The 71,665-nt window shown below is 40.6% G+C and overlaps 2 protein-coding genes and 1 non-coding gene across 4 annotated transcripts; 1 reads left to right on the top strand and 2 right to left on the bottom strand.

Annotated features, from left to right (window-relative positions):
* Nucleotides 1–1,922: 1,922 nt before the first annotated feature.
* Nucleotides 1,923–1,995, bottom strand: TRNAE-UUC. The gene has a single exon. It is a non-coding gene; the product is annotated as a tRNA-Glu (tRNA).
* Nucleotides 1,996–17,035: 15,040 nt separating this feature from the next.
* Nucleotides 17,036–47,682, top strand: ACOT9 (acyl-CoA thioesterase 9). Its single transcript, XM_040266645.1, has 15 exons — nucleotides 17,036–17,248; nucleotides 21,749–21,840; nucleotides 23,805–23,850; nucleotides 25,649–25,819; nucleotides 26,048–26,085; nucleotides 31,107–31,190; nucleotides 31,588–31,691; nucleotides 37,516–37,589; nucleotides 44,573–44,640; nucleotides 45,100–45,211; nucleotides 45,364–45,454; nucleotides 45,632–45,717; nucleotides 46,546–46,633; nucleotides 46,781–46,931; nucleotides 47,364–47,682. The coding sequence occupies exons 1-15, from the start codon at nucleotides 17,229–17,231 to the stop codon at nucleotides 47,450–47,452; spliced, it is 1,314 nt and encodes a 437-aa protein (XP_040122579.1). The 5' UTR covers nucleotides 17,036–17,228; the 3' UTR covers nucleotides 47,453–47,682.
* Nucleotides 47,683–60,038: 12,356 nt separating this feature from the next.
* Nucleotides 60,039–71,378, bottom strand: PRDX4 (peroxiredoxin 4). Of its 2 annotated transcripts, XM_040266652.1 has the most exons (8): nucleotides 70,996–71,367; nucleotides 67,433–67,550; nucleotides 65,050–65,166; nucleotides 64,227–64,349; nucleotides 62,020–62,150; nucleotides 61,040–61,074; nucleotides 60,363–60,413; nucleotides 60,039–60,151 (listed from the first exon to the last, which is right to left on the bottom strand). In XM_040266652.1, the coding sequence occupies exons 1-7, from the start codon at nucleotides 71,243–71,245 to the stop codon at nucleotides 60,363–60,365; spliced, it is 825 nt and encodes a 274-aa protein (XP_040122586.1). In that variant the 5' UTR covers nucleotides 71,246–71,367; the 3' UTR covers nucleotides 60,039–60,151. The 2 variants fall into 2 exon arrangements, with proteins under 2 accessions (XP_040122586.1, XP_040122585.1); XM_040266651.1 differs by lacking the exon at nucleotides 60,363–60,413 and having other exon boundaries at nucleotides 60,041–60,151; nucleotides 70,996–71,378.
* Nucleotides 71,379–71,665: the final 287 nt, after the last annotated feature.

Genomic DNA, 71,665 nt, shown 5'->3' on the forward strand with positions numbered 1-71,665 from the left:
TTTTCCAGGCAAGAGTACTGGAGTGAGGTGCCATTGAGCTTCTCCAAAGCTCAACTTAAATCTAGCTTATTTCATGAAAGTAAGTGAAACTTAACCTAGGTCATTTCTTATAAATGCCTGTGACAATCATAAAAGAAACTTGAGTTACCGTCTTTAACCAATCCCCTGCCACCTTGACCTCCCCACCTTGTAATAACCAGTCATTGTAAGCGTTAATACCTTTCTCATTTTCACTTTATAAGCCCTGCTGTAATTTAATGCCCCCGAGCTTCATATCCATCTTTGAATTTAGAAGTCTCCAGTCCCAAACTGTTTTTATTTTATTAAAAAAATTATTTATTTTTGGCTGTGCTGGGTCTTTGTTGCTGTGCAGGCTTTTCTCTAGTTGCGGGAAGCGGGGGCTACTCTCTAGTTGTGATGCGTGGCTTCTCATTCTCTATTGTTGCAGAGCACGGGCTCTAGGGCACACAAGCTTCAGTGTTTGCAGCACGTGGGCTCTAGAGCACAGGCTCAGTAGTTGTTGAGCATGGGCTTAGTTGCTCCACAGCATGTGGAATCTGTCTGGATCAGGGGTTGAACCTGTGTCCCCTATATTGGCAGGCGGATTTTTTTTTTTTTTTTTACAACTGAGCCACCAGGGAAGCCCCCAAACTGTTTTTATGTGCACAACAAACTCTTATTAAATACTATTTGTTGATTTGGTGGTTTTAATTATGTTATGTGTGTACATGTGTGCTTAGTCATGTCTGACTCTTTGTGATCCCATGGACTGTAGCCCTCCAGGCTCCTCTGTCCATAGAATTTTCCAGGCAAGAATACTGGAGTGGGTAGCCATTTTCTCCTCCAGGGGATCTTCCTGACCCAGGGATCAAACCCACATCTCCTGCATTGGCAGGCTGATTCTTTACCACTGAGCCACCAGGGAATCTTAATTGTGTTATTTCTGGATTTTTGATAGTTTTCTGGCATCAGAAGTGGGACCCAAATAAGACCTTCAACAACTCTGAAGCCAGCGAGCAACTGCGTGCTGGTACCCACAGGACCCAAGGAGCTCAGTGCTTTCTCACCGACCTTGCAGTCAGCCTGAGTGCTGCTCTCTTTGCGTGTTGAACTCTCCAGCTTTATCATGCATACCTGTATTCTGTTTGTTCTAGCTTCTTGGTTAGTCACCCTTCTGTCTGTAAGGGGAGAACCTGTGATTCCCTGGAATTTAGGCAGCAGTAGGATTACTGAGCTCCTCATGGATTGTTTCAGGGAATCTAAAGGCAGAGATAGATTCCACTTCGTCTAAATCTCATTCTCCTCCCCGCTTAAAGACTCCTGCTTCTTGTATGTATAACCACTATGGGCCAAAATCTTGTGCGTTTCTGGCAAAATGAGTGAACTTTACAAAGAATAATTTGGAATTATCATGGCCACTTTGGGGAAATTTAACTTAGATAACATAGTCTACTTTAAGAGGTGCCCTTGAAAAGAGGATTACAAACTTCTCAGAGACAATGGAAAATACTCTTTGATCGGTAAAAGTTTCTAAGAGACCAACTGACTCCAAAAATAGCTTTTCTTAAAGAATTTTTATAATGCACAAGCGCACGCGTGTGCACACACACACACACACACACACACACACACAGAGTCTATAGTTAAAAAAAAACTTCGGCCATCTGAACAGGTAACCTTAACTTTAACTTAGTCTGTTGGCCAGAAACACAGTTTGGATTCAGATTCTTTTGCATTTTGTATTATTATACTTGAGACATAGTTAAAATTAAAAAATGAAAACTATAATATCTCTGTATCTGTACCTGTATCTGTATCTGTATAATATCTCTGTACCTACTTGTTTAGGTATATCCATATTTGTACGTGTATTATGTATTTATGATTTTTTTGGCTGTACCATGTGACTAATGGGATCTTAGTTCCCTGACCAGGGATTGAACCTGGGCCCTCAGCAGTGAAAGTGCCAAGTTCTAATCACTGAACCACCAGGGAATTCCCATGTATATATGATATTTTTTAAAGAATTCTATTTAGTTGGCTTAAAGAGAAATAAGTGCTTATGTAAATTAAGTATTCCTAAAACTTTTCTGAAATAGAAACTCTAACCCAATTGTTTTCAAGTCCACATGATCAGAAAAATCCTTGATGAAAAAAAGCTAGTTTAAGTTTGTTGGTTTAATAAAAACAAGCATTTTTTGGAATTGTCATTATTAAATGTAATGCAAGCATATAATTTTTTCTACCTTTGTTTACTTATCAAATAAGCTTATGCTATCTTTATGTTACAAAATAACTTAAGATGATGGCTAGCTGTTTGATGTCTAATCTAAGCATAATTGTTAAAAACAAGTAATTTAAATAAATGTAAATAAGATAAAAGTTTATACTAGGCTAAATAATTAATATTTATATCTAGTTCATTTCCAAATAAGATAGTATACTGAGACATTGATCACTGAATATAAATTTAAATTTATTTACTTTTCTTAATTTTTACAGAGATAAATGATAGTTGAGTCTATTAGTAAATATGTCTTTTGTCACATTAAAACCACATTAAAATTGTACTATGAAAAGCATATTTCTAAAAATAGAAATTTACATAATTATGTTTTTATAAATTTGCTATTTTACTATGAGATGCTAAATATGTGATAAATAGCTCACTACTGCCTGCTTCCTAGTTTTCCCTGGGAAGTTAAAGATTCAGTTCAGTTCAGTTCAGTCGCTCAGTCATGTCCTACTTTTTGCGACCCTATGAACCGCAGCACGCCAGGCCTCCCTGTCCATCACCAACTTCCATAGTTCACTCAGACTTATAGTTAAAATTTATAAACAATGTGTAAAATTAGAGCTACTACAAACAATGAAGAATGAAAGAAAACAACTTTGTATACAAAGTAAGGGAAGAAAATCAGATTTTAAAAATCAGTACAGGTTTATTCCATTTCCTCATAGAAAACAACTCCATAAAATATTTGAATAAAAAAAAAGAGCAAACAGTTTTCAGTGTTTGCATATTTTTTCTACATACTTTTTTTCTCCCTTCAAATTCCAAAACACAGTAAAATTGAGATAGTCTTAATTTTGTCACAGTCACATAGCCTTTGATTCTGTCAACACACATTCTATCCATTGTCCATAAAGCCCCTGAATATCTGGCATAAGGAAATTAAACTCATTGTCTAAACTCGAGTATATAAATCCCTTCCAAGTGTCAAATTGCTCATTCATTATGAGACTGGCTCTTCCATTTCCTTGCTAAGGATGTAGAGGTGTGTGTTACATCCTGAAAATAATAAACTATGTTTGCATAGCATGGATACAAGCAGTAGTTACTGCACAAGTGGATAGGACACAAAACTACCTGAGCTGGTGGATTAGTGTGTTGCAAGGAAGAAGAGCTGGTGGCTGGTTTTATCTTTCCCTCTAACTCTTTGACAGCCAACAGCACATGAACATTATTTGTTAAACTATTCTGCCTGTGCATTTTTTCACTTTGATTCAAAGAAAGGAAAACTGACATTGCTCTCTCTCACATTGATTGGAAGAAATCAATATGATAGTGAAGATTTTGTTGATTCTAGGAGTAGGAAACATCAAAGTAATCTTTATTATGAGGCATGAACTTAGAATTTTTAAAAACTGAAGTATAGTTGATCTATAGTGGGATGTATTTTTATTTGAGGAGTATGTGAGGAATATAGGATGTAGTTTTGTTAAGGAGAAAGAGTAATGTCTAAAATAAACTTTTTTTTTTCAGAATAAAAAAGGAAAAAGAAGAAGACAAAAGCTAAATGGATATAGAAAGATGCAAAAGGTTTGTGGAAAAGAAATTTTATGTTGTGAGGTTATAGCCGGCTAAATTGAATAGATTTATACAGGGATTTTTAAAATAAAAAACTAGAGTTTAATTTTCTCTCTGTTAAAATCACAAAATTTCTTACATTATTGGTCTGTTTTTAATAAAATATTATAAAGGTTTTTCTTTATCTTTAATGTAACCTGCCTAGGAAACAGGGATTCTTTGTCATGGGAAATATTTCCCTTATTCCAAATTGTCTTTGTCAGATCTTTGATTAATTAGGAAAACAGAGTCTTTTCAGCTTTAAAAGCTAAGGGTTTTTTTTTGTTGTTTATTTTGGTTTTGTTTTTTACAGCTACTTAACTTTGTATATTTGCCTTTGAAATCTTTCAGTTGTCACTTTGGTGAATGGATAACTAAGTATTATTTCATAGTGACTTATGCTCCTATTTGATGAACTATTTCTAATCTTTTGACGTTTTTAACAAACTTCCCCAAATCAAATTCTGAATGAAGTCTTTTTGACCGCAAACTAACTGGGATTTTCTGGAGGGCCCTTAGAAGATCACAAAAGATTTGCTCTTTCTCCTTATGAAAGAGAAATCTCAGTTTATTTAGGCTTACTTGATATTAACTTCTGTAGGAAACATTGTCAAATAAAAAGTAATGTTCTTCTTAGATTATATTTACATAGTATATATTATTAATATGTGTTCTAGAAATTATATAAAATTCCAAAAAATCTGATATGTCCTGGTATAATATGATCAGTCAAAATTCTAGTCATTATTTTATAACAATGTATGCATAAAATAATAGTTTGCTTCTCAATTGCATCACTTTTTGGTAGCCTCTCGCTAGATCGTTAACCATGCTGGTTTTTAAGTCTTCTGTCACTCATAGTTATTGTTTTTCTCTTGATTCCTCTCTGAAAGCATTTATAATTAGCTACCAGCAACCCCACTTCCAAGGAGTGGCGGCTGCACAGGCACAGGAGGGCCGAGAGGAGCTACTCCACGTTCAAGGTCAGGAGAGGCAACCTCGTCCAAGGTAAGGAGCAGTGGCTGTGCTTTGCTGGTGCAGCATGAAGAGATACCCCACGTCCAAGGTAAGAGAAACCCAAGTAAGATGGTAGGTGTTCTGAGAGGCATCAGAGGGCAGACACACAAACAATAATCACAGAAAACTAGCCAATCTGATTACATGGATCATAGCCTTGTCTAACTCAATGAAACTAACCCATGCATGTGGGGCCACCCAAGACAGGTGGGTCATGGTGATAGAGGTCTGATGGAATGTGGTCCACTGGAGAAGGAAATGGCAAACCACTTCAGTTTTCTTACTTTGAGAACCCCATGAACAGTATGAACAGGCAAAATGATAGGATACTGAAAGAGGAACTCCCCAGGTCAATAAGTGTCCAATATGCTACTGGAGAACAGTGGAGAAATAACTCCAGAAAGAATGAAGGGATGGGTCCAAAGCAAAAACAATACCCAGTTGTGGATGTGACTGGTGATAGAAGCAAGGTCCGATGCTGTAAAGAGCAATATTGCATAGGAACCTGGAATGTTAGGTCCATGAATCAAGGCAAATTGGAAGTGGTCAAACAGGAGATAGCAAGAGTGAACATTGACATTCTAGGAATCAGCGAACTAAAGTGGACTGGAATGGGTGAATTTAACTCAGATGACCATTATATCTACTACTGTGGGCAGGAATCCCTTAGAAGAAATGGAGTAGCCATCATGGTCAACAAAAGAGTCTGAAATGCAGTACTTGGATACAATCTCAAAAATGACAGAATGATCTCTGTTCGTTTCCAAGGCAAACCATTCAGTATGATGGTAATCCAAGCCTATGCCCCAACCAGTAACGCTGAAGAAGCTGAAGTTGAACAGTTCTATGAGGACCTACAAGACCTTTTAGAACTAACACCCAAAAAAGATGTCCTTTTCATTATAGGGGACTGGAATGCAAAAGTAGAAATCAAGAAACACCTGGAGTAACAGACAAATTTGGCCTTTGAGTACGGAATGAAGCAGGGCAAAGGCTAATAGAGTTTTGCCAAAAGAAGGCACTGGTCATAGCAAACACCCTCTTCCAACAACACAAGAGAAGACTACACATGGACATCACCAGATGGTCAACACCAAAATCAGATTGATTATATTCTTTGCAGCCAAAGATGGAGAAGCTCTATACAGTCAGCAAAAGCAAGACTGTGAGCTGACTGTGGCTCAGATCATGAACTCCTTATTGCCAAATTCAGACTTAAGTTGAAGAAAGTAGGGAAAACCACTAGACCATTCAGGTATGACCTAAATCAAATCCCTTATGATTATACAGTGGAAGTGAGAAATAGATTTAAAGGACTAGATCTGATAGACAGAGTGCCTGATGAACTATGGACAGAGGTTCATGACATTGTACAGGAGACAGGGAGCAAGACCATCCCCAAGAAAAAGAAATGCAAAAAAAGCAAAATGGCTGTCTGGGGAGGCCTTACAAATAGCTGTGAAAAGAAGAGAAGTGCAAAGCAAAGGAGAAAAGGAAAGATACAAGCATCTGAATGTAGAGATCCAAAGAATAGCAAGGAGAGATAAGAAAGCCTTCCTCAGTGATCAATGGAAAGAAATAGAGGAAAACAACAGGATGGGAAAGACTAGAGATCTCTTCAAGAAAATTAGAGATACCAAGGGAATATTTCATGCAAAGATGGGCTCAATAAAGGACAGAAATGGTATAGACCTAACAGAAGCAGAAGATATTAAGAAGAGGTGGCGAGAATACACAGAAGAACTGTACCAAAAAGATCTTCACAACCCAGATAATCAGGATGGTGTGATCACTCACCTAGAGCCAGACATCCTGGAATGCAAAGTCAAGTGGGCCTTAGAAAGCATCACTATGAACAAAGCTAGTGGAGTTGATGGAATTCCAGTTGAGCTGTTTCAAATCCTGGAAGATGATGCTGTGAAAGTGCTGCACTCAATATGCCAGAAAATGTGGAAAACTCAGCAATGGCCACAGGACTGGAAAAGGTCAGTTTTCATTCCAATCCCAAAGAAAGGCAATGCCAAAGAATGCTCAAACTACTGCACAGTTGCACTCATCTCACACACTAGTAAAATAATGCTCAAAATTCTCCAAGCCAGGCTTCAGCAATATGTGAACTGTGAATTTCCAGATGTTCAAGCTGGTTTTAGAAAAGGCAGAGGAACCAGAGATCAAATTGCCAACATCTGCTGGATCATTGAAAAGGCAAGAGAGTTCCAGAAAAACATCTATTTCTGCTTTATTGACTATGCCAAAGCCTTTGACTGTGTGGATTACAATAAACTGTGGAGAATTCAAGAGATGAGAATACCAGACCACCTGACCTACCTCTTGAGAAATGTGTATGTAGGTCAGGAAGCAACAGTTAGAACTGGACATGGAACAACAGACTGGTTCCAAATCGGGAAAGGAGTACATGAAGGCTGTATATTGTCACCCTGCTTATTTAATTTCTATGCAGAGTACATCATGAGAAACGCTGGGCTGGAAGAAGCACAAGCTGGAATCAAGATTGCCAGGAGAAATACCAATAGCCTCAGATATGCAGATGACACCACCCTTATGGCAGAAAGTGAAGAGGAACTAAAGGGCCTCCTGGTGAAAGTGAAAGAGGAGAGTGAAAAAGTTGGCTTAAAGCTCAACATTCAGAAAACGAAGATCATGGCATCTGGTCCCATCACTTCATGGCAAATAGATGGGGAAGCAGTGGAAATAGTCTCAGACTTTATTTGTTTGGGCTCCAAAATCACTGCAGATGGTGATTACAGCCATGAAATTAAAAGACGTTTACTCCTTGGAAGGAAAGTTATGACTAACCTAGATAGCATATTAAAAAGCAGAGACATTACTTTGCCAACAAAGATCCATCTAGTCAAGGTTATGGTTTTTCCAGTGGTCATGTATGGATGTGAGAGTTGGACTATGAAGAAAGCTGAGCGCTGAAGAATTGATGCTTTTGAACTGTGGTGTTGGAGAAGACTCCTGAAAGTCCCTTGGACTGCAAGGAGATCCAACCAGTCCATCCTAAAGGAGACCAGTCCTGGGTGTTCATTGGAAGGACTGATGCTAAAGCTGAAACTCCAATACTTTGGCCACCTCATGTGAAGAGTTGACTCATTGGAGAAGACCCTGATGCTGGGAGGGATTGGGGGTGGGAGGAGAAGGGGACAACAGAGGATGAGATGGCTGGATTCCATCACTGACTCGATGGAAATGAGTTTGAGTAAACTCCAGGAGTTGGTGATGGACAGGGAGGCCTGGCGTGCTGCGATTCATGGGGTCGCAAAGAGTCGGACACGACTGAGCGACTGAACTGGAACTGGAACCCACAGAAATGCTTCATCTTCAAAGAGATTCTTGGAAAAGACATTAACAAGTACTTAGAATACAGGTTTCTGATAACTTTAAGATAATAACACTGCACTGGATAGGAATTTCTAAGACTCTCCTGGAAAACTGATTGATTCATAAAGCTACTAACCTAAGATGAAGCAAAATAAAAATTAAAAATAGGAGACTGAATGAACTGATTAAGATGATTATAATTTTTATGACTTCATTTGAAATATTGCTGGTTGTTTAATGTTTTGTTTTCCAGGTTTAAAAGACCCCTTTTGCTTCTCTCTTTTAAGCTATTGATAACATGACAGCAATTTGATAAACAGTACTTTTGTAAACAAAAATTGGAACATTTTTGTCTTTTTCTTTTTACCTAATCACTCAACAATTCAGAAACTCTTATTAAAATACTCATGGTTTGGGGACTTCCCTGGTGGTCTAATGGTTAAAGAATCTGCCTTGCAATGCAAGGGATGTGGGTTCGATCCCTGGTCAGGGAACTAAGATCCACATGCTGCAAAGCTACTGAGCCCGGGCACTCTGGAGCAGTGTACCGCAACAAGAGAGCAAGTCTGCCCCAATGAAGATCCCACATGCTGCAACTAAGACTCTACACAGCCAAATAAATATATTAAAAAAAAATCCTCTGATTTTTCTGACAGTATATGTCTTTATATAAAGCCAATACGAGCTTGTTCTTGCCATACATCAACATGAATCCGCCATGGGTGTACACGTGTTCCCAATCCTGAACCCCCCTCAAAACCAATACAATATTGTAAAGTAAAATAAAATAAAATAAAATAAAATAAAATCTGAAAAAAAAAAAAAGAACATGTTCTTGTTGCAGGATGTAATTAGACAAGTCCTTATCTTGGCTTCTTAGCCTAAAGAGACTTTAAAGGCCTAATCTGAAATTCCTTATTCCCAGACAATTTTAAAGAAGCAAAGGTGGGTCAGTAGTAAAGAATCTGCCTGCCACACAGGAGATGCAGGTTCAGTCCCTGGGTCAGGAAGGTCTCCTGGAGAAGGAAATGGCAACTCACTCTAGTGTTTTTGCCTGGGAAATTCCAGGGACAGAGGAGCCTGGCGGGCTGAAGTCCATGGGGTTACAAAAGACTTGGACACAGCTTAGCAACTGAACAACAACAAAGTTGAGTTTGGAGCCAGTAAAGCCTCTTGGATATTACCAAGGCTTTGACTGAAATGTCATATTTGAGAATCTGCATAGAATTACTATTCTTACTACATTTATGTAAATAATCAATCCAAGTTTAATGAGATGACTTTATTTAAAGTTTTTTCCTGCCCATGCAGCATGTGGGATCTTAGTTCCCCAACCAGGGATCAAACCTGTGCCCCCTGGAAGCACAGAAGTACTGAGTCTGAATCACTGGACAGCCAGAGAAGTCCCAAGATGACTTATTTTATAAATAAATTAGTTTTACTATAAATATCTTTGATAAAAATGGAATGACTATGGAAAAAATTGTTTCAGTAGAAAACTATGGTTATCATGGTATCTCTCCTATCAGGTAAGTATAGAAAAGTATGTTGTGTTCATGATCAGATTCTAGTCCTGTTAATTGTCTTTGAGGTTTTGTTATTTACTTGTAAGCTTCAGGGAAATCATTACTATAGATCACATATGGACAGCCTTCATGCTTCTTGCTGTATGGACCACTGAAGAAAGTTCAATGGAATATCTGATGATATCAAGCACAGTCTGCAAACCAGGAAAACCGACCAAATTGAAACTACCATCCTTATTTCACCTTCAAATTCAAATCTAGAAATGTTCTGAACTGACTGCTCCCCAAACAAACTGAATTTATAATTTGCTTGAACTAGTAACCCTTCTTTTTCTTTTATTTCCATAGAAATGCCTCTTATTAAACTACCTTATTGCTCATATCATATAGAGGCCTAATTTAGGTGGAAGTGTACCTACAGCACCACCTCCTGAGCTAAAATACAATGTACCCTCATGTTCATCCTGTCCTAAGTAATCATGAGGATATATGATTGCTAATACATCATGTTGTGCCTATGTAAAAAAATTTTAGATAGATAGATTGACTCAGAAAGCTAAAGGTTGAAGTTGGTTACAACCCATTTGAATTTAGTTGGTTAAATCTTAGCTTTTGGGAATCTCTGCCCTGGAGAATTTGAAAAATTCTTGGCTGTTATGGGTTTTAAATGCCTTTGGCAGCCTATACCAAATAGGAGAAGGCAGTGGCACCCCACTCCAGTACTCTTGCCTGGAAAATCCCATGGGTGGAGGAGCCTGGTAGGCTGCAGTCCATAGGGTCGCTAAGAGTAAGATACGACTGAGCAACTTCACTTTCACTTTTCACTTTCATGCGTTGGAGAAGGCAATGACAACCCACTCCAGTGTTCTTGCCTGGAGAATCCCAGGAATGGGGGAGCCTGGTGGGCTGCCATCTATGGGGTCGCACAGAGTCGGACACAACTGAAGTGACTTAGCAGCAGCAGCAGCATATACCAAATGATATCCATCAGTATTAGACAACTTGAAGAACTCAGTGATATGACTTCCCTGGTCTGTGATGATGCAGCTGTTGGTAACAGCAACTACGTGACTCTCTGTCCTGATGACTCAACTACTGCAGATGATGAATGTGTGATGCTTCAGCCTCGCTGCATCAACAGTGGTCACTAAGAGCAGTGCTAAACTAGTTGGTCACACTCTGCACTTGCTGAGATAAGGACCTAAAAGCGGGGAGCTGCTAAACATAAGTACAGTATGGAGACTAGGCTTGCGGACTCCCCGAACAGACAAAACCACAGAAGTCATGGAAGCCAAACTGAGTCTAGCTTTTTTCATGAACATAAGCACAACTTAACTCAGGTTATTTCTTATAAATGCCTCTGACCATTGTAACAAAACTAAAGTCATCTCCCTAAAAGTGGTATGAAATAAAAATTTCTAAGCAGTCACTACCATCTGTAACCCCACTGTAATAACCAATGATTGTAAATGTTAATAACTTTCTCTTTTTCTCTTTCCCATGAGCTTCATATCAGTCTGAATTTGGAAGCTTCGGTCTTTGAAGTTTGAGAACTGTTTTTATATGCACAGCAAAGTCTTACTAAATACTGTTTTATCGATTTGGTGGTTTTAGTTGTGCTATTTTTTTTAACATTTATTTATTTGGCTGCACCAGGTTTTAGTTGCAGCATGCAGGATCTTCAGTCTTCCTTATGGCATGTGAACTCTTAATTGCGGCTTGCAGGATCTATCTAGTTCCCTGACTGGGGTTGGAACCTGGTCCCCCTGCATTGCGAGCATGGAGTCTTAGCCACAGGACCACTAGGGAAGTCCCTGCTGCTGCTGCTGCTGCTGCTGCTAAGTCACTTCAGTCGTGTCCGACTCTGTGTGACCCCATAGATGGCAGCCCACCAGGCTCCCCCGTCCCTGGGATTCTCCAGGCAAGAACACTGGAGTGGGTTGCCATTTCCTTCTCCAATGCATGAAAGTGAAAAGTGAAAGGGAAGTCGCTCAGTCGTGTCCGACTCTTTGCGACCCCATGGACCACAGCCTACCAGGCTCCTCTGTCCATGGGATTTTCCAGGCAAGAGTACTGGAGTGGGGTGCCATTGCCTTCTCCGAGGGAAGTCCCTACATGTACTATGTTTGACAGTATCTGTATCTATGTCTTTATCTATAGCTATACCTCCTCAGAAATATATATGTATCTCTTTAGGGAATTTTTAAGGGAACTGCTAGGGACAGGGTGAGGGAGATGGAGGAGCCTGAACAATATACAAGGAATGAGTAATTGTGGGTTATGGTAGGAACTGGAGTCAAGGAAGAAATGGCCCCATTGAAGAGCCTTTTTAGGAGTAAAATAGGGATATTTCCTCTCTCCAGGCATGGTTTTTGCATCTCCACAGATGAAGCCAAACGCAAGCCATATGTGGTGACCTGTGCAATGTGCTAATGAATTACTTATATAAACAGACCAAAGCAGGCTAACAATCCCATAAAGATCACACATAAAGATAAACTGCTAGAATAACGTCACTGTTTCTGAAGATAAAGTCAGCTAATACTAATGGCACCATCCTGTGTTTGTGTGGCCCCATCTCCAAATAGCACAAGTTACACATTTATACTGGAAAAAATGTGTAAATTCAAACAGCATGATTTTTAATATCTCTAAAATATACGAATCCTCATTGTAAAGGCAGTTTTGAAAGCTTGCCGGGACTCTGAAGCATGAACTTTTGCAGTGCTACTGCAGTGTGTTTACAGCTTTGTTCCCTCTATGTTATGCATCTGGCGCAGCTGTAATTGTATCGGAGGTACTTGTTGATTTTCCTTGGGCTGAGGAATGGAAGGAAGTGTTGGTGCCTCCACTGGCCCAGTTGAATGGACTGCATTGGGGTCTGAAGGGAGGCTCTATTTCCCAGCTGGAATGGTAGCAGTTGAGGTGATGTGAAAAAATGATGGAAAGTTGGTACGCAAGAGAATGGAGATAAATAGGATGTGGAGGGAGAAATGAATGGAAGAGAACTGACTTTGTTGGAGAAAGTGGGTGAAGTGGGTGGGAGGGAGGGTATGACAAGGTGAAAATGATAGAAGATTAGGTATGGGTAGGAGAGATGCCCATTGTAATTTTACCTTTTAAGTTCTATTTTATTGAAAGACATCTTTCTTGAAGATGACACTCTGAAATGAAGATGTCCTAGCCTAACAAGACCCTCTGATCCCATGTCACTAATAGTATGCCATGTTTTACATGTTTGCCATTTTTAAGCAAGAGGATACTGTTAGAGGGAAAGAGCATTGTTGAAGACATAAACCTTTCAGCACTTGGATTTGGTGAACAGTAGTAAAAGTGGAGCTCGGGAAAGGTAAGAAAAGTGATAAAAACTACCACCGCTTTGAAAATGCCTAGCCTGGGTTTTACTTCTGTTGGAGCTGCTGCTGCTGCTGCTGTTCAGTTGCTCAGTTGTGTGCGACTCTTCGTGACCCCATGGACTGTAGCCTGCCAGACTCCTCTGTCCATGGGATTTCCCAGGCAAGAATACTGGAGTGGGTGGTCATTTCCTCCTTCAAGGGATCTTCCCAACCCAGGGATTGAACCCACATCTCCTGCTTGGCAGATGGGTTTTTTACTACTGTGCTACTTGGGAAGCCCAGGTGGAGAATAACAGGAAACAAAAAATGTGGGGTAGAACATCTGTTACTTAGGTGATTCTCACCACTACACAACTGTTGCCCGTTTCCTGGTCTGGTTTTGTGACCACTTTGCCTTCTATCCCTGCTACCCAAAATCTGGTATGGCATATACCAAATGTACACCCCCCCACCCTGCCACACACACACACACACACACACACACACACACACACACACGCAGATATCAGGGTTGCTGAGCTGTTTTAAGAATTTTACACAGGCTGCCAATTGAGAGAATTGTAGACATGTGGATGAATGCTGGACTGGCTGGGTTTTAACAGGGGTTCCCTGAGGTTAGAACTAAGGTAAGTGGGCTAAGCGATGATGAGATGATTTTTTTGTTCTTTAAATAATATCTGCAGTGAGACATCTGTGGGGTTGATTGCTCTGTACTCCTTTTCCAAGGAGAGCTCCATATCCCCATTTGAATGGCTACTTATGAAGATAGCCATATGAGTAGACTGTGACGTGTCCACGGGCCTGGGTGAGGAGGTTCCTGTTAAGTCAAATGGGCTAGTCATGTGACCTTGCCCTGCTGCCACAGTTGACCAGCTCAGGGGTGTGTACCTGATCCCACCTGGGTCTACCTCTTTCAGGACTTTTTGTATTTGGGCTACAGATTTTTGGGATCAGTCTCCAAGCATGTGGATGTGGCTGTGATTGTAAAATGTAAAATTCAGGAGCTGCTTTGACCATGTGGAGGATGCCATTATATAGGGAAAAAAGAAAGAAGCCTGTGCACTGTTATGCCCAAGTCGCGAAATCTCCCAATGACCACCAGGGAGCCGATATCCAATGCAAAAGCAAGAGAGTTTTTATTACCAAGCTCGAGCTGGGGCTCCCACCGACACTGACACTGAAGCAGCGGCTACAGGGAGGAGCCCTGAGCTCTGGGTTACATTGCTTATATAGGGTATTCTCGCGCACAAAATTCAAAAAATGGGAGTCTCTGGGTCTGATTGGTCACCCTCTGGTGAGGGGTTAGGTGTTGAGTTTTAACTGGCTCTCATTTCCCCTGGCTGGCCGCCGGTCCTGATTGGTTCCCCCCCACCTAATTTCGGGGAACTGAAACTTATCTTTTGGGGAAATCGCAACTGAGGCCTTTTCAACTGAGGCCTTTTCTGGTTTTATAGGACCTGTCATGGAGTTTGATTTGCCCTCACATGCACAAAGTAAAGCAAAGATAAGTGATGGAGAAAAAGCATCTTCTTGGCATCAAGTCACTGAGTCTAGCTGTTCCAGCCCAAAATGACACTATTTATACACTGAATCACCGATGGCTCAGTGGTAAAAAATCCATTTGCTAATGAAGGAGACTTAGGTTTGATCCCTGGGTCAGGAATATCCCATGGAGAAGGAAATGGCAACCCACTCCAGTATTCTTGCCTGGGAAATCTCATGAACAGAGAAGTCTGGTGGGCTGCAGTCCATGGGGTTGCAAAGACTCGGACACGACTGAACGACAAACAACAATACACTGATTACAGGCTGATGAGAATGTGTCTGGCTGGAAAGTGACTTGATTGCACAAAATTATAAGCCATGCCTACCTATCATTATACCATCTATGTAACCTAAAAGATTCTCTTGCACTTAATTTTTCTCCCTGTACCTACTGTTGCCTCAACCAAAAGTTCAAGTAAAAACCAACAAGAAAGTGTAATTTGATAAAATATTTATTGCACCATGTTAGGTATGGTAGAGTCCAAAAAGTATTGTTACCAAACCAAACCTGGGTCTGCTCACCTGACTGCTGGTAAAGCCAATCTACTGATATTGGGTTATGGTGAAGGAAAGTATAGTGTTTATTGCAAGGTACCCAAAGTGGTCTTTAAAGGCCGTATTATAGGTGACATTGTAGGTGCCTGATCAGTGTGTGGACATTCTTCTGATTGGTTGGCAGTTAGGTAACAGTGGTATTTTGGGAGTTAACCATCATCAGCCTTCTGGTTCTAACTGATCTGGGGTCTAAGTGCTTGTAATCAACATTCAGGTGGGGGTTTTAGTATCTGCAAAAAAAAAAAAATCAAGGATATGGCTCAGGATTTTATCTATCACTCTTGTGCTATGTGCTAAGTTGTTTTCAGTTGTGTCTGACTCTCTGTGACCCCATGGACGGTAGCCTGGCAGGCTCCTCTGTCCATGGGATTCTCTAGGTAAGAATACTGGAGTGGGTTGCCATGCCCTCCTCCAGGGGATCTTCCCAACCAAGGGATCGAGCCCGCATCTCTTATGTCTCCTGCATTGGTGGGCGGGTTCTTTATCACTAGTGCCACCTGGGAAGCCCCAATAGCTCTTGAGGAGTAACTAAAAGTCCTTGACTTTGCTTTGCTAAATTAATATTATTTTGTCTTGCTTGACTGTTTTCCTTTGCTTCTGTATTTTCTCACTTCTCCAGTTAAATTTGCTCCATGGAACTTGGGGCAGAGCTATGAGGCTAAAGCTTTTCTACAAATGAGAGGCAGGGGACATGGTGGGGGTGGGGGTAATCGGTTCCTGGGAAGGCCCTATAGGGTCCTGCTCTGTTTCAGTTGAACTGTCATAAAGCAAAAAAACAAAAACAAAAACCAACACTGGAAAGGTATGGACAATATGAACAAAAAGAAAGGTGAGATCCCTGCAGGCCAAAAGGAGAGTGGTATTTCAGGAGTTAACCATCATCTGGATGTGGGACTGATAAAAGCAGGGAAAAGGTGGAGAGGAAAGAGGAAGCCAAAGACCATGGTCCATCTGTAATTCATAAATTGATTTTTTTTAAAAAAAGCTACCTTAATTAAAACTGACAATTTTTTAGTAAGCGTGGGGTATCAGAAAAAGCATACAATATCGACCCTGCCTTATAGGAAATTACCATCCTCAAGGACAAAGCAAGACGTGCGTATATTTTGGAAAGATCCCTCTAATTTCCTTCTTTTCTTTCCTCCTTTGACCGTTTTATCACGTTTGAAATGATGCAGTTTGCTAACTTGCTTGATGATTATAAGGTAAGCCTCCTAAGGGCAGGGAGTTTTGTCTATTTTGCTGCATCTTCAGAATCTACAGAGTCCTGCACACTGCAAACAGCTGTATAAGAATTCGTTGAATGAACTGGAGAATCACAGCCTAGGGTAACATCGTCTTAACTTTCTGGCCTTGAATCTCTTGGGCGGGCCAAGATCTCCCACTGCCATACGCTAGGGGGCAGATCGAGATTAGGAAAGGAAAAATTTTTTCCCCCCGGAGGGCTCTCAACCTTTGCTAACGTTAGCATCACCTGAGCCGCCTTTAGATATACTGTACCAGGATGCTGATGATGTTTTTCAGTCCCCAAGTCGTGTCCAACTCTACCTCTGACTAAATCAGCATCTCCAGAGGGTGGGGCCCTGAGTGGGATAACGGAGACAAGCTCCAAGGACGCGGCTGAACCTAGCCTCTGCGTCACACTCCGGTGCCGCCGGGTGCATTTTATCTACAGTATCTGTGATAGGCCAGTGTCGTAGTTAGCAACACTCCCGCCGCTGCTGATTGAGCGGGAACCTGGGGGGAGACGGATTCCAGCTTCTCGCCAATGAGAGGGGCTGCAGGCGCAGCGTGGCCCCGCCCCCAGGCAGCGAGGCCCCGCCCTTAGACCGCGAGACTCCGCTCCCGGACTGCGTAGCCCCGCCCCCAGCCCCCTTCCGCGGCCGTGGTACAAGGGTGCGGTCAGGGTGAGGTCGGGTCTGGCGCCCGAGCGCTCTTTCTGTCTTCGCGCTTTACATTGCTTCGACTTCTCTCCACCGACCGGTGCGTGGGGGCCCGGCTCTGTGGTCACGCGTGCAGCGGCTGCCAAGCGCGATGAGGCGAGCGGCGCTGCGGTAGGTAGCCGGGCGCCTGGAAGGGCGCGGACCGGGGGCGCCCACTCCCTCCGTCGGCGCTGCTAGCGGGCCCGGGCGGAAGGAGCGGGCCGCAGCAGGCGGAACTAACGCCGGGGGCTTATGGGCAGAAAACAGGGTCGGGTAGGGAAGGGCACTAACGTACCCCGCCGGCCTCAGGTGGGGCACCGCACCCCCGACCTGCGCGTCTTCTGGCCGGAGTTTGATGATAAAAGTGAAGCTACACTTGAAGGGAGGAAGTTGGGCATTCCCGGACGTTCCTTTTTCTTTGCTCATCTGGGGTGTAGTATGGAGTTAGCCTTTTGTCGGAAGGCTAGAGTTTAGGACTGCATATTACTTTTATCGCCCTCTACGCTTCTTTGCAGAGCATGTTTAAGGTTAAGTGCTTGACAGACTTGGACTCTGACTTGAGTGTGTTGTAATGTGGGTAGAGATTGCAGGATACCTTCTGGCCTCTCAGGACCTCAGAACTGTGTGACTAGGTCCCCTGGTGCTGATTGAACTTTATTTTTACTGAGCAGCAAGACCCGTAAGGCCAGGTGGGGGAGTGGCTTTGATTGGGCCACTTGGACAAGGAGGATGCCTTTTTGTGTAAGTCATCATCCCAGCGTGTCCAGTTTAAGGCTTTAGACTCCAGGGCATGTCTGGCTCTCCCCCAACCCGCTGCACCGGAGCACTCCAGTTGTTCCAAGATCTTTCTGCTTGGTTGCGTCCCAGGGGGCCGACCCTTGTTGCAGCTTCTGAATTCATCCTGCCACAGGTGTACCAGCCCCCCTGGTGTGGCCCACAGTGGTTCTGAGTGACGGTGATCCCCAGCCGTTCACTTGGGGGCCCTGAATCTCTCTCATTGTTCCTGTGGACCCTGCTGGCAGTTGAAAAAGGTTCTCTGCGTCTGTCTGTCTCTCATTTTCTCATTAACTTTGTTTTACTGCTTGAAGACAGGTTGAAAGTCATTAGGAGAAGAACCACAGTTGCCTTTAGCTTGTATTGACATGATGTGGCAGGCCTTGTACAATCTCCAGGGTTTTGTCCATGTGCCTTTTCCCAGGAAGCCTTCCTTGATCTCGCCTCTCCCCCATTCAGAAATCCTCTTTTTTTTGCCATGAGCTCCTTGTATACCTGCCATTCCTTTCTTCTGATTCTTGTAGACCCTCAAGCAGGTACTCTGTTAGTGTCTAGTGAGTACATAAATGAATACAGACTGTCTGGCATATTTAGGTTATTTGACTGGTAGGTTGTTTTTGTAGTTTCTTTTTTTCCCCTTACTAGTGGAAGAGTCACTTATATTTGTTTAGTCTCTAAACTGAGGCATTTTTCCTAAGTGGAGGGCCTGTGAGTGTCATTGCCTGGTTTTGTACTGAAAACTCTTCCCAGACACCCATCCTAAGCTTGGAACCCAGAACAGCTAAGACTTCTGTTCACACCTGCATGTGACTTTGGTGACTCCCTTCAGTAGCCATGGACAGGTTGGGTTCCTTCGTTTCTTTTCATTGGGAAGGTTCAATAATGGAGTCCTAGGGCCTGACTCTCCTAGAGGCCTCTTGACAGTTTCTTCTAAAGGCCTAGAGGTTTTGCTGTAATTAAGACTCCAGAGGGCTTATTGGGGAATAAACCAATAACTGAGGTACTGAGGTGTTAGGCAGTGGTTGAAGCATTCCACCGCGCACCCCCTCCCCCCCAATCTCAGTGTCTCGTAGATAAAGAGAAGTAGTCTGGAGTTATGAAAAGAGCAGCTTCCCAAATGTGTGGTGTATGTGGGGGGTGAGGAGGGATCAGAAGAACTTGGCTGTATACAGTGTGCTAGTTGACTGGCAGGGGAAAAGTCATCTAATTTCTTTGGGCCTTAGTTTTTCCAGGAGGTTGATCTGAATCACAATATTTTAAGCCTAGGGGCCCGTGGGGGTGTCAAAAGGGAGTGGTCTGTGAACCATCTGAAATAATGTATATCATTGTGTGTATCAATAAAATATATCCCCCCACCCCAGCTACTAGGCATGAGGGGCCACAGGTTTCATCAGATTATCAGTAGGGACAACATGAAATTGTAGTGAAAAGTTACAATACACTGAATATTCACAGGAGAATAGAAATTTGTTATACTGATACATGATCAGTATAATCAATGCTTTTTAAAAAGAGGATTCACATTAGGCCTTGGTTGTGCTACAGGGATGTATTTCCACATTTTTTATGGCAGTGTGCAAAGAGCAGGGTTGCAGGACCAGGACCACAGTTTTCCAAATAATTTGACCCAAGTGTTTCTCTGTATTTATCAACTCCTTTCTTTACTATCTCCATCTGATACTCTATTCAGAGATGGTGAATTACAGTGCCTGGCTTATTCCCAAACTTCTGGTCATTTTTGACTTTTAGGGGAGACTCTGAAGAAGCATGCCTTTCTGGACTAGCTCATGTTTTTTGACGACTTGTCAATGTACTAGGCATGCCCCTCACAGGTTAATGTGTGTTAACTTCTCTATTTTACATATGAGGAGACTGAAGCTGAGAGAGGTTAGGTCACTCAGCTAACAAGCAGCTAACAAGCAGCATGGTCAGGCTCTTAACCTCTGTATGCTACACCACTCTTTACTCAGGCAGAATGAGATAGTTTTCCTCAGTCTGCAGAAAATGCTGCTTCTTAAGGAACAAGACAGAATGCTTGTATAAATGTGTATTTACCCAAATATGTGAGATGAGTTGTATAGCTCCTGTTAGTCTGTGATTAGTATTTAAAGTATTTACCCACTCAGAGTCAGATCTCATTTCTTATATTGTGATCATCTACTGCATCTATTATTATTCCCAGTTAATGTATTGAGGGCATGATTTTTTGCTCTTCCAGCTAATAGTGGCAATGGAAGATTTTTAGCTTTTTCCAGTGTGCTTTTTAAAACCCAATTTATTCAGTTGCAGAATAGTAGTTTCTGAGATGGGAGAATGAAGGACCACATGCTCTATTTCCTTCAGTGAGGGATTTGAACCTACAGAGTATACAGAAAGTGAAGTAGCTCATGTTCTGAGAAAATGCAAATTAGAAGGTCAAGAATAAGAAGATTGAAATATTAATCCACATATAAAAATACAGAAATGGAAAATTTATTGGGAAAAGATAAACCAAAACTGTGTAAGGTAGAGTCTTGTTAGCTGTGTGATTGGAGAATAAACACAAAAACAAAACCTGAACCCTTTAGGAAGCATTCTGGTCTTAGTGGATGAGCAGGGAGCATATCAGAGACAGTGTGATGTCTGGCTGGCTAAGGAGTTAATTTAGCCACTGAGCATGTGCTCCTTTCTGTATTCTTTGCAGTTAGAGTAGTTGACTTGGTGAAAGGACCAGGATTTGTTCTAGTAGCACATGACTGAAAACTACATGGAGATTTTACCAGATATTTTTAGTCAGAGACCCTTTGTGAATGCTGTAATTCAGAAGAGAAATCTATAGTAAATTTGGACTCTAAAGAAAATAAGTTAGTTATTACTGAACCTGGCATTGCTGCTGCTAAGTTGCTTCAGTCGTGTCCGACTGTGCGACCCCATAGACGGCAGCCCACCAGGCTCCGCCGTTCCTGGGATTCTCCAGGCAAGAACACTGGAGTGGGTTGCCATTTCCTTCTCCAATGCATTAAAGTGAAAAGTGAAAGGGAAGTCGCTCAGTCGTATCCAACTCTTAGCGACCCCATGGACTGCAGCCTACCAGGCTCCTCTGTCCATGGGATTTTCCAGGCAAGAGTACTGGAGTGGGGTGCCGTTAGGTAGTAAGAATTTACTAGTCACTTGAGCTGGAATGAATAACAATATCTGGGGTTCTTGACGTTTTCAATGCCTTGCCTTAGTCCACTGGGCTCTCAACAGATCAGTCTGTCAGTGCCTGATACTGTATGTGTGTTATCCCTGATAGCAGAGTGTGTGGTTAGGAGTTAAAACTTATGTACTAGCCAAAATCAAGTTAAACAGTTTGTTTTGGGGGAACAGGTTAAGAATATTTGGGTGAGTACCTTGGATTTTATTCCACTGGGGAGTAGGAAATTTCTGCCTAAGTACGATAAATATTCTCTTTGAGTAACCCTGGAAAGGGTTAATTCTGTTTTCAAAGCTGATTGACTTTTAATTGGGTTTAGTTTATTTATTGAGGAAGTATGGTATGACAATAACAAAATATTTTTTGTTTACTCAGCTGTTTACCAAATAGATTCTGGGCTTCTTAAGGTAATAAGTTAGCACCATGAAACCTGGTTGATATCTTTTATTTATTTATTTTGTAGATTGTTAACCTAATTTACTCTCATTGGAGAGGTGGTTTATGGTGTAGCCTCATAAACAAATATACATACATACACTTGAGAAACAACTGCAGACACTGTAAAGACAGTATTTACTAAGAGTGTGCAATGGCAAAGTGCTCCAGAGGAGGCACAGGTCTTTGGGATTGCGAGGAAAGAAGCCGTGGAACCTTCTCTAAGTGTGTTCCTTCTTGTTTTATAGGCTTTGTACCCTGAGCAAGGGGCTGCTTGCTCCCAGCAGAGGACTGACTCAAGAATCTCAGAACCCGGAAAATGTCTTCCACATCCGTGAAGGCAAGCATGAGTACTTACCTTTTAGGCCCATATAGGGAAAAAAAAAAAAAACCCTCTTTTATTTGAGAGGCATGTAGATAGGGCAAATGACACATAGTAAAGGTTGCTTTTTCATAAGATTCTCATTTATAAAATGACCAGGATAGCTTTGGATAGAAATCACATTCAGAATTTGACCTTTGGTTCCTTAGGGACCAAGCTTTTAGTTAAATGATTTTTACATCCTCTGTGTAGGTACTGTGAAGGCATGGAAAAAACATATAATTCATGAGCAAGAGCTAGGCCCTTCAGTTGTACCAACTAAAGACTCCTAGTCTGTAGTTTTGTTAGAGGTATCCTATTAATCTATGGTTAATCGAAGTTAGTTTCAGTTACTAATACGATATGCAAACTATGGATGTCTGTGTCAGTGTAGAAATATTCATTATAATGAAAATTATGGCTTCTTTAAAGGATCCAAATATATATGTGTGTGTATATATATATACAAAATTTAAAATTTGCTTTGTTTTCTTGGCCTTCAGCACCTGCCTCTCTTCTTAAACTCATTATAAACTAATAATAATCATTTTTTATCACTGAGCATCAGTAATCTGTATACTATTTGGGATACTTTCTGTCCATTCTTTTCTTTAAAAGACTTGGGAGGGAAAAAAGTCAGAAATAAGACTAATTTACTAATGGATATTTTTGGCACAGTACTCTATGGTTTAATTGTAATTAGAGTTTGGACCTAATTTATGGTATATAACAGTTGGGTTTTTTTTGCCACACTGTGTGGCTTGCGGGATCTTAGTCCCCTGACCAGAGATTGAACTCAGGCCCCAGCAATGAAAGTACAAAGTTCTAACCACTGGACCACCAAGGAATTTGCTATAACAGTTGTTTGATAGAAAAATCAACCACTTTTTAATGAAAAGTCAAATGCATGTTCATCTAACCATATTTGGTTTTGATCACTTAGTTTTTGAAGGAACAAGGATTGCTGTAGGTAATTTTCTGTAACCGGAATGTATATTTTAAAATGCTAGATAACAGTGCATGAACTCAAAACATTATTTAAAATCCTATAGATTTATTTTTTAATGTTGACTAACTACTGTTTAATCTTAATTTATTTCCCCTTTATCCATATAGCATGTTCACCTATACATGTGAATCATGGTGTGCGTGTGGTAATTGGTATCAACTCTTTTTTTAAGTGCTTAAATTTTTTTTGCAATAATTTATTCTTGCAATTTGGGGCAATGGGCATTAACTAAACTTAAATTGCTTTCTTTGCCTTTCCTTTTTTGCTTCATTTTCCTTGCCTCAACTTTTCTAACATTTAGGGTAATATAAATGTATGAGAAATCAATTAGAGTGAGACTCAAATTTTGATATTAGTCCCACTGCCTATAAGAGGATAGGCTGGGATTCTGTTCATAATGTCTTCATCATAAAGGGACTCCTACTGATGCTGATACACAGCCTCATCTGATGAATAATTGGAGTTACCCTTTTCTGCTTATTTATAAGGAAAAAAGTTTGGGTTTTTCCGTATCATCTTATGGAAAACCCGAACTTTTTGGCCAGCCCAATAAATCCCAGTGATTGACACAGGATATTCTTTTCTGCACTAAGGAAGGAGAAGGAAATGGCAACCCACCCCAGTGTTCTTGCCTAGAGAATCCTGTGGACAGAGGAGCCTGGTGGGCTGCTGTCCATAGGGTCGCACAGAGTCGGACGTGACTGAAGCGACTTAGCAGCAGCAGCAGCAGTAAGGAAACAGTAATTGTTTTAAGTTTTGGGGACGCAGAGGCCTGATCCCTTCCCTGAGCTGTTTGTTTATGGCATTAAATGGAAATTCATAGCTCTTTGAATATTTTGAATGCATGACTCACTTTTTGGAGTTCTGGAGCTCATTGCCATAATCCAGTTCTCACATTCTTAGTTTAATGGAATGACCTCTATTTTTGTTTCAGTTCGAGATAAGTTGCGGGAGATAGTAGGAGCATCCACAAACTGGAGGTATGCACTCTGTTCATTCGTTCTTCTATCCCTGGAGTGGTATGCCAGGCTTATTTAGGCTCAGTTGATGCTCCCATATAGGAATGGGGGAAACCCATTGTTAAGAAATGGATTGAGAGGTTTTTTCACTTGGGGGAGAAGATCAACATTCCAACATACTCATCAGTTGATGCTTTGTTGTCGTAAAATCATGTAATTTACATGTACTCTACATTTTTCAAAGTGCATTCAGGTATATTACCTCACTGATTGTCAGTGAAACTTAGGACATGCTTATGACATATGTTTCTGTTCCTTTTTTGCATATGACGAGATTGAAACTCAGACATTGAACGGTCGAGTAACTGGGGTTTGGAACTTGAACCCAAGTTTCCTGGTTTATCTGTTTCATGAAGCATGATTCCTTTATTGCTTCTTATGAGTTCATAATTAACCAGGTCTCCCATACAATCTTTGTCTCTCAGTATTTCCTTATTGTAAAATAGGGTAGAATCCCTCTTGGTGAACAGAATTTTGAGGCTAAAATGAGATAAACAGAAAGCAAAGTAATAATCTATTATTAGTATAAAAATTACCTAATGACTTCTTTTTATCTCATTTTATGAAAAATTTCAATTTACTGAAAAGTAGAAAAAATGAATACCTTTTGTTCCCACCATCTGAATTGAGTACTTAGGAACATTTTTCCAAATTTGCCAGTTTACATATACTGGCTATATAGGTTCATGACACTTCAGCTCCAGTTATGTTCCAGTACATCTCTAATAAATAAATATATTTTCCTATGTAACAAAATAAGCAGTTGTAAATCTCCAATAAGATGTTCTCTCATGTGGTGAAATTGACAGTAATTCCCTAATAGTATATTATTCATCCATATTCAGCATTCCTCCATTGTTCCCCACATTTTTTATAACTTTTAATAAAAATCAAGATCCAGTAAACAATTGCATGCTTATGACTCTCTTGTCTTCCCTAATGTAGAATAATAATTACGCCTGCCTCCTTTTTAATCCCTATGAGTTTAAAGAGGCCAAGCCATTTGTCTTATTGAATGTTCCATATTCTGGATTTACCTGGTTCCATTTGTAGGCTTCACCTTTCTGGCAGTTATACTTCGTAAGTAAGCTTAGAAAGACAGCTTAATGAATGATACTGTGAACATTTTAGTTCCCTATCCCCTCGTGTCTCTCTTCTCTTCCACCTTAATTGTCTCTTCTTTTTCTTCCCTGTCTCCTTTTCATATTATTTTCCTCTTTACCTTTTGGTCTGCCTTCCAAACTTCTTTTGGATATACTCCATTTTTCCTCCTCTGTCTCTCTTTCCTGAAATTGAAGGCAGAGAGAGAGAGAGCTGGGGCACAGAAAAAACGAGACTTGTCCAGGTGAGAAATGGGATTGTGGAGTTCAGTGGCCATGTTGTTCTTTAGTGCATTTACATATATATTAATATATATATATATTTTATTATGTCCATTTCTGTATTTTTAGTTTCATTTTTAAGATTCTATTCTTTCAATACACTTTTTGATGAGGGTGAATGTATCATTCATTTGGATATATCTGTATCACTTATAAGTATATTTTTCTTATCTACTAGGCTGAGAAATTTTAAAAGAAATTTTTTATTTCACCTAGTGGCAGGTGGGAAGGGAGGGAAGGAAGGGAAGGAAAAGGAGATGAGGTAGGTCCAGACCTGCTCTTTCCTCCTTTCATGGTGTCTCATGGGCCTGTATAGCACTGAAATTGTGGGAGAGCAGGTTCCTGTATTTCATGAAGCTTGTATCCTTTCTTCTCAGAGACCATGTGAAAGCAATGGAGGAAAGAAAACTACTTCATAGTTTCCTGGCTAAGTCACAAAAAGGACTGCCTCCTAGGACCATGAAAGACAGTTACATTGAAGTTTTCTTGCCTTTGGGCAGTCAGCCTGAATTACGAGAGAAATATTTGACTGTTCAAAACACCGTAAGGTAACACAGCACTATTTTTGCTTGTGCCATTTGTTTTTATTTTATTTCCTTTCTTTGTTATAACTTTGAGATCCGTTCACTTATCTAAAATGTGTGATTCTCTGATTTTTAATATATTCAGAGAATTGTACAATTTTAGTAGATATTTATCAGCCCATGATGTGTTATTTTTTTTTAAAGGGTGAGCATCATGATTTTCATTTCATCACAATTTTCTTTATTTTACAGGTTTGGCAGGATTCTTGAGGATCTTGACAGCCTAGGAGGTACTGATATTTTAATATTTTTGAATAGGGACTTACATCAATGCATTGATGCCTCTGGCTGGAAAAGGTCTTTTTTTTCTTTAACTTGCACAGATGAAGATATTCTAAAAGAGCAGAAAAAGAATGGCATCTATACTAATTCTGAATTGTCATAATTATTTAATTAAATTTATCGAAAAGTGGCAGAGTACAAGGAGTTGTTCTTCCCTGAATCATGTGAGAGTATGTTGATGACACGATGCACATCAGCCCCAAATATTTTCACATGTGGTTCCTACAAACAAGGACATTCTTCTTCATTAACTACAAGATAACCCTCAAAATCAAGAAATTAACACTGACATTTAGACAGTCTAATCCTCAGACCCCATTCAACTTTGGCCAGAGGTCCTTTATAGCAGGAGGATCCACTTCTGAATCATGTATTGTGTTTAGTTGTTGTGTCATAGATAGTTCGTCAGTCTTTCCCTGACTTTCATGACCTTGATACTCCTGAAGGTTATGCGCCAGTTCTTTTGTGGAATTTCTTTTTATTTGGTTTTGTTTGATGCTTCCCCAAGATTAGATATGGGATGTGCATGTTCGACTGGAGTGACATAGAAGGGGTGCTGTGTTTCTGTTGCATCTTAGCAGGTAGTGCATAATTCTAATTTGTCCTATTCCTGTGATGTTATCTTTGATTCCTTGGTGAAGATGGTGTCTGCCAGGTTTCTTTGCTGTAAAGTTACTCTTTTCCCCCTTTTAATTAATAAGTACCTTGTTGGGACTTGTGAAAATCACATTCCTCATCAGACTTTTATCAATTATTTTGAACTCAGTAGGGACTCAGGGATTCCTATGTTACTGAATGGATTAGAATGCATTTCTGTCATCTGTTTTGATGTTCAAATTGTCCCAGAACTGTTCCAGTCCCTTCATGCTGACTTCTGTGGTTTTTTCTGTTTTTTTTTTCTTTCTTTCTTTCTTGGATGTGTCCCTATCATTCTCTGAGCACTTCCTTACTTTTTGGCACAAGATCTTCTAGGCTCATTTCTACTTTTTGTGCTCCAGTCCTGGAATCGGCCAAATCTCTGAGGAGCCCTGGATCTTTTTAATGGAGAAACCAAGATCTGGGTGCTGGAGTGGTCATCGTTGCTGGGGTATCACTGTTCCAATGCCCTTTTAGTATGTGAGCTGGGGAATATATGCACATACATGTTCATTTCCATTTATACCTGCCTGCCAATCTATCTCTTCTCTTCTTTCTATCTGTCTATATCTCTGTTGGAACCCTGGGTTCATACTGATAGTCCCAATTCTAATCGAGCCACATGTTCATTCTTTATTCCTCCGTTTTCACATTTGTAATTCCCTTCTCCAGCTGGCTCCATTATCCAGAATATAATTACTTATTTGATCAGTTCCCCTGTATATAGCCAGTTTCATGTGATTGCCACCTCAAAATCCTCCTGGATCCTCCCCTCACCTCACTGGGGTCCTGCTCTGTACCAGGTCACCCTCTGCAGGTCACCATCCTCATTGTGCTTGGGCTGCAGCTTGCTGGGCCATGGCTCTCATTGCCTCACGGTGTGTCCTCCTGACCCCATGTGGGCTTCAGCACTCGATTTGGGGCTGTGCTGCTTGCTCCTATTGAATGGCCTTTGGACTGAACTGTTGGGAAAGCATTGAAAGAAAGGCTCTGTTAATCTTTAAAATAGAGACGTAAATCCATTGTTGGGCGTACACCTAGTTACGTTTTTCTTGAAATTAATAAACTTGCTTAAAAATTCATAAGTTAGTTAATGTTAGTCACTCAGTTGTGTCTGACTGTATGTGACACTGTGGACAGTAGCCTGCCAGGCTCCTCTGTCCATGGGATTCTCCAGGCAAGAATACTGGAGTGGGTTGCCATTTCCTTCTCCGGGGGATCTTCTGGACCCAGGGATCAAACCCATGTCTCCTCTGTCTGCTGCATTGCAGGCGAGTTCTTTACCACTAGTGCCACTTCAGAAGCCCTAAAAATTCTTACTGGCTCTTAAAGAAAGATCTCTCTCTCTGTGTGTGTCTCTCTCTCTCTCTCTCACACACACACACACTCACTTGACTTTGGTTTACTTGAAAGTGAAGTCGCTCAGTCGTGTCCGACTCTTTGCGACCCCATGGACTATAGCCCACCGGGCGCCTCCGTCCATGGGATTCTTCAGGCACGAATACTGGAGTGGGTTGCCATTTCATTCTCCAGGGGATCTTCCCGACCCAGGGATCGAACCCAGGTCTTCCACATTGCAAGCAGACGCTTTAACCTCTGAGCCAAATAAATGGGCTTCCCTGGTGGCTCAGAAGATGAAGAATCTGCCTGCAATGTCTGCCAGTGAAGGAGACACTGGTTTGATACCTGGGTTGGAGAATTCCATGGACAGATGAATCTGGCAGGCTACAGTCCAGGGGGTCACAAAGAGTTGGACATGACTGAGTGACTAACACTTATCTTAAATACACAAACACCCCTGCCACTATGCTGTTTTTCTTCATCACTTCATGTAGATAGCTAGTCCCTTTTCCTTGTTCATTTGATACTGTTCCATCCCTTTCTTCAAGAAACTCGCCTTTTATCACATATACTTTCTCCCTCGTATCTCAAGCCTTTGGTCAACTTTACTTTTCCCTCAGTTTCTAAACATATTCAAGGCTCTTAATGAAAAATAGGTAAAATCCCCTTCCCTTATAGCACTCTCCAGTTTTCTTTCCCTCTCACTTGAGAGCTAACTTTGTGTTCTGGCTTCTGCTCCTCTGTGGCATTGAGCTGATCATGCCAAGCAGTCTGTTGCTGCCTTACTGCGTGATCTCACAGGTGCTTCTTGGCATACCTGACCCCTTTGCAGCTCCTGACAATGTCGAACTCACCTGTGGGCATTGGCGATATTTCCTCCCACCTCTCAGGCTGCTACTTCCCAGTCTCCTTTGTAGCTTCCTCTTTCTCTGTTGATCCTTTAAATGTTGCTGATCTCCAGGGTGTTGTCTTCTGCCCCTTTTTGTTGTTGATAGATGCACTTTCTCTATAAATCTCGAATCCCAGTGTTTCAATTGTTCTCAGTATTGTTGAGTTGTTCAGTTGTGTTCGACCCCATGGATACCAGGCTTCCCTGTCCTTCACCATCTCGCGGAGTTTGCTCAAACTCATGTCCATTGAGTCAGTGATGCCATCCAACCATCTCATCCTCTGTCGTCCCCTTCTCCTATATTAGCTGTATTTATTTCATTAAAATGTACTTAAATAAAAACCAGTATAAAGAGGCACAAACAGGAGAACAGGAAAAATTCACCATGAAAATATAAAAAGTCCAAACCTGCTTGCACATAGTAATAGTCTTAGTTCAAAATGAATTGCTGAATTTGACTGCTTTAAATTGAAAAACTCCCATATGACCAAAGATACTATTAACAACAACAACAAAAACCCTAGCACATGTCTGCAAGAAAGAGTAACCAAAAAGAAGAATGAAGAAAATAATAAACTATATATAAAAGGGTTACTACAAATGAATAAGAAAAAGATAAAGAAGCCAACCCCAAATGGGGGCTTCCCTGGTGGCTCAGTGATAAGGAATCCGCCTGCCAATGCAGGGGACACAGGTTTAATCCCGGGTCCAGGATGATCCCACATCCCACAGAGCAACTAAGCCCTTGTACCACAACTACTGAGCCCACATGCCACAGTGACTGAGGCCCACTCGCCTGGAGCCTGTGCTCCACAAGAGAAGCTCTGTCGTCCTCTTCTCCTTCGGCCTTCAATCTTTCCCAGCCTCGGGGTCTCTTTGTATCAGGTGGCCAAGTACTGGAGCTTCAGTATCAGTCCCCCCAATGAATATTCACGGTTGATTTCCTTTAGGATTGACTGGTTTGATCTTGCTGTCCAAGGGACTCTCAAGAGTCTTCTCCAAAACCATGGTTCAAAAGCATCAATTCTAGTATGGGAGCTATATAAGGTACATTTCCTGGCCTGCTCTTGTGAGTTGCAGACCAGTTTGTCCTGCCTTTTGGCCATCTTCATTTGGATCTGCCATGGACTTCCTGAATTCAGTGTGTTGAAAATGGTCCACTCTGCTCTTCCTGTGTATATCCTTTTTCTTAGTGAATGGTACATCGTCTTCACTCATGCAAGTTAGATACCTGAGTTAATTTAAGTCTTGTCAAACCTGCCCTCTTCTTAGCTCTTGGGTCTTTTCTCTTGTCTTCGTTTCCACTAATGTGCCGTAGGTCAGACACTTACAGTTTCCTTTCTGGGTACCATAAAGGTTTGTAAATGGAGTTTCTTGCCTTTTACTCCTCATCCCCCTCCCAGTACATCCTTTAGCAGGTGCATGGATGGAAGAGTTTATTGTTACTCAACAGATACAGAGCACAGACCCAGTCCTGAGGGTTGATGATACAAATTTGAATGAATCATAGGGTAGGCAGGAATGCTATTGAAGAAGTACAGTACAATTTTAAATGAGTTGATATTTGTAAGGTACATAGAGTCATGCTTGGCACCTTTACATGCTTGTTAAAATATGGGAAGTACACAGATCACCATGGGGTAGTGTAGGAGCCGAGGGTATTATGGGGAAGGAGGGAGAGCTCTAAGCCAAATAATAGTTTCATGATTCAGGAAGAGTCAAGAGGAAAACAGGTAGGTGAGTCCTTGTCTTTTATTTCTCTTTTTGAAGAAGTTTGATGTTTTCAGACTCATGTGTTTGGGTCTTTTTCTGCCTTAGGCACCATACCTTGGTTGAGTGATAATAAGCCACCTGGTAGACCTGGGCTTTGGGCTTCAGTTTCCTCATCAGAGCTAAAATTCAACAGACAGTCAGATTAGAGGATTTCTAGATCACATTAATGTATCAAAATCTTTAGTTCTAGGATATGACCACTAGTGGGATATGGGGAATTGGGTCTTCAAAACCAGATAAGACTGTTTATGAATTTCAAGGAGTAAATTGTGAACATTAAAAAATAATTTTGCTTTTTCCTTTATTTGGTTCTCTTCTGTTTTCCTACAGTTCTTATTTGCTACATGCACAACAAAATTCATTCAGCTAAGATGTCTCCTTTATCGATAGTTACAGCCCTGGTGGACAAGATTGGTAAGTGATATTATTTTCTTGGCATACTTAGAATTTTTAGTAATTATAAAATATTAATATTAGAGGAAATATTTTCCTTTTATGGAAGAATTTTTATGTATATATATGTATATGCATATGAAAATGTCAGCTATGTATCAACATGTTTTTTATAATTATCTTCGAGTGGAAGGGTTTTGCATGATTCTGGTTTCACTTTTTATATTCTTTGCGTTGCCTTATTTTTCAGAAAGACATACATATGTCTTCAGTATGTCAAAAAGGAATCATATTTTTAGTTTTCAAGACAAAAAGGAAATATAGTGGAATTTATGAAAATTTCCAATGAAATATGTCGATTTACAGTACAGAAAAGTTGGAGTATGATTTGTGCTCAGGTTGATTTTCTGTTTTGTAGATATGTGTAAGAAGAATTTGAGCCCAGAACAGGACATCAAGTTCAGTGGCCATGTTAGTTGGGTTGGGAAGACATCCATGGAAGTGAAGATGCATATGTTCCAGGTGTGTCTGTGCCCAAAATCTGCCTTTTTCTAATACAGCCAGCTAGCCTCAGTGAAAGAAAAGCTTACTTACCTATCTATCCATAGACAGGTGTATAGTTTTATAAGTTTTCCACTTACAGAAGAGCAATTCAAGTTCACGTCATACAGATGGTGTATTAGTATCCTCCTGGACAAAGACTGACAGATTATTTGGTGTTTATGCTTAGTATTTATTCTTTTCAAATCATATATAGCTCCATGTTAAGGTACTTATTTCTGGTTTTACCCTAGAGAATTTCACAACAGTCTGAGTTCTGTTAAACATAAATGGAATTGGTCACTGTTAGTTTCTTAGGGCTGCTGTAGCAAAGTACCACAAACCAGATGGCTTAAAGCAACAGAAATTAATTGTTTTACAATTGCAAAGCTATAAGGTCTCAGCAGGACCATGCTCCCTCTAAAACGTGTATAGGAGAAGCCTTCTTTGCTTCTTCATAGCTTCTAGTGGTTCGCTGGCTTTTTGGCATTCCTTGGCTTGTAGTTGTAACACTCATTGTCTTCCTTCTTTATTACATAGCATTTTCCTCTTGTGTTTCTGTGTCTCTTCTATTCTTACAATGGCATCAGTAATACTGGATTAAGGGCCCACCTACTCCAGTGTGACCTCATCTTACCTGATTATATCTGCAACAACCCTATGTCTAAATACAGTCACCTTCACCTGTACTGAGGGTTAGGACATCAACATATCTTGTTGGGGGACACAGTTGAACCCATAACAGTCACTTAGATTACTATAGCATCTAGGAACAGCCTCTCTGATGAGCACAAGTCAGAACAGTTATTTTAAGGCAATGAAGAAGGACTTCCCTGGTGGCCTAGTGGCTAAGACTCTGTGCTCCTCATGCAGGGGGCCCAGGTTTAGTCCCTTCTCAGGGACCTAGATCCTACATGCTGCAACTAAGAGTTTGAATGCTGCTAAGACTCGGCACAGCCAAATAAATTAAAAAATATATTTTTAAAAAGAGATAAATTTGTCAAGAAAAAGTACCTTGAAGATAATAGTACAGAAATCAAATAATTCAGAGTATGTTCAAGATTTCATTGTGAAAACTTATCTAAGAACAGCTTAGTTATATCAGGGTATTAGATGGATCTATCATTCAGATACATTTATCTTTTCTGTTATGAAATCATGAAGCATTTCACCTTTTGGAAAAAAGTCTGAAGGTTGCTCTGTGGTAATTAAAATTATTTTGTCAAAATCAATTCAGTTCAGTTGCTCAGTTGTGTCTCTTTGCGACCCCATGGATTGCAGCCTTGCAGGCCTCCCTGTCCATCACCAACTCCCAAAGCTTACTCAAACTCATGACCATTGAGTCAGTGATGCCATCCAGCCATCTCATCCTCTTTCGTCTCCTTCTCCTCCCACCTTCAATCTTTCCCAGCATCAGGGTTTTTTCCAATCTCAGTTCTTTGCATCAGGTGGCCAAAGTATTGGAGTTTCAGCTTCAACATCAGTCCTTCCAATGAGTAGTAAGGACTGATTTCCTTTAGAATTTTACTGGTTGGATCTCCTTGCAATCCAAGAGACTCAAGAGTCTTCTCCAACACCACAGTTCAAAAGCATCAATTCTTTGGTGCTCAGCTTTCTTTATAGTCCAACTCCCACATCCGTATATGACTACTGGAAAAACATAGCTTTGACTAGATGGACCTTTGTTGCTAAAGTAATCTCTGCTTTTTAATATGCTGTCTAGGTTGGTCATAGCTTTTCTTCCAAGGAGCAAGCATCTTTTAATTTCATGGCTGCAATCACCATCTGCAGTGATTTTGAAGCCCAAGAAAATAAAGTCTGTCAGTGTTTTCACTGTTTCCCCATCTATTTGCTGTGAAGTGATGGGACTGGATGCCATGATCCTAGTTTTCTGAATGTTGAGTTTTAAGCCAACTTTTTCACTCTCCCCTTTCACTTTCATCAAGCGGCTCTTTTGTTCTTCACTTTCTACCATAAGGGTGGTGTCATGTGCGTATCTGAGGTTATTGATATTTCTCCTGGCAATCTTGATTCCAGCTTGTGCTTCATCCAGCCCAGCATTTCACATGATGTACTCTGCATTTAAGTTAAATAAACAAAATAGGTACTTTTAAAATTTGATACTGTATGTAAACATTGAATTTTTTAAACTCCCTTGTTGCTGCTTTTAAATAATAATAATAACACTGCTTTTAAAACCAAACATGAAGTTGTTGGGGATGGTGCTATGATTTGTTCACTTCCTTTGTTAGTCCTAATGGTTGATTCACAGTGGATCCCTGGCATACGACCTGCTTTCTAAGAATCTTGGACAAATAGATTGAAAAAGAGATAAAGGAATTATTTGGAAGAGAGCCAGTGAAAAATCAGTGTCAGAAATACACTTTTGTTTTAAATTTGCATTTCTCATTGGCCATTTTGATGAATAACTCATGGCTTAAGTGATCTTTTATTCCAGAGAGGGAGCTTGGCAATAGATACCCTGCCTCTGGTTTGGCTAAAATGTAGGTTCAGATTCCAGCTCTTGGACTTCCCTTGCAGTTCAGTGGCTAAGACTTCACACTTCCACTGCAAGGGGCACAGGTTCGATCCCTGGTCAGAGGACTAGGATCCCACATGCCACATGGTGTGAGCAAAAAAAAAAAAACCCTAACTCTGCTGTTTGTTAGCCGTGTGACTGTGGGCAGATTTCTTGCCCTCTCTGAGATGCTGTTTTGTTAGCCACAGTAGCCACTAATCAAATGTTGCCAATTATGTTAATTTATCATCATTGCTATGGAGATGGTTCTAGATCTCTTCTAGGCATGACCTTCAGACCTGCCTTTTGGGGTTCCCATAGATCTCTCTCCCATGTGTACTCTTGCTGTCTCCCAAGTCCAGTGTGTTCCAGACTGTGTCAGCTTCCTTTCCAATCTTGATTCTCCTTCGCTTTCCCCTTTCCCACCCTCCTGTTTCTCCCAGCTCCAAACCTTTGTGAAAGCTTTAATTTTTTCCTGTCCTGTGCAGCCTTTTGCCAAGTCTTGCAGATTCATCACCCACTGTTGCTCACCAGAGTCCTCACTTCCCTTTCCCCCTGGCCTCTGAGTTTCATTCAAGCCCTCACTGCCTCTTGTGTGAGCATCTTAGTTGTCTTTTAATTATTCTGCCTGCTTTTAGTCTCTTCTGTGTTAATTTTACACATATCTACCAGATAGATCTTCCACAACCGATCTTCAGTCATATCATTTCCTTTCTCAGAACCCTTCAACGGCCATTATCTGTGGTTCAAAGTCTAAATTCCTTTGACTAGTTAGGGTCTAAAGTGTTGGTCGCTCAGTTGTGTCCGACTCTTTGCGACCCCCACAGACTGCAGCCCACCAGGCTCCGCTGCCCATGGAATTCTGCAGGCAAGAATACTGGAGTGGGCTGCCATTTCCTTTTCCAGGGGATCTTCCTGACCCAGGGATCGAACCCGGGTCTCCTGCAGACTGATTCTTTACCATCTGAGACACCAGTTAGGATCTAAGATGCTCCACAAACAGCACCAACCTACCTAGTGGCTGGTTCACACACCTTCTTAGAGCACACCACTGGAGACCTTGAGCATCCTAAGAGTAGAGTTGTTTGTTTTGCATCCACGATGCTTAGCACTAGTGCATGTTAATTATAATAAACTGGAACATTACACAGTAGGTGAGTGGATGAGTATCCTGTTGTACATTTTCCTTTGGCCGGGATTTCTTGGGCAGTGGCTCTCCATATCCTCATTCCACCTGTGCTTCCGGGTCACTTCATGCTCCAGTCTGTCCCCGATCCTTTCAGCTCATAGTACCTGTTCCTTCCCCACATCCGTCTCTTCTGGCTCCTGCTATCCTCTTCTCTACAGAGCTCTATACGCACGTGTTTTTTCTGTTTGACTATGTGTGCATCCCCAGGGAGATCTGGGAGTGAGTCATCTATTCCACTTCCTGATGGCCAACATTTAACACTGACTATGCAGTGATTTATGGGGTGTTCCATCTGTGCTCAGTATACAGCAGTGAGCAAAACAGAGAAAGTTCCATTCTCTTGGAGTTCACACTCTAGTAGTGCTCAACAGTCAGTTCATTCATTGACAATCATTGATTGGGTATCTGCTGTCTGCCAGTCTTTGTGCCAGTTGCTGGGATAAACATGTGAATAAAAATGGTCTTTGTCCTCAAGGAGTTCTCAGTGCAGTAGGAAGACAGACACATAAGTAAATCATTATGGTATAGTCAATTAAGTGGGCTTCCCTGATGGCTCAGTGGTAAAGAATCCACCTGCAATGCAAGAGACACGGGAGACGTGGGTTCGATCCCTGGGTCAGGAAGATCCCCCGGAGGAGGAAACAGCAAATCCACTCCAGTGTTCTTGCCTGAAAAATTCCACGGATAGAGGAGCCTGGTGTTATAGTCCAAAGGGTCACAAAGATTGGACTGAGTGACTAAGCACAAATTAAGTACTGTGCACTATTTCTCAACAGGGACACTATTAGAATTGTACGTGGGAGAATTCTTTGTTCTGCAGGACCTTCCCCTGTGTTGTGAAGTGTTACTGCGCTGCACTAGTAATGTCCCTCAGCTCATGGCAACCATCACCAGCCCTGCATGTTTCCAGATGCCGCTAGGGGGTGATATTTTCCTAGCTTATGTTGAGAACCACTGTCAGAAGAGGCCTTTGTTTCCACTTAGGTGGCAAAAAAAGGGAGGGAATGATCAACTCTGCCTGGGGAGTAGGGCTGGGACCGGGGATGGGGAGGGGTATCTTGAGGAATGCCACCCTGAGGAAGGCATCAGGCAAAGATGTGGAGAGGAGGTGCTCAGGTGACAAAATGGGACATTCCAGGACCTCCAAGTTGTTAGGTGTGGCTAGAGAAAAAGGTGCAGGCACAAGGGGAATGTTCGGTGAACATCTGGAGAGAAATCTGGGCTCCGTGGCAGAGGCTTTCCAGTAGGCTGAGAACAGATGCTGGGAGAAAGGAGGAACTCTTGAAAGGTTTGAACAGGACAGGGACATAGTAAGATGGGGGAGACTCTTCCCAAAGTTGAAGGGGAGGACTCATTAGGGGTTGAACGGATATTGGTCATGAGGACTAGAGATGAGATTTGTTGAGGATGGAATCAACTGTAACCCCAGGTTACGATAGGACTTGAGGATATAACTTTCTTGGAAGTACAGACTCCTAGGGGGTAAAAAAATACCTTAAAATCTTGATGGACTCTGCATTGTACATATTTAGCTTAATCCATAGAGTTGTCACCCATCTTATCCATTCTTGGAAGCCCCTGTGCTGGGCTAAGGAAACAGGCACATCCTCGTAGTTGGCACACTCAAGTTTCCAGAAAATTTGAATGTCTGGGTGAGCGACAGGAGGTCTGCCTGGCTGTGTGTGCCTTGGGGAGGACAGCTAGGCCTGAAGAAAGCCAGCCTTCTGCAAGATGGTTACACTTAAGTGATGGTGATGCATAAGGTCCCTCTGTGACCCTTGCCCTGGGTCCCAGTCATGCAGCTCCAAGGCATAGTTTGTGCCCATCCCAGCCCTTCTCACTCTGTGCACTGTTTGGGTTTTGGAGGTGTCTCCATTCTCTGCTAGACCACAGATTGCTTGATCTTGCTGCCACTCCCTGCCACCTGCCAGAGCCTAGTCATGTTTCTGGCATCTCAGCAGATGGCAATTAATGAATGCACTTGTCTTCTTTTGCTAATTTCAGCCTTTCCTGAAGGCTCTGTTATCTGTTAAGATTGTACTAGGTCTTCCCACTAAACGCATTTCTTACAGCTGCATTTTCTTTTTTTTGTTCTCTAGTTACACGGCAATGACTTTTCTCCTGTTTTGGATGCGACATTTGTAATGGTGGCTCGTGATTCTGAAAATAAAGGGTAATTGCTGTTTTTTTTCCTATTTCTTTCTTCTTTTTTCCTGTTCTTTGAAAAATATATATATTTTTCAAATATCTGGAGATATCTGAAAACTGGAGAGAAAACTTTAATAAATCTCTAGAATTATTATATTTAATTAATTAAATTTCTAGATTTATTCTGGATCTAATAAATTTCACTCAGTTTTGTCTGACTCTTTGCAACCCCATGGACTGTAGCCTGCTAGGCTCCTCTGTCCATGGGATTCTCCAGGCAAGACTACTGGAGTGGATAGCCATTCCCTTCTCCAGAGGATCTTCTGAACCCAGGGATTGAGGGGCTCCTGCATTGCAGGAAGAGTCTTTACCATCTGAGCTACAGGGAAGTCCTTAAATATATTTTTCAAATATCTGGAGATATGTGAAAACTGGAGAGAAGACTTTGATAAATTTCTAGATACCATCACCTAAACTTAAGAGTTTTGACCTTTTGCCATATTTGTTTCTTTTTTAAAGGTATGTTATTTTCTGTGTCATATTTTAAAGCAATTCCAGATATAATGACATTTTACCTCTAAATACCTTAGTGTAGACATTGCTTTAAAAATGAGGATATTTTCTTAAATAACTACATTACCACTAGCACACCTAACAAATAATAGTAAGTACTTAATGTATTCTAATAGTTCATATTCACTTTTCCCCAATTACCTTTTTAATGATTTATTTAAATCAGAATCCAAACAAGGTCCACTTACTGCATTTGATTTTTATGTCTCTTAAGTCTGCTTTTTTTGTTTGCAACTTTATTGAGATATAATTCAGATATCATGCAATTCACTGATTGAAAGTGTACAGTTTAATGGCTTTTAGCATATTCATAAAATTGTGCAGCCTCTTCAGCCTGTGTTAATCTGGAATGGTTGTGTGCACCCACCTGTCCTTTACCCCTTCTCATGAAGGGGGCAAAAGTCCAGATTCATTGTTCTATACAGCGTCTCACTTTCTGGATTTGTCTCATTGCTTCTTCATGGTATTATTTTTTAACTGTTTCACTATCCCTCGTATTTTCTGTAAATTGAAGTTAGATCTAAAAGCTTAATTAGATCTGAATCCAGTGTATTTGGTGAGAGCACTTCCTAGGTGATGCTGTCTCTACTGTATCATGTCAGATTTTCCCACTCATAGTAAAGGTAAGATTAGTGTGTGGGTTCAAGTAGCAACAGACTGATCTTTCCATTATGCACTTCAGTTTATCATCTTAGGATCAACAATAATCCGCAGGTGTAGTACAGTACAAGATGTATCCCATGTACATCTTAAAAATAGCTAGTTTCCCATCAGTCTTCCTTCAGTGCTTTTAATCTCCTTTGCTGATTAGCAGTTTAATCATTTTCATTAGAGAATATAAAATGATTCTCAAATTCTGACATTATTTCTGTATTTGTTAGCCAGAGATCTGTAAAGAAGACTTTTTCTTTACCAGCTAGGGCAGTTTGGTTTGTCAAGGAAGATCAGGATCAATGTTTCATTTTTTGCTTTATTTACACATTTACTAGCTAGTGATGACAGTTTTTCTGCCTTTTTTGCTTTTTAAGAAATTATCACTGTGAGTTCATGGATTTTAATATAGTAAATATGTTTCAGTAAATTGCAGCCATTGTTCTTCCTGTTCCTTGGAATGAACATCTTTGGTCAGTGGGAACTCCTTTAAGCTGCCTCCTGTGATGAGCTAGTTTTACATTTCCTAGTCTTTGATAACTTTCTGCTCTCTGGTAAATGAGATACCTTGAACTTATCCTATACATTTCCTGCCCCAGGCCTGGTATCAGCTATTTCTCCAAGGAGTCCTCAGGTTCCTTTTAATGGGAAACTGGTAGTTAGGCACCAAAATCTGGGCACTAGAACTATATGTTTTTATTAGTTAGTCATTGTTTCTAGGCTTTTTCAGTGGACAGAGCTTGAATGTATGTTAAAAAGAAAACAAAAAACCTCATAAATTTATACTGTCATTTCCAAGTCAAGTTTAGCTATACATACTTTAAAGCTTTCAGTTCAGTTCAGTTCAGTCGCTCAGTCGTGTCCTACTCTTTGCGACCCCATGAATCTCAGCACGCCAGGCCTCCCTGTCCATCACCAACTCCCGGAGTTCACTCAGACTCACATCCATCGAGTCAGTGATGCCATCCAGCCATCTCATCCTTTGTCGTCCCATTCTCCTCCTGCCCCCAATCCCTCCCAGCATCAGAGTCTTTTCCAATGAGTCAACTCTTCGCATGAGATGGCCAAAGTACTGGAGTTTCAGCTTTAGCATCATTCCTTCCAAAGAAATCCCAGGGCTGATCTCCTTCAGAATGGATTGGTTGGATCTCCTTGCAGTCCAAGGGACTCTCAAGAGTCTTCTCCAACACCACAGTTCAAAAGCATCAATTCTTCGGCACTCAGCCTTCTTCACAGTCCAAGTCTCACATCCATACATGACCACAGGAAAAACCATAGCCTTGACTAGACGGACCTTAGTCGGCAAAGTAATGTCTCTGCTTTTGAATATACTATCTAGGTTGGTCATAACTTTTCTTCCAAGGAGTAAGCGTCTTTTAATTTCATGGCTGCAGTCACCATCTGCAGTGATTTTGGAACCCCCAAAATAAAGTCTGACACTATTTCCACTGTTTCCCCATCTGTTTGCCATGAAGTGATGGGACTGGATGCCATGATCTTTGTTTTCTGAATGTTGAGCTTTAAGCCAACTTTTTCACTCTCCTCTTTCACTTTGATCAAGAGGCTTTTTAGTTCCTCTTCACTTTCTGCCATAAGGGTGGTGTCATCTGCATATTTGAGGTTATTGATATTTCTCCCGGCAATCTTGATTCCAGCTTGTATTTCTTCCAGTCCAGTGTTTCTCATGATGTACTCTGCATATAAGTTAAATAAGCAGGGTGACAATATACAGCCTTGACATACTCCTTTTCCTATTTGGAATCAGTCTGTTGTTCCATGTCCAGTTCTAACTGTTGCTTCCTGACCTGCATACAGATTTCTCAAGAGGCAGGTCAGGTGCTTATCTTTTCTTTCTTACATTGAATTCTTGGTTCCTAATGCCGGTTATACCCAAGACATTCAAACTGGGAAAAACTATTTAATTATGTGTGTGGGAGTGGGGTAGGAGGGAATGTTCCAGGATTGCTATTGTATAGCATGGAGTCTGGAGGCCTATGAGAAGTCTGATTTGTTTCAAAAATTTGAGTTAGGAGTCTTCAATGAGAAATCTCTTTTGCTGCATGGAAAACTGACTTGGAAACCCAAGTTAAGAGCAAAAAATCCCTTGGTGACTCTTATCTGAGTGAAGTATCCACCTGTCTTCTCTATCTCCTCCAGCCACTTCCAGCTGACCTGCTGCTCCTAGTGGCTAACCTGGGGCTCCTTTTCCAGCACTGAAGGCATTACTTAAAGTTTCTCACCCAGCTGATGCATTCTAATTTTCCAAGCTGCTATTTCAGTACTTTTGTTTCCATTTTTGTTTCATCCAACCTTTGGATTCTACCATAATGAAGGATTATCCCTTTTCTCCGTGTTTTAGTTTGAAAAATTTGACACCTACAAGAATGTAGAAAGAATAATGCAATGATCACCCATATACCCTTCACCTAAGTTCTCAAATTAACATTTTACCACTTTTAACTTACTCTTGCCCTTTTCCAGTAAATATAAATATATACTTTTCCTCATGTAATTGTTTCAGAGTAAGGTTGAGACTACTTTACCCATAAATAATTCAACATGTATCTCCTAAGAATAAGGCTATTCTCCTATATTATACCCAAGAAATTTAAGTTATACAATTATTGTTTCTAATATTTGATCCATATTCAAATGATGCCAGTTGTCCCTAAAATATTCTTTATAACCTTTTCTCTTGAGTCAGGGTAGGATTAAGGAGCATGTATTGTATGCTCTTGGGGCTTCCCTGACGGTTCAGATGGTAAAGAATCTGTCTGCAATGAGGGAGACCTGGGTTTGATCCCTGGGTTGTAAAGATCCCCTGGAGGAGGGTATGGCAACCCAAGCCAGTATTTGTGCCTGTAGAATCCCCATGGACAGAGAGGCCTGATGGGCTACAGTCCATGGGGTCACAAAGAGTCAGACACAACTGAGCGACTAAGCACACATCATATGTTATTATCATGTTTCTTTAAATAATTCCCCTTAAAACAATCCCCCTGGCACTTTATGTCTTTTAAGACATTGACTTTTTAAACTTTTTACTGAAGTATAGTTGGTGTACAATACTGTGTTAGTTTCAGGTATACAGCAAAGTGATTCAGTTATGTATCTCTCTCTATATATATATAGATACACTTTTTCAGATTCTTTCCCCATATAATTATTATAAAATATTGACTGTAATTCCTTGTATTATATGGTAGGTCCTTGCTGTTTATCTGTTTTACATATAGTGATGTGTATATGTAAATCCCAAACTCCCAATTTATATCCCCCCTTTCCCCTTGGTAACCATAAGTTTGTGTTCTGTTTGTGAGTCTGTTTCTGTTTTGTAAATAAGTTTATTTGTATCTTTTTTTAGATTCCACATATAAGGGATATCATATGATATTTGTCTTTGGCTTATTTCACTTAGTATGATAATCTCTGGGTCTCTCCATGTTGCTTCAGATGGCATTATTTCATTCTTTTTTATGGCTAAATAATATTTCATTCTATTGTTTTCCTCTGTTTCCTTGCACATCGTCTTTATCCATTCCTCTGTTGATGGATACTTAGGTTGCTTCCATGTCTTGGTTATTGTAAATAGTGCTGCAGTGAACATTGCAGTGAATGTATCTTTTTGGATTATGACTTTCTTTAGGTATATGCCCAGGAGTGGGATCATTGGATCATATGGTAGCTCTGTTTTTAGTTTTTTAAGGAACTTCCATACTGTTTTCCATAGTGGTTGCACCAATTTACCATCCTACCAACAGTGTAGGAGGGTTCCTTTTTCTCCATACCCTTTCCAGTATTTACTATTTGTAGACTTTTTGATGATGTCCATTCTGGCCTGTGTGAGGTGATGACCTCATTGTAGTTTTGATTTGCATTTCTCTAATAATTAGCAGTGTTGAGCATCTTTTCATGTGCCTTTTGGCCATCTGTGTGTCTTCTTTGGAGAAATGTTTATTTATATCTTCTGTCCATGTTTTGTTGGATTGTTTGTTTTGATATTGAGCTGTATGAGCTGTTTGTATATTTGGAGATTAATCCTTTGTCACTTGTATCATTTGCAAATATCTTCTCCCAGAATGTAGGTTGTCTTTTCATTTTGTTTATGGTTTCCTTTGCTGTGTGAAAGCTTTAAAATTTGATTCAGTTCAGTTCAGTTCAGTTGCTCAGTTGTGTCTGACTCCTTGCACGCCAGGCCTCCCTGTCCATCACCAACTCCTGGGGTTTACCCAGATGCATGTCCATTGAGTTGGTGATGCCATTTAACCATCTCATCCTCTGTCATCCCCTTCTCCTCCTGCCTCCAATTTTTTCCAACGTCAGGGTCTTTTCAAATGAGTCAGCTCTTCACATCAGGTGGCCAAAATATTGGCGTTTCAGCTTCAACATTAGTCCTTCCAATGAACACCCAGGACTGATTTCCTTTAGGTTGGACTGGTTGGATCTCCTTGCAGTCCAAGGGACTCTCAGGAGTCTTCTCCAACACCACAGTTCAAAAGCATCCATTCTTTGGCACTCAGCTTTCTTTATAGTCCAACTCTCATATCCATACATGACTACTGGAAAAACCATAGCCTTGACTAGATGGACCTTTGTTGACAAAGTAATGTCTCTGCTTTTTAATATGTTGTCTAGGTTGGTCATAACTTTCCCAAGGAGTAAGCATTTTTTAATTTCATGGCTGCAGTCACCATCTGCAGTGATTTTGGAGCCCCCCAAAATAAAGTCTGACACTGTTTCCACTGTTTCCCCATCTATTTGCCATGAAGTGATGGGACCAGATGCCATGATCTTCGTTTTCTGAATGTTGAGCTTTAAGCCAACTTTTTCACTCTCTTTCACTTTCATCAAGAGGCTATTCAGTCACTCTTCACTTTCTGTCTTAAGGGTGCTTAGGTCCCATTTGTGTCTTTTTTTTTTTGTTTTTATATCCATTACTCTAAGAGACAGATCCAAAAAATATTGCTGCTATTTATGTCAAAGAGTATCTTGCCTATATTTTCCTCTAGGAATTCTGTAGTACTTCACCTTACATTTAGGTCTTTAATCCATTTTGAGTTTATTTTTATGTATGGTATTAGAGAATGTTCTAATTTCATTTTTTTACGTGTAGCTGTCCAGTTTTCCCAGCACCACTTATTGAAGAGACTGTCTTTTCTCCATGGATGATATATTCTTGCCTCCTTTGTGGTAGATTAATTAACCATAAGTGCATGGGTTTATTTCTGGGCTTTGTATACTGATCCATTGATCTATATGTCTGTTTTTGTGCCTGTACCATATGGTTTTGATTACTGTAGCTTTGTAGTATGGTCTGAAGTTGAGGAGCCTGATTCCTCCAGCTCTGTTTTTCTTTCTCAGAATTGCTATGGTTAGTCAGAGTCTTTTGTGTTTGCATACAAGTTTAAAATATTTTTGTTCTGATCCTGTGAAAAATGCCTTGGTAATTTGATAGGGATTGAATTGAATATGTTGATTGCCTTGAAAAGACATTAACATTTTTGAAGAGTCCAGGCCAGTTGTCTTACAGAATTTTTACAACCTGTTTTTGGCTATTTCCTCATAATTAGAGTCAGGTGAAACATTTTGACAAGTGGCCATATCCTTTTTTACAATGTGAATTTTCTAGTGTGCAGATCAGTCTGTCCAGAAGGCTCCCCTGATTGTTCCAGAGCTCTTATGTGAAGCTGTCAGTAGCATTACCTAAAATGAAAATCTTCAGTCTTTTTTTTTTTTTTTTTAGGTAATGGCATGTCTTAAAATTTTTTTCTTTTTTTTCTTTAGGCCAGCCTTTGTAAATCCACTCGTTCTTGAAAGCCCAGAGGAAGAAGAGCTCTTTCAACAGGGAGAATGTATGTTAATTTGTTCATAATAAGATAGAATTTAAAAAACATATTAATTCTGTTGCAGAGGAAATTAAGAGTATGTATGGACTCCTCATACCAGTCAAGTGTCCAAAGAGTCCATTCTTTGAACAATTTTATTGATCATACAATATTAAGTAATTTGTTTTTTCACTTTTGATGAAATGCGAGTTGTCTCTTAATGAAATAACTGCTGGTTGGGGCTGTAGGTCAAAGTGATTATAAGTGATCTCACACTGAGTTGATATGATTTCCATCTGAAAGCAAAAAAATCACTGGAAGTTTTATGTAGCCTCAGGAGCCTTCTCTGGGATAAATATACAATTTCCAGTGGGCTTTTCAAAATCGGGAAATACTGTGTTTTTAGGGTCCTAGGCAGCCCTGGACAGGAGCCTTGTGCTGTAGTGTGGCCCTTCTGATCATAGCTCTTCTCGTCCCCTGTTGCAGTGAACAAGGGGAGAAGGGTTGCCTTCAGCTCCACGTCATTACTGAAAATGGCCCCCACTGCCGAGGAGAGGACAACCATACATGAGATGTTTCTTAACACGCTGGATCCAAAGTAAGTTAGGATGGTGAGATTCTGGGTTGGGAAAGTAGGCCTTCTCCAGAGCTACACTTGCTCGAACATATTGGGTGGTGTTTGGGAATATTTTACTTTTCCGCAGCAGAGCCATGGCATTGACAGGGTTTCCTCAACCTCCATTTGCACAGGACTATAAGTTTTCGAAGTCGGGTTTTGCCTGCTAATGCAGTGTGGATGGAAAATTCAAAACTCAAGAGCTTGAATATTTGCCACCCTCAGGTATTGGAACTTAGTGAAGAATCTTCTGAACAGGGTAACTGGGACTCATGACACTCATCTAAGATTTGACCTGCTTTTCAAGACTGTCCTCTGTTCTGTGGTATTGTTAATTCCTTATTCTGTAGATTTGGATAGTCACAAGCTTGTATTTATTAATATTTATCTTATGTCCTATAGGAGCGGAACATTTTCAATCGAATCTTTGGTGGTTTCCTTATGAGGAAAGCATATGAACTTGGATGGGCTACTGCTTGTAACTTTGGGTGAGTTAGATTTAAGGTAGTCTTAACTCCTGAGAAGCTGTTTATACTACCACACTTGGGGAAACATTTTGGACCAGTCTAAATGGGTTTGGTAATATATGGTGTTTTTAAATAAATGCTACACTGGTTTCAGATGGGTTTGTTTTTTATTTAAAATTTTTTATTGGAATGTAATTGCTTTACAGTGTTGCATTGGTTTCTGCTGTACAGTGACATCAATTAGCTATAAGTATACATATATTCCCTCCCTCTTAAGCCTCCCACTCCACTCCCCTTCTCCCCCTCTAGGTCATCACAGAACAGAAAGCTGAGCTCCTTGTGTTATAAGCAGTTTCTTACTAGCTGTTGTTTTACATGTGGTAGTATATATATTGGAGAAGGAAATGGCAACCCACTCCAGTGTTCTTGCCTGGAGAATCCCAGGGATGGGGGAGCCTGGTGGCTGCAGTCCATGGGGTCACACAGAGTTGGACACGACTGAAGTGACTTAGCAGCAGCAGTATATATATGTCAGTGCTACTCTTCCAGTTTGTCCCAAACTCTCCTTCCCCCGATCTTCATTTTAGAAGGTTCTTGCTCTGATGCTGTCAGTTAGTACATTAAAGACCCGCTGAGAAAAAGGGGTGATGACATGCAGCAGGGAAGAGATGATTTTGCCACTGATGTGATCACAGTGTCATCTCTTACCATTCCTTCTGGTGTGATTATTTCCTCCTCCTCTAGGTTTATTCTTTGATCTTTTAAAGTTTGCTTTAGAAGATTATTAGGGAAAAACTAGAGATCATCTGAATTTTGCAGTTGACCCCACGTATTATCTTTCCCCGATAGTGGTTCCCGACCGTTTATAGTTGCCGTGGATGATATCATGTTTCAGAAACCTGTTGAGGTGGGATCATTGCTGTTTCTTTCTGCACAGGTAGGTGTGTGATGAGACAGGGAAATATAATCTTTTATTATTTGGGCCTAAAAGAGAGGCTTTTATATTCTAAAGCCACCATTTGTCTTATGACTGTTTTCTTCCCTCTTCCTGATGCAACTAACTATCATGTCCCTAATCACTTAGGTCTGCTTTACTCAGGGGAATTACATTCAAGTCAGAGTTCACAGTGAGGTGGCCTCTCTTCAGGATAAAGAGCATATGACCACCAATGTCTTTCATTTCACGTTCATGTCGGAAAAGGAAGTGCCCTTGGTTTTCCCCAGAACATATGGAGGTAAGTGACAATGACTGCTTGTCCCTAACAAGGGGATCTTTCAAAGATAGTTTTCTCCTTTTAGGTTGTAAGAAGTACTCTGACGCCCATCCGCCCGAGTGCATGTCTTTAAGGGATTGTGCTTTTGAGATTCTGCAGCCCTGAAGGTCAGGGTGCCTCATGGCCCTTGGGTGGCCATTGCTGTTCTGCCTGCCTGGCCATTGTCTGAAGGGCTGGTGCCAGTGCAAGCAGCCACTGGTGGTTAGGACTGGTCCTGCCAGGGCTGGAGTTGAGGCCCACTCCCTGGGGTATGCGGCCTGTTCTCTGGCCCAGCATTGCATGCCTGGTGTCAAGTTTGCATTCCCATTGCTGTCCCAGGGTTCCCAGGTGGTCTTGTGTTTGTATAATAATTTTCTTAGGTTTCTCCAGGGCTCTCTCTCTCTTGTGTTCTAGAGTCCATGTTGTATTTAGATGGGCAGCGGCATTTCAAATCTATGAGTACACCAGTGACCCTGAAAAGGCACTACGTTGTCGAGCCCTAGGAAGACTGCGCTTGTTGAAGACCAGCACCCCGCAGTGATACAGTGCCGGATGAAAGCCTGAGCGAGTGTATCGGTTTTAGTGTTTATTCTCATCCTCCATGGAGATGAAGGATATATTCGGCTTTTAGGATGGTCAGAAAAAAGGAACGAGAAATGGCTGGGGGGGGGGTGCAGAGGGAGAAAGAATTATTGAATAATAAATACTTTTAAGAATTTAAATTGTGAAGCTACCATGTTACCTCCTGTCTGTTCAGGAAATGAGGGCAGAATGCCTTTTTATGTGGCTGGACACACTCTTTTTTTACACATATTGCGACTGTCAGTCTACATGGTTTCCTGCCCAGGCATTTGGAGGGCATTTGTTAAACCTGACCTGTAGTGCAGTTCCCCTATGTTGTTTAAATCCTATGTACCCTATGTGATTCCTTTGTAATTTTACCTCTTTCTATTTCCCAGCTTTTGTTGTTAGCAGAGGACAGATGAAAAGTTGAAGTGAAGGGATTCAACAAAAGACACAGTATTTGTAAGAATCTGTGGGACACTTTAGATTGGAAACCATACCAAGAGGAGTTCACAGATGGTTTAGGTCAGGAGATGCAGGACCAAATGTTCCTTCTTCCACTCACCTGACAGCTCTTCAGTACACTCTGCTAAGGGCTAGGAATCTTCTATCTGATGACAAAATATGAACAGTAATGGTAATAGCAGCTGCTTGTGCTTCTGGAGCTTGCTCTGTGCTAGATAGGCATTCTGTGAAGTGCGTGATGTGTATCAGCCCATTTGCTGCTTTCACTGACACTGAGGTAGGCTGTGTAACCCACTCATTGGGTTCGAGCACTCAGGAATCTGAAGCACAGAGAGGTTAATAACCTGCTCAGGCTCCTTCAGCTGGTCGATGGTGCTGCTGGGATTCATAACCAGGTAGTGTCGGGCAGGGTACTGCTTTCTGGGAATGTAGCAAGGGACATTATGCCCAGTATCACAGAGTCACCTGGGAACCCAAAGGGACGTATTCCCATGAGTCTGTGGCCAAGACCCAGTTTCTTCTTTGATGTGAAGTTGATTAAGTACAGAAGAGAGAAAAACCATGCTGCACAGAGAGGGAAAAAGTTACCTCTGAAAAGATGTTCCCAGGAAAGAAACAGTGTGGGTTCCAGAATGGCTGTCACAAACTTGGCTCTCTGCCTCTGAATCGGCTGTAGTACTTTTTTTTTTTTTTTAAATTCTATTAATGTTTATTGAAACCACAGTTACATGAATGAGTACTTCTGGCATAAATAGTCATGGGAACAAACAACTGCTCTGGAGGTGGGCAGTTGGACTCATGGCACCCAGTGTGTACCACATTGTAAGCTTGCTTGCATTATCTTCCTTCCCCTGCCCCCGGCCCCCTGAGCTGTATTATCAATACTATCCTGAGTTTCACCTGGCCCTTCAGTCCTGCATTTTGAAGATCTGCCTATAACCTGGTGGGGTCCCTGAGCTGCCTGGTGGGAAGAAGGGACAGCCCTGCAGAGTTGTCTGAATGTGTTAATAAGCAGAGTTCAGTTGAGAGACCCACTGCATGCTGATATATAGATTGTACATTATGCATTTAACCGCTTATTGCTGTACACGGAAGCTTTTGCAAGAAGTTTTCTCCCTGTTGTGAGAAATGTTGCAGTTAATATCCTAAAGCTAAAACATTTAATTCTTAAGTTGTTTTCTTTGGAAAATTGTTGATAAGTGATCTGTATGTCAAAATAGCACGCACAAGACTTTTAATATGTATTTCAAGTAATTCTCGAGCAGTTGTACACATTCATTTAACTTATTAGCAATTTTCCTGAATTTGGCTGAATTTTAACCTTTACTTTTATTTTTTTTAAAGATTTTGTTGGGGACCATTTTTAAAGTCTTTATTCAATTTGTTACAATATTGCTTCTGTTGTTTTTTATGTTTTGTTTTTTTTTGGCTACTCGGCATGTGGGAATCTTAGCTCCCCAACTAGGGATCAAACATACACCCCTGCTCTGGAAGGTGAAGTTTCAACCACTAGACCACCAGGGAAGTCCCTGTCCTTTAGTTTTAAAAACATCTTTGCCATTTCTATAGGTGAAAAATGACATTTGTTAATTGCTTTCTTTGAATTCTACTGAGATTGAACTTTTAAGTATCTTTTTTTTTTCAGTTAAATAACTTGAGTACTTTTGGATATCAGATTTTAAGTCAAATTATGTTGTCTACCAATAACAGTTTTAATATTATAAGAGCTAGAGATTTTTATTTTTAATACAGGACTTTAAGAAGATGAGATGAAGCAAACTCTGAAGGATACACCGTAGGTTCTTGGTGTTCAGTGTTTTGTCCCTCTTCTGTAAGGAATATCGAACTTTCAGCCAGGACCAGCCCTGCTGCTGGTCTAGCGCAGAACTTCCTAAAGTGGGTGGGACATAGTTTTATATCGACGAGTCCATGTGCCCCATTTTACATCAGGCATTATTACCATGTTCTTACTTTTTGCTCAGGTAGTTCTTCACTGGGAAGTCATCAAGGATGATGTCTTTATTTTTAGTTTTCTTAAAAGAGTTCACATTAGTGTGCTCTGCACTGGGTTGTGTGTGTCCACATGAGGCTGTGGCTCCATTTCTCGTGGTAACCAGACTGTTCTACGTGGCTATGTGTTCCCTTTGCTACCTGCATTTGCTGTACCTTCTGCTCTTTCTCCTCTCTGGGAATAGAGTCAGTAACTTGATTCCTGAAGAACTGAAGGTTGCCCTCCACCCAGGAAATTCACCATTTTATTTTTCATTTCTGAGTTTGGGCAGAGAAAAAGACTTGTCATCTTTCAAAAGACACATTTGATTTTGTGGCATGGCTGGGCTCATCTGGGAGGTTCTTTTGCTCTTTGCAGTGTTGGCTGGCATCATTCAGGCAGCTGTGTTCAATCAGGAGCTCATCTGGGGCTAGAACAGCTGGCCCATGAGCTGGGGCTGCTGGAATGGGTGGGGGCCAGCCAGGCCTCTCTGAACAGACTAGTTGAATTTCTTATATGGTGTCTTATGGGCTCCATGAGCAACCAACCAGATTCCTAGCTCCTAACTGTGTCATCATCCTGCCTCTCAAAATCATTTCTGTGAAGAGTGATCATGGTGTTATGGAAGTTCCCAAAGGTGAGCACTGGAAAGAAGCTACCAGTTGAATGATTGAGAGGTCGCTGGTAAGAAAAAAAATGGTTTCAAAAAGCAATGGTGTCTAGGGCTGGGTGGAATGAGGCTGAGTAATTCTAAGCATCCAACTGTCTTTTCTGGGTGAAGTCCTTGAACTCTGGTGAGATGCTCTTTGATAAACATTTTATGTGTTTATATTATAAACAGTTTAGTACAATTTATGAGATTTTATAAAATTTCCTATAAATATTTTATTTACAAGAAACATTGGGAGGGACTGCATCAGATACCCCTCCTCTGGTAGTTTATAATGCATATTAACTTAAATAAGACTTTAAAAAGTAGGGCCATTAGAACAGCTCTTTAACTTTTTAAATCAGCTTTTGTGAAACTTATTTGATTAAAGACTTTGTTGTCGTTGTTAATACCTATGACTAAATGGAACATATTAGGTGTTTTAATAGCTTTTACAAAGCCGTGATTATACTCTGTATTTTGTAACCTGAAAAGGCATATGTATATTGTCCAAGGGGGAAAATATGCCCTATTTTGCTATGGAGAATCAAGTATTAGTATTATGTTTCTTAACAAATTTATTTATTTTTATAATTTTTTTTTAACACCAAAAACATTTTGTATTGGGATATAGCCAATTAACAGTGTTCTGGTACTTTCAGGTGAACAGCAACGGACTCAGCCATACATATACATGTATCTTAAAAACAAATTTAGAGCAGCATTTTAGATCTGACTGACTTTATCACTTTCCAGTGTTGGCAGTCTTGCTTTTTTTGTGTGTGTTTACTTGTTTAGTCTATTTTGATTTTTGGCCTCGCCACATGACTAGCAGGATCTTAGTTCCCTAACCAGGGATTGAATCCATGCCCTCGGCAATGAAAACGGGGAGTCCTAACCACTGGACCCACAGGGAATTCCCAGTCCTGGTTATAAGTTTTTTATCTTGAAAGTGAAAGTCACTCAGTCATGTCTGACTCTTTGTGACCCCATGGATTATACAGTCCATGGAATTCTCTAGGCCAGAATACTGGATTGGGTAGGCTTTCCCTTCTCCAGGGGATCTTCCCAACCCAGGGGTTGAACCTAGGTCTCCCTCATTGCATGCAGATTCTTTACCAGCTGAGCAGGAGTGTAATTTCTTGCTGTCACTGCTGATATTTTATAAAACATTAACACGTAACAGTGCATTTAACTTAAAATTCTGAGTAGCTCAGCTGGTAAAGAACCCTGGTTCGATTCCTGGGTTGGGAAGATCTTTTTTAGGAGGGATAGGCTACCCACTCCAGTATTCTTGGACTTCCCTGGTGGCTCAGACAGTGAAGAATCCATCTGCAATGTGGGAAACCTGGGTTCGATCCCTGGGTTGGGAAGATCCTGTGGAGGAGGGCATGACCAGTATTCTTGCCTGAAGAATCCCCATGGACAGAGGAGCCTGGCGGACTACTGTCCATGGGGTCACAAAGAGTCAGACATTACTGAGCGACTAAGCATACATACACACAATCTTGTAGCATTATGCCCCATTTACAGATGTGAAGAGGAAGGCAGAAGGAAATACATTAGGAAGCTGGTGAAGGTTAGTTTATAAGATATTTGTGTCCATTCTGATACAGAGAATACAAGTTTGTTATTCAATTTCTGTACAAGAGCCTCAGGCTCAAATTCCATGATGTATGCTTTAATGTGAAAACATTTGGAAATAGTTGCCAGTTGTTTACGGGCCTCTGCAATGGCTGAGTGGAGAAGGCAATGGCACCCCACTCCAGTATTCTTGCCTGGAAAATCGCATGGACGGAGGAGCCTGGTAGGCTGCAGTCCATGCGGTCGAGAAGAGTTGGACATGAATTAAGCAACTTCACTTTCACTTTTCACCTTCATGCATTGGAGAAGGAAATGGCAACCCACTCCAGTGTTCTTGCCTGGAGAATCCCAGGGATGGGGGAGCCTGGTGGGCTGCCGTCTTATGGGGTCACACCCAGTCAGACACTACTGAAGTGACTTAGCAGCAGCATCAGCAGCAGTGGCTGAGTGGTGAAGAAGCTGCCTGCTAAGCTGGAGACATGGGTTTGATCCCTGGGGCAGGAACATCCCCTGGAGGAGGAACTAACAACCCACTCCAGTATTCTTGCCTGGGAAATCCCATGGACAGAGGAGCCTGGTGGGCTACAGTCCATGGGGGTCACAAAGAGTCAGACACGACTAAGCATGCATGCACGGATTCTTTATTTGGTTATATGGAATCCCATGGCAACTTGTATTAACATATTAATACTAATGTGCAGTGTGGCAAAATATCAGTCACAAGATGTAATCATCATAAAATTTTTATATATGGCTAACACATATTGGATTCTTAGCACTGTGGTGCTGCTGCTACTGCTGCTAAGTCACTTCAGTTGTGTCCAACTCTTTGCGACCCCATGGACTGCAGCCTACCAGGCTCCTCCGTCCATGGGATTTTCCAGGCGAGAGTACTGGAGTGGGTTGGCATTGCATTCTCCGTAGCACTGTGCTAATGACATCAAAATGTATTTTCTTACTTAATCCATACAATCAGCTTTTGAGGTCAACACCATTATTACCCACTTTTTCAGATGAGGAAAGTGAGACAGAGAGAGGAAACTAACTTGCCACAGCTTATCTTGTAACTGTATAGAGGTAGGAGTAGGTGCTGTAGACCCACACTATGTCTAGAAGCTTTACCACATAACATTTTCTCAGCTAGTGTTATAAGAGTTAACTTGTGATTTATATATATGTAAATATGCATTGGCATATAATTGGGCCTCAACCATAAGTACTCTTGCCTGGAAAATCCCAAGGGCGGAGGAGCCTGGTAGGTTGCAGTCCATGGGATTGAGAAGTCGGACACGACTGAGCGACTTCCCTTTCACTTTTCACTTTCATGCATTGGAGAAGGAAATGGCAACCCACTCCACTGTTCCCAGGGACAGGGTAGCCTGGTGGGCTGCCTGTCTATGGGGTCGCACAGAGTCGGACACGACTGAAGCGACTTAGCAGCAGCAGCAGCAGCAGCAGCAACCATAAGAGACGAGGATGGTTGACTTATTTGGGACATTTACAAGAAGTATTTAGTTTTGGCTGTGCTGGGTCTTCATTGCTGAGCAGGCTTTTCTCTAGTTGCAGCGAGCCGAGGCTACCCTCTAGTTGGAGTGCATGGGCTTCTCTTGTTGAGGAGAATGGGCTCTAGGATGTGTGGGCTTCAGTAGTTGTGGTTCCGTGTTCTCTAGAGTACAGGCTGAGTAGTTGTGGTGCACGGAATTAGTTCCTTTGTGGCATGAGAGATCATCTTGGATCAGCGATCAGACCCATGTCTTCTGCATTGGCAGGTGGATTCTTTATAACCGAGCCCCCGGGCATTTAACTTGCTCTTAGAGACAAACTTTTGGTACAGTTGTGATTGACTCTCTAAAGTGACTTGTGAATGTTTTCTCTCCCTCCCTTGGCAACAAATAATGAACTATTTTAAAATGAAGTGAAGTTGCTCAGTCGTGTCCAACTCTTTGCGACCCCATGGACTGTAGCCTAGCAGGCTCCTCAATCCATGGGATTCTCCAGGCAAGAATACTGGAGTGGGTTGCCATTTCCTTCTCCAGGGAATAGTAAAGAGAGATTAAAAATAGGGATTTGGCAAGTTCAAAAACGGATTTAAGGACCCTTGAAGAGTCACTGCTTCTAGATAAAACTGTTGTAGCATGGGGTTATTTTGGTCTAAGGGGATCAATCTGAGGTGGATTTGGCGTCCTTTGGTCCAGTGGGGGGTTTCAGGCAGGCAGTGTGATGTGGGAGGAGGGGTGCTGGCCCAAGTGTCCATACCTATGCATTCTTGCCTGTGTCTGCAGCCAGTCTGTTCAGAGGAGAGGGTGGGGGGTGGTTCATCTTTTTGGGTTCTGTTTCCTTCTCCATAAAAGGAGAGGCAGTTTTCTCATCCACAGTTTCCTGATTTAGGCCTGTTTTTCTCCACTTGGTTAATGCCTGTACTGCACATAATGTAAAAAATCAAGTTCCATTTAAGATGTGTAAGCTAAAAAAAAATGGAGCTTCAGAATAAACCAAGACCTTCTCAAAACCATTCAGTAAGCCAGAGGCATTGATAAAGTAATACCTCAGAGAAAGGATTATAGTAAATGAAAGAAAGGATAGGATATTTTTATTACTGTGTCACGGAAATTATGTACCTTTAATAGAGGGAATAGTATGACTAAACAAATGAACAAAACCATAATGGAAGGAAAATTACATAAGACAAAGTATTGATATGCCAGGCATTTATTGTATCCTGATTTTATTTGTATATACACACATATTTCAGTTCAGTCACTCAGTTGTGTCCAACTCTTTGCGACCCCATGGACTGCAGCACACCAGGCTTCCCTGTCCATCACCAACTTCTGGAACTTGCTCAAACTCACGTCCATCAAGTCGGTGATGCCATCCAACCATCTTATCTTCTGTCGTCCCCTTCTCCTCCTGCTTTGAGTCTTTCCCAGCATCAGGGTCTTTTCCAATGAGTCAATTCTTTGCATCAGGTGGCCAAAGTATTGGAGTTTCAGCTTCAGCATCAGCCCTTCCAATGAATATCCAGGACTGATTTCCTTTAGGATTGACTGGTTTGATCTATAGTATATATATATGCATTTGTTAAAAAAGTGACCCATTAATAGGTTATGTAATTTAGTGGGTTGTAGCCAACATTACAAAAGTAAAAGGCTGCGTCACACATAGTAACAGTTCATATGAAACTTGCTATATATGTGCATGGTGCACACACACACATGGTGTAAAATGTACTTTTAACTGGGTCATGGTCATTGATGGGAGGGATACTCAGTACAGATTAAGATGCTTCCTTGAGTTGTACTTAGTTTTGAATTGGTCTGAATTTTAAGTTTTTTTCCCTTTTTTTTTCTTGTGTGTGCTAGTCACTTAGTCATGTCCAACTGTTTGCGACCCCATGGACTGTAGCCCGCTAGGCTCCTCTGTCCATGGAATTCTCCAGGCAAGAATACTGGCTGCTGCTGCTGGTGCTAAGTTGCTTCAGTCGTGTCCGACTCTGTGAGACCCCATAGATGGCAGCCCACCAGGCTCCCCCGTCCCGGGGATTCTGCAGGCAAGAACACTGGAGTGGGCTGCCATTTCCTTCTCCAATGCATGAAAGAGAAAAGTGAAAGTGAAGTCGCTCAGTCATGTCCAACTCTTAGCGACCCCATGGACTGCCGCCCACCAGGCTCCTCCGTCCATGGGATTTTCCAGGCAAGAGTACTGGAGTGGGGTGCCATTCCGTTCTCCAGGGGATCTTCCTGACCCAGGGATCCAACCTCTGTCTCCTGCATTGGAGGTGCATTCTTTGCTGTCTGAGCCACAGGGATACTCTTTTTTTCCTTAGACTGGTTAAAAAACAAAAATCGAGGACTTCCCTGGTGGTGCAGTGGTTCAGACTTCACACTTTCAGTGTAGGAGGTGCTTTGATCCCTGTTAGGAAACGATCCCATATGCTGTGGTGCCGGCCAAGTAAAAGAAAAAAGCCTTCCGAAAACCGAAAATCGTTTGGGTTAGTTGTTGCTCTGAATAGTTTATCCTGAAAGGGGGTGGGGTGGGGGGCTTGGGCGGAAACCTCGGGACAGGGGGGCTTTTGGTGTGCTGGGCACCATCTCGTGGCCTTTGGGTTACAGTGCAACGTAACTCCCTTTGATAGAGAACTTGCGAATCATTTTTCTGATGTCCTGGCTGAGCTGTACAAATGGCCAGAGCTTGAAGTTAAACCCAAGTCTGAAGATTCAGTTCTTACCTTCGTTTATCTTTGCCCACATACTCGACCTGTAACTCTAGCCAGTCATGAGAGAGGATGATCGTGAGACCAGTCAGTGCTTAGTCTCCCGAGGTTGGGTCACATGTACTACTGCCTTTTAAAATAAGGACAGTATACTGGCAGTGGATTCCGCTTTCAGTGGAGGAAGAGGAAACGGGCTTACACTTCCCCTCCGCTGTGTTGCCTTCTCTCATCCCTATCTTCCCTTGTTGTTGTTCATGTAGGCCTTGGAGCCAACACAAGTGTCAGCATTTTTAGCATTTATTCTGCTTTTTCACTGATTTATTCACTGATTTTTTACATGCTTATTTGGGAAACGGCTTCTTGAGGGAAGGAATTGTGCCATATCTTTTTATTCATATTATGTAGCAAAGTACCTTGTGCGTATGCAGGTCATAAATAATTTCCATGTGAATGGATGCATGATTTAGGTGAATTTGGATATTTGACTTGGCTTTTTAACTTGTTAATTAAAAAAATTATAGGCTTAAGTCTCAGTATGGTGAATCTTTAAAAGAGTTTTTTAAGGAATTTACCTAAGTGTATAATATTATGCACAAATTATGTTAACAGTGGAACTCTTAAAAGTTGCTTTGCAGCACTTTTAAAGACACTATTCAAAGGCAAGTTAGAAAATGTCTGATCTTTATATAGAAAGTTGGGTACAGTATGTAACTGCAGGAAACCCACTGCCCCTTTGTAAGTTGTGGAACCCAAAACGTATGGAAATATTTGATGTTTTCAGCAAAAGAAAATATGGTCCAAATTAAATTTTCCAGAGATACGTTAAAAAAAAAGGTTGCTTTGCTATCTTGGACTAAATACATAGTATTTTACTATACTACTATGATTAAAATTTTATTTTTTTAAAGGCTAAGTAAAAAATTTAATGATTTTATAGAAGTGTGTATGTATATGTATGCATATGTATGTATATGTGTATGTATATGTATGTATACATACAAACATATTAGTATTTATACACCCCCACCACGACTGGCATGGAGATCTTTATGGAGCTATTTGTGTGCAGTATATGTTTCTTCACATTCACGTTAATACCTGTATTCAGAGATATTTTAGTGATATAATTCATAGGTAACAAAGTACAAGAATGCATTCCATAACATCACATGGGGAGGGTAGGTACAAAAATATCATTAATAAAAGTGGTTAATATATTTAAGAACAAAATATAGAACCTGGAAGTCTATTGACAGATGCAAAGTTTTACTATGTTGGATTAGATGTATCCTTGGATATGGAAGAAATGATGGGAATGAGGAATGATTCCTTGCATGAGCTTCTGGGGACTAAGAAATTCCTGAAAGGGCAGGCCACCATAAGCACTTCAGAGGTCAGAACACTGGCTAGGCTCAACTGGGGAATAGCCAACAGATCAGAGATTTGAGGGAGAAGCAGGGAATTACAGATGTTATTCATAAATATATATATATGTTGTTCATATATGTGGTGTATGAAAAAAGTGAAAGTGTTAATTGCTCAGTTGTGTCTGACTCTTGAGACCTCCATGGACTAGCCTGCCAGGTTCCTTGGTCCATGGAATCCTCCAGGCCAGAATACTGGAGTGGGTAGCCATTCCCTTCTTCAGGGGATCTTCCCAACCCAGGGATCAAACCTGGGTCTCCCACATTGCAGGTGGATTCTTGACCACTGCGCCACCTGGGAAGCCCTAGATGACGTATGTGCTTCCACGTGTGCTAAGTTGCTTCAGTCGTGTCTGACTTTGTGACTCCATGGACTGTTGACCCACCAGGTTCCTTGGTCTGTGGGATTCTCCAGGCAGGAATACTGGAGTGGGTTGCCATGCCCTTTCCCAGGGGATCTTTGACTCAGGGATTGAAGCTGCATCTCCTGCATTGGCAGGTGGGTTCTTTACCACTAGTGCAACCTGGGAAGCCCATATGGTGTATGTATGTGTGTATAGACTTTGCCTAGTGTTTCACAGAAACTTTGGGCTACCTCTTGACCTATTATTTTGGATAATCTTCTACTGTTGTGGCATGGTCTATTCTCCTGCTGCATAGGTAGCTAAACTTACTGGTCTCCTTTCCTTAATCTGTTGGCAACTCCCTAGAGAATGGTTTCTCAACCTTGCTACTGTTGACATCTTGGACCAGATAATGTCATGTGCGTTGTGGGATGTGTAGCAGCATCCTTGAATCTACCCACTAGATGCCAGTAGCACTCTCAGAGTTGACAACTAAATACACCTCCAGACATCAGTCTGTGCTCTGGGCAGATTGTGCCCAGTTGAGAACCACTGGCTGTAGATTATGAAGTTGCATGTTTGGGAATAGGTCTCCTGTGCTTCCCTTATTGTAACAGTGAATTGTCCATCCAAGAGAAATGATGGATTGCCCTGCCTTTTCCATCTCTACACAAACCGCAGGCCCAATGACACGTCTGGGCTTTGTGAATGGTGTTTAACATGTATTAGGGGTTATGTTTTCTAAAAAGTTGTGACACTTGTAAATCAACCATAGTTCAAATTACATAGTTAACATGTAGATGAATTCCTTATGATAGGCTAAATATAGAAAATAATTTCCAGTTTCTATTAAAAAAAAAACAAATAGAGTCAGTGTATACATATATCCTTTAGGTATAGAAACAGCTTCATTCTTGTTTAATTTTGATTTGAAGACCCAGATACAATATTCTTTAAATGACAATGGCCCCTAAAACTTACTCAAACTTACTATAAAAAAGTAAACAAGTGAAGAAATATAATTTTAAACTCTGTTCCTTCCTTGAGAGCCTGGAGGAACCCCCCAAAAAAGCTACCAAAAAAGCCATTGCTATATTCAGGTGATGAAGAAGCACTTGAGTTCAGCTTTATATGTGGTCATTTGTGAATAGCTGGTTACATTATATTTAGAGATTCAACTTTTGTTAAACTATATATCTTTTTTTTGTTTTTGGCCATGCTGTGCAGCTTGCAGGATGTCAGTTTCCCAACCAGAGATATAACTTGGGCCATGGCAGGGAAAGGCTGGAATTCCAACCACCAGGCCACCAGGGAACTCCCATTATAAACTAAATACAAATATTTCTTACTTATAATTTTGGTACAAGCTGAAAATGTAAATTTAGAGAAAAGAGAGAACCAAAGGGCTTTACGCTGGGTACAGAGCAGAGTCTGGAGTCCACTGTTTCTCCCAGATGCAGTGGAAGGTGACTCTGCTCCCAACCTATTAACTTTTCTGCTGCCCCCAGAGGTGAGCCACAGAGGAATGTAAAGAGCCCCAAACTAGAATTAGCCTATCTGGGTTCAAAGACTGATTCTACCTTTGCAAGCTGTTTCCTCATCTGTGAAATAAAGAACTCAAAGAGTTACTGTGAGAGTTAAGAGGAAAAAAAATGCACCTAAACTCCTAACAATGCCTGGCACATGGCATGTACTCCATAAATGTCAGTTAGTATTCCTGTTACTAGTTTGAGTCAATCTGACATTTCATGTTTTGGAAAGATAGAGAATTTGGCATCAGTGTCTAATGACACTAAGTATCTTTGGCTCCTGACATAGATTTTTCTATTATTTGAGAAACTACCACTGTAACACAATGTGGTAACACACAGTGAGTTTTATTGAGAAGTTTCAAGCACTGTGACCTGAGGAAGTATTTTCAGTTCAGTTTATCGAAATACTTCAGTTTTCCGGCTGGATCTGGGATTATCTGTTGAAGAAGACAACGTACATCATCAGTAGTCTGATAATAGTTGGCCATCTCTTGACTAAAGAAGGTAAAGATTATTTTCCTGTACCAAATTATATATATTTAGGAAAAACTGGATTTGTCCTACCTGCTAATTTTAATCTCAGCTATTTTAGAAGGCAGGTGATCTGCTACTGAATTAACATCTGTACTCAAGCACTCCCAAACTTACTTATAACTCTTCTCTTGGCCACCAAGCTTTCACGGCATCTTCAGGTTTGATCTAATTAAATCAAACACATTAAGGGAGCATGGCTACAGATGTTAATGCATTTGTAAAATAATCTGCTGATGAAGTGATGGTATGCTACAACCTGAAAAGGGGGCAGAGAACTCAAATGGGTTTTTTGGCAGTCTAGGGTGTAACCTTTTAATCTCAAACTGCAAAGTAAAAGAAACACTCTATATAGCCTCCCTAAATGAAAGAATGTGTTTCAGTCTTGTCTTCCTTCATATGACAAGGAGAGAATCATTAGCTTCATTGTCAGTTAAGCCAGATTTTCTCTAAAGCTTTTAATATATACACTGAAAAAATTTTCTTGTGACCATTCTCTTTGCTCTGAATTTAACAAGTCTCCACTGCTTCCCTCCTTCTGCTTTTTAAATGATATAATTATCTGAATACTTGGCTTTAAAATCCAGAGCATCAAGTCCCATATTCTGCTTTTGCAGTTTCAGGTACTCGCCCTACAGTCCAAAGAATGCCTGTAATTCTTTTAGGAGTTCTGCCTAGCAATGTTTACTTCATTTACAAAATCAAGGCAGGTCTGTTACAAACAGAGATTATCCCAGGGTTGGCTTCTTTTTGGCCCCAGCCATCCCCTTAACAGAAAAATGAACTTGACTTACTGTTTCACTACCAGGTTTCCAACCAGCAGGGCAGACTGAAAGGAACAAAAATTGGCAAAAGACAGTTTAAAAACTGTTTAATTCTCTCTAGCAACTCTCAGCTTTTCCTTTTCCAAATGATACCGAAAATAGAACCTATATTAATGAGAACATTTCTAGGCCACTGAACACTTGACTTCTGTTAGCTTACTGGCTTGCAACAAGAAATTCTAGTCCTGGAGCTTATCAGCAGATAGCTATTTTTCAGTTTTCTCAGTCATGTTTAGTTACATTTATAACAGAAGAAATCAAATTGAGTGTTCCTCTAGTAAAGCTGGAAAGTTTGGGAATCTGGTGAATCGAAAGGTCTGGGTACAGCAAAATTCCTCAAATGTACATCCCCTTAAGCTTACCTTCTGTGCCCTGCAGTATTTGGTCCTGATGCCATGGTTCACTGTTTCAGCACTCTGACCCAGGCACTGAGTTATACTTTTGAAAGGAATATGTAACATACGTTCTATTTTAAGAAGAATCTGATGTTTATCATTTGCCTACTGCAAAAACTTGGAGTGAAAGGGTGAACTAATAGATTACTAACGTGTTACTGAATAACCTCAAAGATTTCTGAATTACCTTGAAGAAAAAAGCTAAATAACGTAAAACATGCAAATAAAACCTACATTACTAGATATGGCCAGATTGGCTGGCACATTTTAAGTTAATAGAAACATAATAGGAAAAATTATGTAGCAGAAACTTTTCTGAGATTATCCAAAAGGACTATGAAAATAATATTTTTTCTAGCCTATTCAGTAGGTAGAATATATTAGTGATATTTTGTTAAAAGCACTTTCATATTAATAATTATTTGCTTAAAAGATCTAATAATTTGAAAACAATTGGAAGACTCTGGAACCATCAAAATTACTTTTAAGAAACCATATTATGCTACTATCTCTCAAACTAAAAGATCCAAAGGCTATGACAGAAGGAAAGGGCACCTTCTCCATGTTTGTCAGTGTACTGGAATGCCTGAACCAAACGTAGTGTCTCATCCACGGATCTACCCACGGGAAGGTCATTCAGAGTAATCTGTCTTAGGATTCCCTTGTCATCAATAATGAAGAGACCTCTGTAAAAAAGAAGAATGGGAAAGATGAGGACATTTGTTCTCAGTTAAGACAAATATTAGTTACTGTGAATCCCTGTACCGCTCAAACAGAAGGATGTTATACAGAACCAAAAACATACTACCTACCTACTTGACTGGTATGTACATGCACACACCCCTATACCCACACCTGTCTACTGTGTATTTTGGGATTATCACTGTTAAACGGTAGCATTAAAATTTTGTTTTTGTCTTTGAAATGTACTGTAGTATTATCAGTTGAATCTTCACGTGTACTAGATTTAGGACTGTACTGTAAATGATAAAACTGCATAGCAAAGCCTTATTCTACAATACTTTAAATTTTTTTTTGAATGCGTAACGCAACCTCTGAACCTACTAGGGCTCAGTCTCTTTAGACCAGATCAACTTGGTCAAACTTAGGTAAAATTGTTAATTACTATTCATATTTGTGTTCTTTCACGTACTACTTTCACAATTGAAAATCCTCATAAAAGGTGATCAAGTCTATTTTGAAGTAAGCGAGGCTGATTGGAAATTTTGACCTTGCCTCCATAACACTCATCATAGCCACACACTCCACATAAAAAGAAAATCCGCCTGTTCTTTGGTAGCAAACTGTAGCTTCTGTTTTCTCTTTTGATTTTGTATGCTGCTGCTTTGATAGACTGAGACTAAGACATTTGCTGTGCTTGCTGATATTAGATAATTTACTTAGTTTGTTCGGAGAAGGCAATGGCAACCCACTCCAGTACTCTTGCCTGGAAAATCCCATGGGCGAAGGAGCCTGGTAGGCGGCGGTCCATGGGGTCGCTCAGTCGGCGACTTCCCTTTTAATTTTCACTTTCATGCATTGGAGAAGGAAATGGCAACCCACTCCAGTGTTCTTGCCTGGAGAATCCCAGGGACGGGGGAGCCTGGTGGGCTGCCGTCTATCAGGTCGCACAGAGTCGGACACGACTGAAGCGACTTAGCAACAGCAACAGCAAATGTTCAAATAATTGTCAATTTGAAAAGTGCCTCAGTCTTTAGTGGCATATTTATTCTTTGGGAGTTAATAATAATCGCTAGGCAGAAACCATTATAGACTTGACAAATACAAAACAAAAAGAAACTTGGCAGGGATAAACTGATTCAATATGGATGAACCTTGAAAATATTACGGTAAGTGAAAGAGGCTAGTCATAAAAGAGCAGATACCATAGGATCCCATCTATATGAAATGTCCAGAATAGGCAACTATTAAGACATAAAGTAGATTAGTGGTTGTGTAGGGCTAGGGGAGGGGGACTGGGTAAAATGGGGAGTAACTGCTAATGGGTATGGGATTTCTTTTTGGAGCAATAAAAATGTTGTAACATTGATTGTGGTGATGGTTGTACAACTGTGAAATACTAAAAATTACTAAATTGTATACTTTAGATGGGTGAGTTGTATGGTATGTAAATTGTATCTCAATAAATCAGTTCTAGAAAAACACAAGATTATAAAATACACCTTTACATAAAACATTAAAAGAACTATTAGCACTGCAAAGTAAATCAATATGATTATAAGAAAATTACAAGTATTTCAAGCTGAAGCTGCCCTTTTTCTAAGAATTACATCAGCAATTATTAGCTCAAGTAACTCAATGAGAGCTGTTAAGTAAAATATATCCTTAATTTTTCCTACTCCAGAGGCACAGGTTGGCTAAATACTATGATACTTGTATTTAGAAAAACTATTACTCGAGTCAGTTTGGAAAAGAGAAAGAAATGGACAGAAAGTTTGGGGACCTGGGTTTATGTCTGGGTTCTGCAATTAACTATAGTCACTTTGGCTAAGTTCTTGGAATGCTGAATCTGTTTTTATGTAAAATGACAGGGCTGAAGACCTCTAGAATTTTCCAGTTCTAACAGTCTTTGACACTCACATAGTTTGTCAGGCACTCACCAATTATTTTTAATGCTATCTACAACATTTTTGCAAGTAGAACAAATATTTCTTGATCAAACCTTGTATTTTCTAATTCCATTTCAAGTAGGATTACAAATATATTTGTATTTGTCATCATGTACAACTACTGAAAGGTACCTAAGAGTGTGGCCTGAGTCTTCCAGATATACGCCATAGTCCTTTGAGATCTGATGGTTCAAATCCGCAAGAAGTGGAATACTTATTGACCCAAGTCCTCCTTGTCTTCGAGGAGTATTAATCCTGTTAACAGAAAATGTACCTTTCAGGGTTAAGTAAACAGCATACATTAAAATAGTCCACACTCCTTGCATATGTACACAAACATGTGCGTGGCATCTCTTGTCATTTCACTGTCAAATTTTTTGCAATTAGGTGGAACATCTTTTCATGTTTAATGAATTAAAAATTATTTAATCATTGCTTCTTATAAAGTAAATATTAAAAAATTTATTTCTCCAGATTAAGGTTATCCAATTTATCATAATAATCACAGAATTCAGTGGTTTTTGCTGTGGATATTACATCTTCTAAAAAATAATTATTTGGTACTGACCATTTTAAAAATCTTTATTGAATTTGTTACGATATTGTTTCTGTTGTTTATGTTTTGGGTTTTTGGCTGTGAGGCATGTGGACTCTTAGCTCCCTGACCAGTGAATGAACTGGCACCCTCTGCACTGGAAGGTAAATTCTTCACCACTGGACTGCCAGGGAAGTCCCTATATCTATCTTTTGAATTTAACTTTTTCCAAAATTTGAAATGTTCTATAAAATCTTTAAACATTTTTACTGTACTTTCATTGAACTAGCAGCTCTCAGATAAATTTATTCCTGAACTGTCTGATAAATAACTATATTCCTGTCATGTTAAGAGTTGTCTGGCCATAATTTAAGAGTATGTCTATTCTTTCCCTATAAATGATAAGTTTAAGATACTGACCAGGCCAAATGGGTGAACTGTGAATCAACAGAGCATGCTACCACTTCAGTGTTGATTGATCTGAATTCGTCAATTCTATCACCAAAGGCGATGATTTCAGTTGGACACACAAAAGTGCTGAAATAAAAAAAAATCATTATTCTCAAAATACACATATACTTAGTTTCAAATGATTTTGTTTTTATAAACACTTTAGTATATAAAAATGCACATTAAGAACAATTTTATATATGAACCTTCTCAAAATGGAGTAGTCTAAGAAATGGTCATTGGATCAAATATTATTTAATTAAAAAATATAGAGTTCTCAATTATGTCTTGATAAACCTTATATTGGTGCATACAGACTGACTGTTACCTTGTATGTGTGTGTAAGTGTATAGGGCAGCAATGAAAAATGGACTTCGTGCTGTGTGTCATGGTCAAGAAAGTTTGAAAAACATAGACTCAGGGGACAGGTTCCTACCACAGTCCAATACAGGCTTTTCAAATGTTTCAGTTGTTTGAGTAGAGGACTGCCATATGCAAGAAGACAGTTCTAATCCAGATTATGTCTTTGGAAATCTGACCTATAAAATGAACTTTTAATATTTTCCAAAAGGTAAGAATGATTGGTCCTTGTCCTCCTTTCTGTTATCCCAAGAAATGTTACCTAGAGATATACTGTGCGTGTGTTAGTTGCTCAGTTATGTCCGACTCTTTGCGACCCCATGGATTGTAGCCCACCAGGCTCTTCTGTGCGTGGGATTCTCTAGGCAAGAATACTGGAGTGGGTTGCCATTTCCTTCTCTTACTGGCCCAACATAAAAATTTTGGCAGAAACCCGAAGGGTTACAATTCTGATTTTCTTCCTTGCAGACTGTGGCAAATGTCCCAGGATTCTTCTTTCTCTAACTAGGTCCAGTTTGGCTGGCATTACATGCATACAGCAGAAGCTCTCTTAGCTCCCTGCTCCAGAAGACCACTGCTAACATCATCCTCTAATTAGATATGTCTTGTTCATTAGGGAATTTTAAGTAATACTGGAGAAATAGCTTATTTGTCTGCTATGTTAGGCTAATTTCAAAATTCACGTTTAGCATCATATATATTTAATATGTGTGCTGCTTTTTGGTTTTATAGCAACATGAATTTAGAAGGCCTATCATTTTATATACATTAAAATGTCTACTTCGGGTTTCTATTAGAAGTTAAGTTATAGTACACATTTTAGTTAGTCAAGCCATAGTACAAATTGATTAGAAAGAAGGAAGTTCTTACTAATTTAAAAGGTTACATATTATGCAGAGTCATGGTTTGTTTCAGTCTCAATGTACACGTTTTTATGAGAATTCTATTTGGATTAGAGTAGAGTCAGCAAACTTCAGCCCACAGGCCAAAATCTAGCATTACCTTGTTTTTGTAAATAAACTTTCAATGGAGTACAAGACCCCTTTATTATTGTCTGTGGCTATTTTGTGCTACAATGGCAAAGTTGAGTAGTTGCAATGAAGATCACTTCAAGACTAAAATTTTTACTATCTGGCCCTGTACAGAAGAAGTTTGCTGCCCCTGGTCTATAGGAATAAAGATATAAGCTTAAGTATATCCTCCCTACAAATTTAAAATATATTTACATAGTTATAGATTACTCCTAATGGAGAAAGGAACTTAGTATACAGTGGCACAGACAGAATAATCTGTTTACTTTTTGTAACCAAAAAACATATTCAAACAGAAAAGATCAAAATTTTGCTAACTCTCTTTGGTATTCTTTTCATTTTCATGGAATTTGAAAAATTAAAAATTAAATCCTCAGTATGACTAAAGCTCTAAGAATCTTTACTTTGAGTCAACTTTCTACCTATAAAAGTGTGGTCAGAGTTAAAGAGAACTCCCTCCATAATCATATTTATGTTAATAGGTGTTATTCCTTAAATATATCCAATGTTTTCAGGAAAATGTTCAAATCACAGGAAAGTAACATGCAACAAAGAACAAAAATAATAAAGCCAAAGTTAAATGGTATCACCAGATAAAAAGCCTTATAAATATTCATATTAACAGACAAACAGATTTGTGGCCTAAGTCTTGCTATTTAAATGCTTTTTAAAACATTCTCAGTCCGTTTTCTTGCCTTAGTGAGTTTAATGACTATAACTGTGGCTTTTGTCTAATGATTACATTACGTTAACACAATCACACATATAAAAGTATACAACATTGGGGTCAATGGGTTATGATTCTGAAATATATTCAAGATGTTACCTTCTTGAAAAAAAAAAACTCATCTCAGGTTGCCCTTTACGAACAAGTGCTAAGAAATTTCTAACTATATGATGCTCCTGAGCAAAGATTAATAATGACTGAGGTATTATTAGCTGCTATGATATGGATTACTTACAAATCAAGTGGGTAGAAGAAAAAAACCAGGTACTTCCCACGATAATCAGTTAACTTGAGCTCCTTAAATTCGCCATTTATCACAGCTGTTCCTTCCCAATAAGGTGCTGGCTTGGAAACTAAGAAAGAAAAACATATGATGTTCTTAAACGATGGGAAAGTTGGTGGGATGACAGAAGGACATCTTTAGGACATCACTAAAAACCAAGGCTTCAGAGGGAATCTTTGGACCTCTTTTAGCAGTCTGGTGATGCAGATGGACTTCTGCAGTGTTACTAAATGCATAAAATATTTAGCATATTTAGAATTTCAAAGGAAATAAATTACATTGAAATGTAATCATCAAAACTATTTAAAAAAACTGGTGATATATTAATATTTGTGTCCTTTTTCTTAACACTTTAAAACTCCAAGACCTGGCAGTGATCTAGTAACTACTCAAGATTGTGATGAGTGTAAATGATGTTTCAGGATACCTGCAGCATCCATAATAATGGTATGAAATATATGTGATTCTTCTTGGAGACAACTACAAATGAGTACTGCTGAGGCTAAGGTGGTTTGTTGCTGATGTTCATAATGGAAAGAACTGCTATATTTCAGCTGGAGATTAGTGAAAATAAAGATTATTTTTCCTATTCATGCTCACAGACCCCCTATATTCTATCCCTGCACTAAACCCTACGGGATACTTCACTATAGTTCCTCCAGGTTAATCAGCTTGCCACATTTCAAATAATTAGATTTTCCGTTCTCTAATGGCAGTCTTCCAGATGTATTAATTTAAGTGTTTGTCCAGTTTCTTGAATATACATGGAGGACCTGCTGCTACATTCAAGGAATAGAAAATCTGCAAATATGTCAGGACAGAAGTATAAAATCCTAGACCATAGGATTATTTTCCAGGCTTTGAAGAGACCCTCTTGAACAACTGACCTAATGGAAATTGAATAGTTCATGCTGCTGTCTTGTCAGGGTATGCTTGGAAGTCTAGCACATGCTTTGATAATAATGTACCTTGATATTCTGTTAACATATTTAGATAGCACTTAAACTTTCAGAACCATTACATACATTAACATCAATACTTGCTTCCAAGTTTGACTAAGGTTCCTAGAAAGTAAGGCTTATAATAGCATTTATTATATTTTGTATAGTAGCCAGCATTTTTGATAACTCTGAAAACAGAGACACATTTAATTTCTCTGTGAAGTTAATGTATAATAGGTGATTACTTATCTTGAGCCAGCAGCCTACCTCACAAAAACATCCTGATCTGATTAGGTAAAGGCTAGGAGGGAGAATTAAGATAGCAGAAGGATATGGAACTATATATGCTTTATATATATTATTTAAAAATACTACTCAAGTGTGAGGTTATAGTTGTAATAATGTGTTACAATCATAGTCCATAGTGATTTTAGCATATTGGGAAAACCAATAAAACTGAAAAATTTTGCTCTGAAAATCTTGATTTTTGAGTTCTTTTTAATAGACATTGATGGAATGCTTTATTATCATTATTAGGCTTAACAAATTGGTAAAAGTTTGTTAAATGGTAACAATCTTGGCAAGGTGGTGGAAAGGCATGCCTTCATATCCTTGACTCTACCTAGATATGGCTTTCTTTTTCTTTTTTTGGGAGGGAAATTTTGGGTTCTTGATTTATGAACTACAATGTTAGTTAAAAAAACTGTCATCAGTTTATAGAGCAAAGAGAATGCAGTTTGCTAAGATCTATAAATGGAATTCCCAAAGCAACCACTCGCATGTCAGGATGGGGAACACATGTACACCCATGGCTGATTCATGTGAATGTATGGCAAAACTACCACAATATTGTAATTAGCCTCCAATCAAAAGAAAAAGAAAAAAAAAAAAAGAACGTTCTTACCAAAAAACCCCCAAAAAACAAAAACCAAAAATTGTCCCAAATACAAATCATATAATTAACAAAGCAAAAGGAGAGGAGTATAAAGTATATTTAAATTCCCTTTGCCCATAACCCATCTGTTTAACTACTGTTAACATTTTGATGTCCTTCCTCCTAGTCTTTTAAAACACAAATTTGGATCTTGTTGCATCCCACTTGTGAAAAAAGGAAGCATTAGATCATGAATAATTTTTCATGTTACTAAAAATTATCTGAAAGTATGAACTTAATAGCTCCATAATATTCTGTTTTGCTCCTGTAATTCTAGATGAGCCTACACATGAGAGAAATGTAGCAAATACCTAAAATTTGAAAAGGTCTGCTGGTAGAGGGAAATCTTATTACTACCATTAGCTTCCATGAGCAGACTTGGATGGCATGTTATGGAAATATATGTAATGCCAGTAAACACTTAACTGGCTGCCATATTTCAAAATATCTTCCAAGGCAAGTAAAAGCAATGAGACTTGGAAATATGATCTTGAAAGTGCAACACTAGCTTTTTAAAAAACAAAAACCTAAAGATAACTTGCAGTAGGAAAGAACTGCAGATGTTTGAGGAGGCAAAACAGTTTTTCTCATTTATCACTCCCACTCCATCCTAAGGCATATCAACATTCCATTTAACACTGGGGATTCATAAATGTGAAGCATTGCTTTTTTTCACTGAACATGGGCAAGGAACATGCTGTAACTGGACCACAAAAGCCAAATACACATCTTCAGAATGCCAGATGGTCAGTAGGAAAAGCAAGTTATTTAAAAGCAAGCAAGGGACACCCTTTAATCCTTTAGCCCCTACCCACTTTTTGGCTGATCTTAACATCCAGATGCAGCAGGCCACAATTTTCTCAGTATCCACTTAGTCTGACGTGTCTTTTGTGAAAGTGGCCATTAGTTGTGTACACTGGACAGAAATGCAAATAATCAAAAGCCAAACTGGCAGGACACAAATTTGCCACGAGGTTTATCAACCCAAATGCATTACTTCTAACCTCCTTTTCCGCATTTCCCTACAAAGAGCCTCCAAAATACACCCTGTAACAAGCTCTTCATTTCTGAGAAACACAAAGGATGCCCATTAACGCTAAAGGTCTCTGGGAAGCTGGCTTTTAATAGTTTTCTTTGTAAGATGCAACAACAACAAAATGAAACGTTTGCTCTCCTGAACTAAACGTTGTTTAGCCACTTTTTTGTTTATCCAAACTTTCTGTGAATCGTTATTCAACTTACCAGCGCATTATTCTCCGAAATCGTACTTGAAAACAGACGCGATGCGCTGCAGGCACTTCGCGATGTTTGAGGAAGTGTTCTAATTTGCACAACATCCTCGTCGCCTGCAAGCCCAGGACCAGGGCCACCCTCTCCCTCATCTGCGGCTTTTGGGGTAACCACTACTTCCTCCAAAATCTGATCAGTGGAACCCACCCCTTTCTTCACAACTCTGGAACCGCCTCCATCCCCCCACCCCTCAGGAGAACCAAGCTCCCCCTTAGGGACCGGAGGTAGCCCAGGAGGTGCCGCCCAAGTCAGGCCCCCGGGTAGCCATCGTAACCAGGGTACACGTGTCCCCTGGCCCTCCCCACCTCCGGGTGCCACCGGTCACCCCGCCGTGGTGGGGCACCACCTACTTTTGGCTTTGCTGAGGTGCAGGGAGTGTTCGGCGACCGAAACCCGGGACACCTCTCCCGGGTACACTTGGCCACCCGCGTAGAAGTGGCACTCCTCTTCGCGGGTTCGGGGCCTCTCCTCCGTCTCCAAGCCCCGCACAGCTTCGGCCCGCAGCAAGACCAGCAGCAGAGGCAGCAGCAGGAGCTTTCGGCTCCGGCCAGGGGCCAGAGTCGTCGCGGGTAGCGGCGGCGGCGGCGGCGGCGCCTCCATGACCACGCGAGTGTAGTCGCACGTTCCTTGGCTCGAACGCTACTTCTCCCGCCGCCAGACAGCTACAACCGCGCGCTCAACCCCCGTTCGAGCCCAAGCGCGGCCTCGCGAGACCAGCCCCGCCTCCTCACTCCCCCGCCCCTCCGCTGCCCCTGTCGCCCGCTTCCCGGGCTCTCCGGGAGCCGGCCTGGCCACGTGGTCGCCAGCCCCGCCCACTCATCCTCTTGCGGGCGTTTGCGCATGCGCCCTGGGGCGGGCCCAGGCAGGGCGCTTTGCCTAACCCTGAGAAGCGACAGCGGCCGTGACTGGTCTCACGCGCTCCCTCTCTCACACGTCTTTAGACATCCTTTTACGCTCGTCTCTTCCACGAAGCCTCACCACTGCACACCATTCCCCACCCCCCAAAAAAAGTGAAACGAA

Source organism: Oryx dammah, unplaced genomic scaffold (genome assembly GCF_014754425.2).
Source record: "Oryx dammah isolate SB20612 unplaced genomic scaffold, SCBI_Odam_1.1 HiC_scaffold_23, whole genome shotgun sequence".
Classification (NCBI taxonomy): domain Eukaryota; kingdom Metazoa; phylum Chordata; class Mammalia; order Artiodactyla; family Bovidae; genus Oryx; species Oryx dammah.

What these genes read in the sequence shown, in the direction of transcription:
- ACOT9 (XM_040266645.1), top strand. Translation starts at nt 17,229, where the DNA reads ATGAGGCGAGCGGCGCTGCG. An exon ending in AGCCCTGGTGGACAAGATTG is followed by an intron (nt 31,191 to 31,587) that starts GTAAGTGATATT and finishes TCTGTTTTGTAG; the next exon opens with ATATGTGTAAGAAGAATTTG. An exon ending in CTTAACACGCTGGATCCAAA is followed by an intron (nt 45,212 to 45,363) that starts GTAAGTTAGGAT and finishes CCATTTGCACAG; the next exon opens with GACTATAAGTTTTCGAAGTC.
- PRDX4 (XM_040266652.1), bottom strand. Translation starts at nt 71,245, where the DNA reads ATGGAGGCGCCGCCGCCGCCGCCGCCGCTACCCGCGACGACTCTGGCC. An exon ending in TTCTTCTACCCACTTGATTT is followed by an intron (nt 65,167 to 67,432) that starts GTAAGTAATCCA and finishes TTTTTATTTCAG; the next exon opens with CACTTTTGTGTGTCCAACTG. An exon ending in GGAAACCTGGTAGTGAAACA is followed by an intron (nt 60,414 to 61,039) that starts GTAAGTCAAGTT and finishes TGATTTAATTAG; the next exon opens with ATCAAACCTGAAGATGCCGT.